We start from the raw sequence: 72,089 nt of genomic DNA on the forward strand, positions 1-72,089 counted from the left end.
TCCATTTGTCAGAACATCTTTAGGAAGTTCACGTATTATGACGCTGGAAATCACTGACACATTTCGACGAGACGAATCAGGGAGGTATAAGGACTCACTGATGAAATATCTCGATTTGGTTTCACGCGATTTGGTTTCACGCATATGAAGACGTGGGTGAGGACATTACCTATTCCTGAGGTTTAACTAAGTGATTTGGGTTTTAACGCTACAAATAATATTTTAAGACTCGTACAACTTATTATCTTTTAAATATGAGACACGGATTCATTTATTTTTGAGAATATGCTGTTAACAATACGAAATATACAATCGCAACAAATCCTGAATTCGAATCGACTTACAGTGGATCACAAAAGAAGCCTTAAAGCTCACAATAGAAGCCATAAAGTTTGTTCAATATTGTACCTTCGAATGCAGGAAAACCGTGGTATCCAGAAGGGTATCATGGATAATCGCTGTGATGGAAATAGTGTACATAGAAGATATGATGGAAATAGTGTACATAGAAGATATGACGGAAATAGTGTACATAGTCGATATGATGGAAATAGTGTACATAGTCGATATGACGGAAATAGTGTACATAGAAGATATGATGGAAATAGTGTACATAGTCGATATGACGGAAATAGTGTACATAGTCGATATGACGGAAATAGTGTACATAGTCGATATGATGGAAATAGTGTACATAGAAGATATGACGGAAATAGTGTACATAGAAGATATGACGGAAATAGTGTACATAGTCGATATGATGGAAATAGTGTACATAGTCGATATGACGGAAATAGTGTACATAGTCGATATGATGGAAATAGTGTACATAGAAGATATGATGGAAATAGTGTACATAATCGATATGACGGAAATAGTGTACATAGTCGATATGACGGAAATAGTGTACATAGTCGATATGACGGAAATAGTGTACATAGTCGATATGACGGAAATAGTGTACATAGTCGATATGACGGAAATAGTGTACATAGTCGATATGACGGAAATAGTGTACATAGTCGATATGATGGAAATAGTGTACATAGAAGATATGATGGAAATAGTGTACATAGAAGATATGATGGAAATAGTGTACATAGTCGATATGATGGAAATAGTGTACATAGTCGATATGACGGAAATAGTGTACATAGTCGATATGACGGAAATAGTGTACATAGTCGATATGATGGAAATAGTGTACATAGAAGATATGATGGAAATAGTGTACATAGAAGATATGATGGAAATAGTGTACATAGTCGATATGACGGAAATAGTGTACATAGTCGATATGACGGAAATAGTGTACATAGTCGATATGATGGAAATAGTGTACATAGTCGATATGACGGAAATAGTGTACATAGAAGATATGATGGAAATAGTGTACATAGTCGATATGACGGAAATAGTGTACATAGTCGATATGATGGAAATAGTGTACATAGTCGATATGATGGAAATAGTGTACATAGTCGATATGATGGAAATAGTGTACATAGTCGATATGATGGAAATAGTGTACATAGTCGATATGACGGAAATAGTGTACATAGTCGATATGACGGAAATAGTGTACATAGTCGATATGATGGAAATAGTGTACATAGAAGATATGACGGAAATAGTGTACATAGAAGATATGACGGAAATAGTGTACATAGTCGATATGATGGAAATAGTGTACATAGTCGATATGACGGAAATAGTGTACATAGTCGATATGATGGAAATAGTGTACATAGAAGATATGATGGAAATAGTGTACATAGTCGATATGACGGAAATAGTGTACATAGTCGATATGACGGAAATAGTGTACATAGTCGATATGACGGAAATAGTGTACATAGTCGATATGACGGAAATAGTGTACATAGTCGATATGATGGAAATAGTGTACATAGTCGATATGATGGAAATAGTGTACATAGTCGATATGACGGAAATAGTGTATATAGTCGATATGACGGAAATAGTGTACATAGTCGATATGACGGAAATAGTGTACATATAGTGACATATGTCATTGTATCCTAGTTACGTGATCGATGTTCACGATGTTGATCCCTGGACCATCTCGTCCAGACTCGATTATGTACAGATCGTGGCCATGTACCTGCAATATCGCCGATAGACGCGTAAAACTCCATCACTTACTATGGTGTCTCAGGTTCTCAGCCGAGTCCAATATTTTCTGCTTACCCAATAAACACTACACAGCAGCAAGTGAAGACACAGAACGCCCGAAGTCATGATATACCTCAAGGTCTAATGCCATGGAAGAATGAAAACTTGGCACTTGCAACCGGGGAAAATGACCAGACCAGTGCACGTGTTGCCGATACAGAGCATTACAGGGTAATTCCAAATTCCAAGCCTTAGTTGGATTAGTAAACAACCTAACGTTGTTGTGTAGGGACCAAAGGGAGACTACTCGTCACACCTTATCTTCCAAACCGTGTTGAATTCCTTACTTGATTCTATTACGTCACGGACGTGATTTCTATTTTTTTCCGAATATCGTTCTAGCACATCACATTTAAAGTTATGAAAACCTCAAACAGCTGTGTCCAATCGTGATAGCTAGTACCAGAAATTTAACATTAGATATGCGATGTAGGTAGTGGGAAAGCCCCAGGTGGACGTTATAAAATTGGTCACTGGTCCCGAGAGGGGTATGGTTTGATGTATCATCTATGTTTGTTTATGTTCCCTGAACCCGAAGCCCTGACCAATAAATTTCTGCCCACAAAAAACTCATTTACTTAGTATAATTAAATCAAAACATAAAACATATGAATGCCTAAAGTTTAACCCGCCCGTCGAGCAGGTGAATTTGAGATTCTTGCAGTCCGTGTTGAAAATAACCCGACACGGGCGGTCGGGTAGGCAGGTATTTGGAACACTGGTTATCGTGGTAGCCCTTAAAAACATTTGGCCGCTTATGATCGCGATGTCAGTCACGCATTAGAGTTGTCATATAGAACAGTCAGTATGACACTATAATGTCTTACATTTGTTTACTTCACATGGACATGATCATACCACCAAGTACTTAGCAACACAAGATATTATAAACATTTCTGTTTTCTTTATTATCAGGCTATTTATGGCAAAAAGGAACAGTATATCCTAATGTATTGTATGAATAAAGGGTTTAATTGAGTCACAATTTAACGTTATAAACTTTGGTTTACTACATTACATATATGGAAAAGGTTTTTTTAAACTTATGTATACATTTCATAATGTGGGAGTTGTAACGTACCGCATTCCAGTTTGTTACAACCTTTATTGAATTTTGCTAAATAATATTAATAAAAACGGTGAATTTATAACGCGCCTTCCACCTCAAAGCGCAAACATTACCTCTATCTGGAATAACAGAAACTGCCTGTGATGCGCTAGAAGACATATCCCACCGGGTACCCAGTTTCAGCTGGGTGAACGGAGGCAGGCTTGAACAAACTCACTTGCCTTTGGCGAGACATGTATCACATGCGCTTCGTTGTGGGGTAGGACTGAAATTCTGTAAAGTCCTAGGAGTCAAATGAGTGAGTGAGTGAGTGAAGATTTATAGTCACATCGGCAATTCTCACCCATCACACGCACAGATGTAACAGAAAAAACACAGGACAAGTTAAGATAGGGACACACATCAGATATAGTTTTTGGTCAAATTTGGAAAGGTCCTCCGACGTTACGAAAGCTTTACTGAAGCATTGCTGTAACCGGCGATATGGTGATCCTATCTGATAAGTGTATGTTATTGATCCTAACGAGTAATTAGCAAAGGGTTTCGTGTTTCAGGTAGCAAGACGAGACTTGATCTGAGTGCACCGGTTCACCAGCGCAATGATCCCACCAATGCTGTAGTTTTGTCTGTATGTATAATACCTGACTGAATAGCATGTGCATGTAAATTATAGTTAATGGTTTAGCAACTATCCAGTTTATATTCCTTACTGCATAGAAACGACAAAAGCCTTTAAGCGACCGTAAGAAATCTCTTCTAAAAACAGCCTCGATTGTACAATTCTTTTTATTTCACCAGCAATTGTCTGTTTCTACTATAGCTGTACGATCAACAATCAAGTCTGGACCAGACAATCCAGTGATTACATTCTCTATGTATTTTCACTAGTGACGCAAACGCAATGTCGTAATGCGTCTATCAGTTGAATATTGAATCCGGGTTCATAGACTGAATATGGCTCGTCTACAGCTGATGAGGAGAAATACACCATAACAGTCCATGTTTGTTACTTCAGTCTGTTCTCCGGCCCAGCAACCTGATAGTGACCCACACACCCTGACCAGGCACCGTGGTGGACTTCTGGAGACTTGTGTACGACCATGACTGTCGTACTGTTGTCTACTTGGATGGCTCCAAGGTTGCACCATTCGTTCAACTTCATAATTGTGTGATCAGTTGATTGATTGTTGTTCAACGCCGCACTCAGCAATATTCCAGCTATATGCCAGCGGTCTGTAAATAATCACGTCTGGAGGTGACAATCCAGGTATCAACAGCATGAGCATCTATCTTCTCAACTGGGATACGATGACATGTGTCAACCAAGTCAGCGAGCCTGACCACCCGATCTCGTTACTCCTTTTATACGAGACAGCTTTATCGTCACATCAGCAATACTTCACCAATATCGCGACGAACGGGTGCGAGGGAGTGTGGGTTTACCCCGCATTTAGCAATCTTCCAGCAATTATACCACGGCAGTCGACACCAGACACTGATTTCACATATTGTACCTATGTGGGGAGTCGAACCCGGGTGTTCGGCATGACGAGCGAACACTTTGACCACTAGGCTACCCCACCGCCCCTAAGTAATGGTGAATTTAAAAAACCTGTCAGCGAAGGACGATAAAACAACCAGATAATCACTAATATAAATTTAAAACTAGTTATAAAATCTAAAACGGATTAATCTAAGAGTGAGTGAGTGAGTGAGTGAGTTTAGGTTTACGCCGCTATATGGCGGCGGTCTGTGAATAATCGAGTCTGGACCAGACAATCCAGTGATCAACAACATGAGCATCGATCTGCGCAAATGGGAACCGATGACATTTGTCAACCAAGTCAGCGAGCCTGACCACTCGATCCCGTTAGTCGCCTCTTACGACAAGCATAGTCGCCTTTTGTGGCAAGCATGGGTTGCTGAAGGCCTATTCTACCCCGGAACCTTCACGGGTGGATTAATCTAAGAAGACAAAACAACAATATAACAGAGGGCTATAAATCACCAACAACTGAATTTAGGTCATGATACAAGGGGCATTGCTACCTGAATGGACCCTATTTGGATTTCTACCATCCCTTTAGTCTTTGAAATAACAAAATTCTACGTTTAAAAAATGGAAGTTTTACATTTACTTTGAAAGTTTTGGGACTGTAACCAGCTCCTCTGACATCCATGGGTTACTGAAGCAAATCGAATTCGCATCAAGCACAAGCCACTAGCGTAATGTAATTCTAAGCAGATACAGCTGATGTACATCGCAAACGTCTTGTTTGTCAGCATAAGAAGTCGAACTATACATTTTATATTTGATTTTTTTTCATTCTAGGAGGCTAAGAACGCATACCCCTGAGAAAACCAAAGCTTTAAACAGGGATCATTTACTATTACACACGAGGCGGAGGATTCAAGGCGGGAGATGTGCACACAGAGGACGTTTACAATTGTCCACAAGGTCAGTGATGCATGCGATTCCTATTCAGCAATGTTGAAGATCGATCTGTGATACACACAAACTTCATTAGCTGCAATGTGCAATATGCAATATAGGGTATAAGTTGAAGAATGACATTCGCAGTTAGTATTCATTAAGTAATCAATTAGCATGAGGACAATTCACTTTTTTCACTATCACGGAAAAACACATTTTATCTTTACTTTGGATTTACTGCATGAACTGTCGGAAGGGCAGGTTGGTTCTAGACATGAGTGTCACTTGGTGTATTTAGTAAACTCTTGGCTTGGTACAGGGCCTGCAGATTCCCGTAATGTTGCGATATTGTGCAAGATCCTTTTTGTTACAAATCTGAAGTCGTATGAATTCACCGCGGTCGATAAATTTCAAATTATGTCCTGACACGGGAATTGGATGCTCATGCTGTTGACCACGTGCACTGTATTGTCTGGTCCAGACTCGCTTATTCACATACCCCGACATATAGCTGGGGTATTGCAGAATATGGCGTAGAACTAAAGTCACTCGCTCACTCAATACAATGCATTTGTCAGTTCACAGCCCTACTTGATACGACTGAAGGCAAATTTGATTTGTTTGTTTGTCGTTTAACGCCACACTGAGCACTGAACCAGAAATACACTTTTTGATAAATAATCCAGTGATCAACAACACGAGGTTCCGTCTACGTAGGTGGGATACGATGACGTATATCAACCAAAACCGTGAGTCTGACCACTTAATCCCGCCAATCATCGCCTCATACGACAAGCATGAGCTGCTGAGGATCATTTCAAAAGTAAAAGACTAAGCTGTAATCAAAATGATTAATCATATTCAGACAAAGCCACTGTATCTTGTGACGCAGGGACGTGTGCGATCCGTCTTTGTGTTCAGTCTCAAGTGTCTTGACATGGCATCCCTGTCAGCATCACTACCGGAGTACCGGAGTCAACACCGTGCACATGGTCATCACTTCCACTGACCACAAAGTCCTTGTCCACTGCCAGTGTGTAAAGCACTTTGATATATACTTCTGACAGAGGATTGTGTATGCAGTAGTGAGTGAGTGAGTTTAGTTTTGCGCCGCACTCAGCAATATTCAGACGTTAGGCTTAGAAGATAGCATCAAAGATGAATTGCCAACATGGTAAATAGTAAGAAAGTTCAGCTGTAGAATGTGAAAGAGAATCGAAATAAATAGGACTCAGGTCTTCCATTGTCATCCCTTCTTATGTTTGGTAGTATGTTGGCTATGACAGAGACGGCGCTAGTGTGAGTGGCGTGTTCTGCAGTGTCCTGAACATCATCAGCAGGCTGAGGCTGGACGGGGACATGGACATCTTCATCACAATCAGGGAACTGCAGCGCCTTAGACCTCAGTTTATGCAGTCCTTTGTGAGTACATGAAGGCTGGTAATTCAGTAGCATCTTAAAGAGATAATGTTCCTTTATTTATTTACAGAATGTCACACAGTGCAATACAAACTATGTGGAGGAATCTGGATAAGAATAAAGGAACACGTGCACTTTCATGTGTTCCCTAATTTGTTTTCATGAGTATATTTACTGTGCTGTATGTCAAACAAAATTCCCATTACGTTCAGAGTAAGGTAAAAAAAATGTTTTTGGATTTATTCATAAATACGAGTTATACAGCGTTGCTGTTACCCGAGTTTATAGCTGGAATGATTAAAGAACAAGTCTTATCTCCAGGAACATCATCTGCTCTATCACACCATGGTCAAGGAATATAGCCGTGCGGCCAGCATGGACGCCAACATATGATCGGTACGAGGAGTGCTCTTACATGTATTGGCATTGATTGACCACTAGAATCTGACGCTGGCTCTCAAGACTAACGCTTCGTCTCTGAATATATACTGAAGGAAAAAATAATAATTATTATTATAGTATTATATATAGTATTACATATATTAGTATTATATTATTTTGATTATAACGTACAGACCATTAAAATTGAAAAGAAGCCCAAGGGAGACCAGGGATTCAGAACCTGATGATTTAAATACTTGCTCCATTTAGGGCTTATTCAATAGTATTCAATACGCTCTTTGGGCGGTCGGGTGCCCTTATGTTTAACGCGCTTGCCCATCATGAAGAATTTCGTTTCTATGCAGTGCTTGGAGTCCGTTCCAGGTGTCCCTGGTATTTTGCTATAGTATTGCAACTATCGGCTAGAGCTATGTACATTCGCTCACTCACCCGGTATTATCGTTGCTGGTACATCATAGTGTATGGATCGAAACATTTTTTGTCCTTTTTAATTATTCCACATAGTTATGCGCTAGTCTGTGTGTCCGTAACTAATTGTTTTCTTTCGGAGCCTTATCCCTTATCATAAATATTTGTGCACTATAGTAGTGCTTTTGCTGTTTAGGGAGCATTCAAAATTGTGTCGCAGTTGAGGTATTTTTCCAAATAAGGACTTTTTAGAATTGACATTTTGTCACATTTCCATTGAAACAAATTTTGACTTGCTAATAACAGTGGGTTGACCTGTTGTCCAAAACGTATTATGCCATGAGACTTTGTGCACAGAAAACCCCAGGTATATACAGAACCAATATAAAACCAAGACAAACTTAATACTGACAGACGGATCAATGGGCTGTAGATAAATATGTTCTGAATGCACGAACTAGGAGTACAAATTGATAATACCTCTTGGTTCAACTGGTTAAGGTTGCATTTGGCGTAAACCGAATGCTCATGCTGTTGATCACTTAACTGTCTGGTCCAAACTCGAGTCTTTATAGAACGGCGCCATTTAGCTTGAATATGAGTGAGAGCAGCGTTAAAATGCAAACAAACGGAGAAGCAAATTTGGTGTTTATTTAGGAGGCATACATGCTCTTGTGTAAACGGTACAAACCAGTATATGAAATCTTTCCAGCTAAACAAACAGTTTTGAAATGCTTCTTTTAAACTGATATAAGCAGTATATGAAATCGATCCTCCCATACACATCTGACATACTAGGCTATATCCTCCCTCGGAATATAATATGGAGATCACCTCAAATATGTTGGAATGCGCCTTACTGACCTTCTTCTTCAGGCATGTGGTACCCTTCCACATTGTTGTTGGTTCTGGGGCCGTCATATTTAAGGACGTTCCACGTGTCCAGTGGATATTGTCCCTTCGGTTTTCACCCATTTTCCCAACATTTCTTAAAACAACTAGTTCAGTCAGGCGGTGAACAATATTAAGATTACTTTGAGGATTCCAATTTAGGGGTGTAAGGCACGCGAGTCGGGCCCTCACGTGAACAAAAACATGGTCGTGAAAACTAGTTGGTAATGGCTAAAAACAAGAAGAGTTGGTCGAGTTTATTGGGAATGTTTCACTAGGGATTGCCACCAACGCATTAATCACAGCCTTCAAGAATCAGCACATCCACGTTGTAGCTTAATGAACATTTCCCCCTGGTTCGTGATCCACGATTTTCTGTTATCTCCCAAGGTGATCTTTAAATCACAACCAACACCAAACCAAACGAGCTGGCGAGTTAATTAATAGTAGTAGTTAATCCTAAACACAGAGGTTGGGTGGGTGGTGGGTGGGTGGGCAAGTTGTATACTTATTTATGTATTTCGCAAATGAAGTACACCACCATAGTGCAAGGTATGTCATAGAGTGCTCCATTAGAAATGGCAACACAGTGTTCGTTGGGATCATTTGGCTCACCGCTACTCCACAGACTGCCATTCACTGGACGTCCGTCTCCCCACACATACGTTCCTGACACTGTGTTATCATCGGCACCAACTCGAACTAAGACTGTAAGCCCTGGAAATAACGAGTTCGTGATAAGCGAATTGTGAAACGAATTATTCTTGTGGAATTCAGACACTTTTAGATAACCTTGTCACTAGCGGTGATGATAGTTGCATGACGAAACATAATGAGACCTCAGACGATGACACCGCTAAACTCCGAGTGTGAAAACGCACGCTCGAAAATCACTTAGGATAGTTAGAAAACATCGTAAGGAATTAAACAGGAGACTCTAATGTAGGTAAAGAAATAGATACAAAACCCTTTGTAGAAGATATAAAGCAGACTTGGAGAAATGTAGAAAAAATCTTGCAAGTCGAGCGGTTGACTAACAGCTGTTAGGAAGCAAATACGAAAATTCAAGAATAGACCAATCATTGGTAATCGAATCAGTAAAAGATCATGGCTTGCTCATTTTAAAGGTTTTTAAAAAATGTTTCTATTTTTAATGATTTTTGCACGAGCACTGACGTGCAAGATGGTGCAATAGGCATGACAACTGACTCAAGCCCAGAAACACTTGTTTTACATTCACCCATTACAGATCAGTAAATCTGTGAAACGTTGATGCACTTAATAAATGGAAGACTCAGCTGGTTTGGAGCAAGTTGTAGAAATGTTGACGTGTTCACAATTTATAATTATGCCATTTTTGAATAATCAATGCAAAGTTGTTATATATTTCCACCGAGATGGGCAATGTCAGTTATCATCCCTATGAATAAAAAGGGGTATTGTACAAACCCTGATTACAGAATTATTTCCCGCATGAGTAATCATGGCAAAGTTTTAGGAAAAAAATACTCAACATCAGATCATATATTTACACAACTTGCCCCAGTGGAAAAATGTTTATTTCGTCGAAAGCGGAAGTTATATGTTGCCTTTTTCGATTTTCCCAAAACTTTCGATTCTGTTGATCGTCCTAAACTTTCAGAAAAGGCGGACCAGTTACAACAAGAGAAAGATGGAGTTTCGATAATCATTTTGCTACTGTAAGAAATCAGTACACAATTTTTGATCTTATGTTTAATACAACCATTAATGTGAAAAAAATAACCGGTTGCTGACTGGCATTGAGAGCAAAAAAAGCATTAATTAATTCATGGTCATATATGTCTAACTTTGCCGTGTTCACACCCAAAATATTTTTAAGCTCTTTGATTAACAATTACAGTCTACCTTACTCTACATCTCCGACACATGGGGATTCCAGCAAGTTTAAAGTATCGAAAAATACATCTATTAGCGTGTAAAAGGTTTCTATGTGTGGGACAACGTGTATGATATATGGTGAATGTGGGAGATATCTTTTGTATATCGAGTCATGTATCGGATGCATAAAATACTGGCTGAAAATTATGTATGCGTGAAAACAGACTACCCAAAAAGACTTACAATATCCTTGTTTATCTGAATGAGTTGGGTAAAGTAACATGAGCATCTCATATCAGAAATCTCATTTTTCACTCATGGTTTTAGTTTCGTATGGCTAAATTAGTCAGTTGGCAATGTGATTCTTTTTTGTATTTAATCAAGACTGGCACTCAGTTTTATATAATAGCTCACGATATGATTCCAATAGAATGTTTAAAACCCTACTCAAAGCCGAAAAGTACCTATCATACCTAGTGTAAAAAGGTTGAGACATTCATTAATAGGATTGAGATTAGGACCATCAAACTTGACGATTATTGAAGGAAGACGTGTGGAGATTTACATAAACAATACATGTTACCTCTCCAAGTCACCATTTGCAGCATTTGTGACATGGTATTAAAACTATCACATCTACAATGCCGTGTCTAAATGTGGTATTCTGTTAACATCATCTGTGTATTCAAACAGTATGTAAGTGTATAATGCATGTAACTCTAATGTATATGGGCCGGAGACCTGAAGTGCAATGAACATTTTTAACTTTGATAAACCTTTGTTACCGCTCTCATATGTACATCTATTACCTTTCAAATGAATTCAGAATCCTACTTAACTTAGTGTATCAAAGTCAGAAAATGTATGCACGTTTAACTGTGATTTATTTTATTGTCACTGAGTTTAAGGATCAATGCCTGCCATATATATTACACATGAATTGATCTTCAGTTATCCATGGTTGGCGTGAGAGGCGACTAATGGGATTGGGTGTTCAGGCTCGCTGACTTGGTTCACACATGTCATCGTATCACTGGATTGTCTGGTCCAGGTTCACTTATTTACAGAACGCCTGAATGTCACTGACTTCAACATGCAACTGAACCCACTGACTCACAAACCTTCACATATTTGAAAGTCCGCAAGGAGCACGAGTTGTTATCTTCATCTTCTATATCGATATTCTTTTAAGGCATGATGATGGGGAAACACTTTCCCTTAAACAGCAAATACCCGTCCGCAGAATATATAACGAACCAATTTTTGAAAGAAATGTGGCATTCTGTATCGAGTTATCATCCAGTTTGTGTGTGTTGTCATCTAAAGGAACACAGTACAGCAGTTCATGTACTAAGCCATTCAAAGGGGAAGTCAACAGTCAGCACTCACCTGTAACTAGTGGGTCCAGAGTCATCTTTGATATCATCTCCCATTTATTGGAATCCGAAAGGATTATGAGTCTGCCGCCGTGCTGGCCACACTGAATCAAGGCGGAGTCGTGATTGGCCGTTGTGGAGGACACCCGTATACACGTCTGAATATCCCTTAGGAAAATGTATCCCTGTTCAACAGGGCACCATCCTGAAATAACATGATGAGATGTGGGTACACTGAATATCAGATGTGATAATATTAGTCTATGTTTTGAACTCTATTTCTGTGTGTGTTTGTATGTGGCGTGCGCGTGTAAGCATTCAAAGATGGCGCCACAAGATTGATATATTAAAGTCACTAAGTCACGCTTTTTCGATAATATTTTGGTCAATAATGTTTATTGGGATACATGTGCTCACTTTGGCTTCGTATTGATGCAATTAAAGGCTTATTATCCCTTACGACTTGCCTGATATCGATAAAAGAAACTTTGAGGCGAAGAGCTTCGAATCAGATAACACTTGCCATATATGGAATATAAACGATTGCTCCGTAGATCCAAAGCTGTCGCACGCGGTGTTTGCCGAACTGGCCTCAATAAGTTGCTTTAAAGGATATTCGTAAAGAGTATTCCTAGGGACATGACTCTATGGAGTACACTTGAAATAAAGTTCGGTCGCCAGAGGGCGCGGGAGTCGATTTAATCCAACGTTGCATTAATTCATTCGAACTTCTTAATTTCAAAATGTATTCTTAATATGTATTTAATATGGTAGCTTTGCTAGGGGCTGATAGTTAGAATTAATGAGAGAAATGATTTTAGGGGAAGTTTGGTGTGATAGTATGGCTTCTAATTATCAAAATACCTGTATCGGTGTGGGCGTAGACGCTTTCTTGGGCTTTCCGGACTTCGGCGCTGCCCCAGTTAAATCTGTCTGGCGCAAGAGTAGTACACTGGGACGCTGGTATTTCGTACTTGAAGAGAGAGCATCTTGGGTTTCGCGCGCACTGTGTGGCACATTCATCGTGGGTTCCCGCAGTCACTGTCGTTTGCTGATACGAGAACATGGGGAATTCGTTGCGCTTTATAAGTAGCTCAAATGTGGACTGGATTCCGGTCCTTGAAACAAAGACACAGTGATTGCATGAGTTGGTTTTACCCCTCTTTTAGCAGTATTCCAGCAGTATCACGAAGGGGGACACCAGACATTGTCTACACACATTCTACACATGTGGAAATCGAACCCAGGGTGTAGATTTTCAATGCTCTCTTGGCGCTAAGACAGTCGTAAGTGCCATTCATAAACGTTAACAGACGACTATCTTAGCACTAAAAGAACTTCTAGGCCCAGGTTTTCAGCGAGCGGGACGAGTGAATGCTTTGAAACTTAGGCTACCCCATCGCCCCCACAAAGACAGAGAGCGAAGAAACCATATTTAATCATTTGACTTCAGCCATTAACTGTTTGAAACCGTCAAAGCCGCTCGTCTCGAAAACATGTACACTGGATTCAAGTCCTTGAAATAAAGACATAACAAAGCCAACATTTTTAACCATTTGACTCCAGTCATCAAAAACATCGTTTCAAAACATCAACGCCACGAGTCTCGAATATCTGCCAAAACAAAATCCACAGTGACGAAATGTATATGTACGGGTCACTGAATATTGGTGATGACACATAGTATATAAGTCCTGCCCACCGATACCTTCTACTACGCATGTTTTATAAAGAGAGTGAGCGAGTAATCTACAGTTTTAAGCAGCGTTATGCAATATTCCAGCAATATCACGGCGGGGAACACCTGAAACGGGCTGCACACACTGTATCCATGTGGGGAATCGAACCCAGGTCTTCAGCGAGACGACAGAACACTTTAACAATATGGGTACTCCACCGCCTCTTCATTAAAGTAGCAAGTGTCTATGGAGTTTTGAAATCAGGGGGTGGGGGGTGGTTGGTTCTTTTTCTGGTGTGTGTATTGTGGGGTGCGGGGTGGGGTTGTTTTGTTCTGGTTCGGTTTTGTTTTGGGTGTTGTTTGTTTTGTTAAAAAATTATTACATTATTTGTGAGGGTTTGTTTGATACCTGTTCGACTGTTGGCAGGTCCGATACTATCATATCGCAATCCGTATGGCTTGTCACTATGTATCGAACGACATGTGGACGGGCATCATATTGCAGAAGCCTGAAGCTACGTCCCTGCACAAGAGGCCCAATAATTCCTGTATCGCAGCCAGGTCACACTGCTGTTGGCAATGATAAGTTGTGTCCAGTTATGAGATGTGATAACAAACTGTCGACGCACACGTCAGCATACCTCGCTGTCTGTACACCCTTACCCTGACATCTAATGACCCTGTTCCACACAGACCACGAATCTCACGAATCGCCACGAACTGGCCAAATCGTGGATTCGAAGTTGAATCGTATTTATTTCGTGAAGTTCGTAACTAAGTCGTAATATAGTCGTAGTTAGTTCTGGATTCTCTTGACCAGTCGTAATATAGTCGTAGCTAGTTCTGGAGTCTCTTGAGCAATCGTAATATACTCGTAGTTAGTTCTGGATTCTCTTGAGCAATCGGGAAGTCGGTGTTAATTGTTAAATATTTTGGCCACAAACTCCAGATTCCAAACTGTAGTTAATTCATAACAAATTCGTAAAGCACTCCTAAGCAAAGTAGCTCAATAAATATCATATTAGTGGCTGTATCCTCAACAGTGGTTAAAGTGCTGTAAATTAGTGTCCTCCTGAAAGCGTATGTAAGTCCCAGTGCATTCATAGTAAATTCAAACTTACCACATTTTTGATCGTAGAATATGTGTGCTTTTAAATTATGGCTATACATTGTATTTGTCTTCAGTCACCCATAGCAGAAGGGATGGTGTAAATCCAGCTGGGGTCCATGCAGTTTGTAAAGATACTGTAAGTTCCCATGGTGACTAGAAGTTCCCATGGTGACTAGAAGTTCCCATGGTGACTAGAAGTTCCCATGGTGACTAGAAGTTCCCATGGTGACTAGTCTGGTGTTTCAGTTGCTGGTCATATACTGGTCGTTTTTATACTGTAATAGTCCTACATGATGTATACTATTATATTCAATGCTAGTTTTAAATCGATTGGCTGTTTTGTTGCCCTGTGGTGATAGATTCTGCATTAGAACTTTATGAAGTACAGGAATAAATTGTGCTTGTCACGATATGGCTGTAATATTGCCAACGCGACTTTAAATTGTAACTGACTTACTCGTAATTATTAACGAGAGGTATTTTATCTAGAATTATTAATCTGTTGTGATTATAAACACATTTAGAATGTAAGTAATGGAAAATACGTAGTCTCGAGTGATTAACAATTTAGTGATTCGCTAATTACAGGGGTTGATATAAACACCGGAATCTGGAAACAACGACCTACATGGCGACGACTTCTAGAACAATCCAAGTATGCAAAAGTATCAGTGTTACGAAGTACCGTTTAATTCCTCATTGAGAAAAAAAACGCAGACCAAAAAAAAAGGGCTGACATCACAATTCAAGCTTGTGAAACGAGGAGTTTAAACACTTCTCCCGTTCTATTCCTAGAATTTAATAAATCAGTCGAATTATTAATTTAATATATATTCTTCCTAAACGCGTTTGGGACAACGGATCATTCGTTTGTCTTCACCTAGTCTATCAGAAGCTATCAAAGGATTGGGATCATCGTCAACAAACAATGAAACTGTAAGTATGTTAGTCTCATCTATATGTCTATATATAACGCTTTAAATTACTTACGACAGCGCAGGGAACAACGACAGACACAGTATGATCACCAGCCTCATCGCCTTCTTTTGATGCATGTACACCGTTTTACCTTCAATGAACGAACAGTTTTGAACAGCTTGTAACACTTTAACCACTTTGGACACGCACCTCCTACAATGGTAGTCTTGACGTCTACGTCGATACATATTGACAAGCATCAACAATGGTGAAAAATCATGTACAAGCTGAAATATCAATACGCAAATGACTCGGTGAACGCAATTGTTACATACAATGACAAGGTAGTTAGGTGGAGACATGTCGGCTTCACAACATTGTCCCCACAGTCGGTTCGACTCATCTAATTGAATGATTGTAATCATGTGGTTCTCACTCGATCAATATCATTCCTTATTTACTAAATGTACCCGATGTACCCGAAATGTTCCTCCATCATATTGGTGACAAATTCGTTAATGCATTTGAGTAACTTAATGTAAATTTCAAATGTCACACTTGGGAGAGTTTGATAATAAGCATATGAAAGTACACGTTCAACACAACAGCGAGAATTTGAACTACTCCTTGTTTTATTATACGAATCGAAGTGACACAAATATGGGCGCCTCGATCCTTCAGTAACCGTATTTCCTCCAGATTGATTATCAATGACACAAGTCAGGTAGTCATTTTGGCCATACTCGTAATTATGTCCTTTTCTAAAGATATACTCATTACACTGACATTGCACTTACTTATTAAGAAGAGCCTTGATTAAGTTGAAATGATGTTCTAGTACAAGTCTTTGAGCTATTGAAGGTCAAGAGAAATAACATTTGAATAATTGATTTCAATCATCATTTAGTTCGACACATTATATACGCCAGAGAATAATTAGTTCCGATATTTACCGACACGAATAGTGATGGAAATGTCGATATGAATGGATAAGTGAAAAATCAGCGGTGATATCAGGTGTTTGCCACAAACGGTACGTATGCCCTACTCCGTGAGCATGTCCATATGACATGAGCCATTGACGTCAGCTGATTTGGGACAAGCGTTAGACATGGAGCAAGCGTTAGACATGGAGCAATATTCCCAAAGTTTTCCTCAATCGCTTAGTGCTGTCTACGCGTCGTCGATGTCAAGCCTGCATCAACGCCAATTGTGGACACACAGGATATGAATTTGGGAACTGACTGTTGACACATCTCTTGATGCCTCTTGTCAAATCATACATATTTAAATATCACCCTTTCAACAGTTAAACGGTGGTTAAGGAAAACACCACACAGACAATGTGCTTATCATGCACAACTTAAAATAATACACAACGACTCCATTCTATATTTTAGTAGTATATATGCAGCCATGCAACTTGGTTCCCGCATATTATCAAATGGTGTATCCGTAACTTCGTTTTAATCACCTCGAATACCAGCAAAGTTACTAACTTCACGGGTCATCTGGTACATCAACAAATGAAAAGAAGAGATGTTTAAAAATATCGATCAATCTACATTTCTTCACATGCTGACCCGTGGTCTCGTTTCCTGGGGATTGAGGAAACAGATTATCTTCCTAATTAATTAAATCCCCATGCTATTTCCAAAGCTGTATCAGGGATTTGTGGTGAAGTTAAAAACGTTAACGGTCTCACTACTGGGTGAAAGTGCACCGGGACAGCAATCTCCTTTGTCTGTCAAAACATTTACTTATATTAATGCCTGTGCACAGAACACAGAATTTCTGGCAAGACAAGTTACTTGATTTGTTGAACGGTGTAAGTGATTCAAAATGACAAGGTGTTACAAATACGATCCTACACGTACATAGATCACCGATGCGTCCAAAACCATCGTATATGGTGTAGTCTGAAACAGCAACCGCAAAGTACGCCATTCTGTACACTAACAAGGTCTTGGACTTTGTCTTGTATCTTTCCTAACTTCTCCCCTGTCTTTCTTTAAGTTACAGCAGATGAGGCTACTCTTAACAAACGTCGCAATAAACTATCTTTGCAGTATGTTACTCTATGAGTACAGTCCTGCATGCGGATGCGTGCTTGTCCCTTCTGTGAGGATCTACACAATAAAAGTAAGGATCTGAATATTTAAAAAAACATTATTGCTGTCAATTTGAGCTCGAAAATAGATACCTTTTCCATTTGCTATCGTCTCCTTGGCAACAAGTCGACCTGACACTGGTCGCATTTAACACGCCTGAAACCAATCAATTACAGGATGAACAAGAATTTAATCTATTAGGAAGAAAATATATTCAATGCAGATCTAATTTACAGATGGATCCACGGATGTTCGTGCGTTGCCACTGGCATTGGATCCAGAACAATGTCTTTTCAATGGCCAGATAACAGCTCTATTTCCAAAGCGGAAGCAGTGTCGATAGTAGATTTATCAATAACCACCTTAAATATAAACAACGCATACTATTTTCAGATACACTGTTATGACAATTAAAAATATGTCCCCATCCACCTTTATTCGGGATAATTGAATAATATAATCCCATAGTAAAAATTGTGGGGTTTTTTATTCGCCAAAGATAGATAGATAGGATATTTATATAGCGCACATATCCACCCACTAGTGCATGCTCAAGGCGCTGGTATTTTTTCCCTCGATCACTGGATGTCAATCTCAACAGCACATCGCATTTCAATCTCAACTCCCTGGGGAGTATACAACTATTACTGCCACTAGGCGAGTTTATTGTGGCTCTCTTATCCTAACGAGATACCCAGTTGACAGCTGGGTGGACTGGGACACATAGTCACAGCAATTTGTCCAAGGTGTGGCCACCATCTGGTCATATACCAACGGATTCGTGGGTTCTTTTAAGTGCACAGGGTTGTGTACTGTTCAGTAGGGGTTGTGACAACACTGAAAGAGTCTGCACACAAAGCTGACTCCAAGATTTTTACACCCGGTCACAGGTGGGCTCGATCCCGAAACCTCAACCTTGCTGGATCACTAGCCTGGCGCCTTAGCCAACTCACCCACCATGCCCCCAAAAGGATGACGTAATCCCAACTAGAGCCCATGTAAGTCTCAACAAACAACAAACGAACAATTCTCATTCTTCCTCAGTACCCTTCTAAATGTCTCTCAAGGAAGTTGCATCCCAGCTGTAGACATCGTTCAAAATTAACGTCGGTTCAAATACATTTGAACGCACAGCTTTCGTTTCCTGCAGGTGCTCATGGCCGACAGCGTTTTTGTACCAAATAACTAAGAGTATCAATTCCTTATTAAAATGTAGGCCTACTCATTCTAATCTGGACCCACAAATTGTTTAATGTTCTGAGTCTTTAGGGCCTGCAGCTTTTACTGGTTAAGGGCAAACTCTGGTTGTAGACCTGGAAGGACTCGTGTAGGTAAAATAATTGGGAACTAAAATGCTACAAGAAAATGTACAACATCAAGAAATATCTGACTTTGGATTGTCTGAAAACTCTGAAGCTAACATTACAAACCGCCTGGATTACTGTAACTCGCTGCATTGTGGAATGTCAAGCTCAAACATCAAACTCCTACGGCATCAACAGAACAGCTCTGCTCGTCTCATCACTGGTTCCAGAAAGTACTATGAAATCACACCAATCCTACGTGGGCTACATTGGCTTCCTGCACAGTACAGAGTTACCCATAAACTGCTTTCTCTTACATCACAGACAAACTGTAGCGCAAATGGGGTGGCGCAGCATAGAGAATATGACAAGTCTTCTTATACGTGAGCGAAGCGAGCAAAGTTTGGCAACGTACTTTCCTCGCTTCGGATCGAAAAATATTTTTCATGTCCAAATAAAATACCGCCACCATCAAAGGTACACTCCTATTTCCTCACTTGGTTGTGTTAACACATTCCCCACCCTATGTTAAACAAGTACTCACTTGAAATATTATTTATTCAATATATTTATAGCGCAACTCTGGTATATCAGACCGTTCTTCGCCTCCATTCCCCTTCCAGCTCAACGGAGTGAAGGAACATATTTCATGTGCGTAATTATCGTAAATGCTGATGAGTTGTTAGAACAGTTAATTATCTGATCTTTAGTTTCCGCATTTTAAAGCAATGCCAAGCCTTTGACAGCTGAACACTTTATACACCCGGAGCCCCTTTAGGTGAAGACATTTCACTTTTAACTTTGAGTGCATGTTTCACTTTTGTTCTTCAAATGCCACTTCCTTAATTATTACCTCAGCTAGGTTTCACCGCGTGTAAAGTAATTTTACATGAATCCTTCATCAACAAATCCCCAAGTATCATTCCTCGGCAGAGCTGATAAAAGGATGTGTATCAGGGGATTAATTAGTTTTAACGTAAAAGATTTATTCTTACACCAGGTGTTTCATGATCCCCCATCCTTGGGGAGTATCTTTCTGGTTACATATGCCAAAATCCACATTCAGCACAACACCTTGTCCATCATGTCAAACCTACCTTAACCTGTCCATGGTTTGAAAAGGAATTATTTATTTTGAATTGTTCTCCCAACGTCCAAGGTCCGGACTCCCAGACTGAAATTAAACTGTCGGGTTTTGAAGACCCACACTAGGATATTGTTAAGTAAATGTCCTGAAAGTATGATGTATTTTAAAGATCGCGGATGTAACCAAACATTTGCACTCATCACGTTTCGAACCTCTACTGTATATATATAATTTTCTTATAATAAAATCATAGCATTGATTAACATCATATCACCCTGTCACAGGACCTCGTCGTGTATCTTTCCACTCTGCCCCTTATGGGAAATATTCCGAAAATATTCCGTTTACATTAGAGAATGACAAATATATCACGGTCACAGATACACGCCCTGGGCAAGATTCTGCAAGCACAAAATGAATAGAGCAAAACAGCTGGAACAGACACGTGCAATATACAAATATCTACAATATCATATTATACTCCATGCATCATCCTAATCAGTTATATTCTGAATCACGAGGCATCTCATGTATATCCTCTCTATATCGTCATGTAAATATGTTTGTTGTAAATATTGGATGAGGACGTCATTAAGTTGGATAACTTGTGCCCAATTCTAATGAATAAAACATGTTTGAATCGAAGAACACAAATAAGCATTCCGTCGATAGGATCAAATGCTTCTTTTACGTCTGCTAAAGCAACACAGAGTCTAACTGTGCGTGCGTTTACATAAATATTGTTGTATACATGTGAACACATTGTCGATTTTAGCATACCCAGGCTTAGTGCCTGATTGTTCTTCACATGCCTACTATTATTGTCTGCCCATTTATACCTATTAGTAATTACACTTGCAAATATCCTTCCGAATATATTATTTACGCTTTCAGCAATATTCCCGCTACATGTCGGTGGTCTGTAAATATACACCTCACAAAAAATTAGGCGACACACATTTTAGTCGCATTACATTTTCATATACTGAAATTAGAAATCATGGAACGACGTAACAGAAAGGTGAAAAATATGTACACACGATTATGAAATTGAAGTGAAATTATTATAGTATTGAGCAATACTAGACTTACTAATCATCAAAAGCATGTACCCATGAAACAGTCGTGCAAAATGTGATGCATTGATGGAGTAAAATGTTAACATTGCAGTTCAGATCTGGTCTGAACAGTGAAGCAGTGTTCAGTGACGTGTATGGCAACCAGGAGCACAAATGCAACCTTCTACATGTCTTTGCACTGACCAAATGAGCCTTTAAAGTTGTTGTCGTGGAATGTTCTTCCATTCGCTCTGTAACGTTCACTCAAGGTCATCCAGAGTAGGGGGTGAACACGGAGACCCTAAATACGATTTCCAATAATGCCCCAAAGATGTTCAATGGGATTAAGATCAAGTGACCTTGCAGGTCAGTCCATGTGTGATGTTGTTGATCCAAACAATTTATTCTCAGCCATATCATTCATTATAGCATTATCATCCACCAAAATAAAGATTGGACCCGCTTGTTGGACCAGAGGAATGATTACATGTAGGTTTACGCCGATCAGGGTGCATCTGTGAAGAGGGAACAACATTCATGCCACACAATTTGCGCGTTGTCTCTGATGGTGATTGTGTTCGGGTGATGTTGTCAACGTTATCATATAAATCAATATGACAGTCCACTGGTTGTGTATTCTTTGATTATTTTCCTTTCAGTAACATTTCAATCGAGACTAATAAAAATATATTAAACTGATATTATACTTGCTGCTTCATTTTTTGTGAGGAGTATATCAATCGAGACTGGACCAGACAATCCACTGATCAACAGGAGGATCATCGATCTACCCAACTGGAATACAATGACATGTGTCAACTGGTGGTGTTCTAATTAACTAATTAGTCGACCAAGCAATCGATCACATGTTCTCATATTGAACACAAACGATTCTGTAACTACTGTTTTAGTCTTTGAAACACTTGGCCATGAAACGTATCCTCGAAGTTGTCAAGGTCTGAAAACTTGTTCACTTCCTGGCAAACTCACTTTAATAACTGAAAAGCCATCACTTAATATTTATTGAAGACCCCAGGAGGTATATATTCATGATATATTGTCATCACTTTAAAGTAACAAGTTGCATTATGTCATACATGTCTACAATAACAACCTGGGTTGGTAAATCTGAAAAATGACGCTTTTGATGATTGTTCGCTAGTAATGAAGCAATAATCAGTTTGAGATTTCAGCCAATTTCCAACACTAGTGTCAAGCAAGTCACCGAGTCTGACATCCCAGATGCCGTTAGTCGCCTCTTACGACAAACATATGTTACTGAAGATTAAAATGTCGAAAAACGTGGGCGGTATACATACACACGAACAATATATTTGCAGTTTGTAGCGCAATGATTTATTAAGTTTTTTTCAAATATACCAAGAGCATATGTGTGGTGTAATAAGATGATTTATTGTTTTCCTAACTAATACCACCACCCCACCCGAGCAACACCCAACATTACTAAATGTTTACACTTGAACATGATAAATGTTGAAGGTGCGGTAAACACAGTCAGAGACGTGGTCTATGAAGTTTCGGTGATCAGGTTTCGAACTGAGTTCTTCAATGTTTCTAAACAGAAAATAAATATCACTTTTCGATCCCCGACCTATTACTGTTAAATCGTCGCGTGATACTGGAAGCCAGGTTTTTGCGCATACTACCTGTGAGCCTTGTGTCCCCAGTATCAGTACTGATAAGATGTACATGGCCAGCGAAACTGTGATGTATTGATGTCTAATCATTTCTGAATCGATTAACTCAGCATTCCCATACGTTCTCCCAAATGAATACCATCTGCAACCTGCACTGCATCTACATTTAATGGTAAATCTATAAAAAATAGCATTTATAACAGTAGGAATAGCACGAGGCTAATAACACAGCCTTGGGACGTACCATTTTCAGTCATATACTCTAAGGCTTAAAAAAAGTAGGGTATCTTCATTTTTTCTAATTTACGATTAAAAATATTTAGGAAATTTATCGGAGTCAATCAATCATGATATGACATTATTGAATGTTTTGAAAGTGCATTACCATTTGCGCTTCCTTACAACCATAGTTATTTGGAATGTAGTCGCTTTTGAAAGATGATTGGTGTATAGCATCTAATTTGCATGTATACGTTTTTCATTTTAAAACAAACGACTAGAAACAAACACTAACAAATGTGTTATGCAAGATGTTCTAAGTGATTTCTCGACCTTCTTGAAAAAACGTCAAAATCAAGATTGGGACCCCATACACGTGTTTGGGGCCACCGCGTTGTACACGTGCATATCATGCGTTGTGTTTTGGAGTGGTAATAGAGGGAAATGGTGGTGCGTTCAAAAGATGTCTGTCCTTGAAACGTTTGTTAACGTTTACACTTCCTGTCCAAACTGAACGTTCATTATCCCATACTTTTTGTGAAGAGTATATGTAAAACAGAAATATCTTGACCAGTCCGAGTTTGAATGGTCATTTTGGAAAGAAACGAGACAATCGACCTGAAAATGTTGTCATTTAACACCAGATTCTGTAACTTGAAAAGCAGTTCTTTTCTCCAGATCATATCGATTTCCAAATCGTATAAAACGAGCAACATGTACACTTGATTGCGTCATCCTTTTTTGGGTTTCATTCTGGAGTCATAATAACTTGTAGATAAATGTGGCCTGAATGTAATCATACCAGAGATCTTTCGAATCAAGAAAAAAATCAATTGATTTGTGACCAATCTTTCCATAATTGTACATAACCTGGAAGTCAGGGTAATTGATGTCTGTGGAGATATATGTGGAACCTTCCCTGGTTTGGGCCCCGAAACAGTGATGATGGCATGTTTCCAGAATTTAGGAGAAGTACCAGGACTCCTGATGACTAAAAGTGAAGAATGACGCGTAGGTCTAAACATGGGATATTTAATGCAGGGGGAAATCTCAGTTACCGGTCTTTCCATGTCGTCGAAATTTCAATGTCTGAGTGGGTCAGGTTGCTGTCGTGCTTGACGAAACGGAGGAAAGAGAATCAGAGGTTTGGAAGAACAACGATTAGTACAGTGAATATGCCAGCTGCTAGCTATATCTTTCACCTACCACCTCCACCTCCCCTAAATAGAATAAAAATACTTCACACCTGCAGCACCTCACGTTATCAATGTATTAATATTGGTAACCATTGTGATGCAAGACAATCACACACGAACCACGCGGGAAGGTAGGCTGGTCACATTTGTTAGATGAGTTTTTATTGATTTCGTTTCAGGTAAAGGGGATGCCCTTGCAGTGATAACTCGTGAGTTCGTTGACCAGATTTTGTTTCATTATACATTGTTTAAACAGTGCTTTGTTATTTAAGGTGATTGTGTACTCTATGTACTCGCTAACATCTGAAGGTATGGTTTCAATCCAACCTGGGACCATGCAGGTAGCAAAGGCGCTGTACGTCCCCATTGTGCGTAGTATGGTGGTCTACCTTCACTTGTTAGCGATCTCTAGCCCATTTCTAGCTTGTACTGCCCTAATTTGAAATCCAGGTTTAGAGAGAGATGCTAGTTTTAATTCTTGATATTGTGTGGAACCGTGAACATCCGGGCAGAATAAGCCTTCAGTAACCCATGCTTGCCATGAAAGACGACTATGTTTGTCGTAAGAGGCGACTAACGGGATCGGGTGGTCAGGCACGCTGACATGGTTGGCACATATCATCGGTTACCAGTTGCGCACATTGATGCTCATGCCGTTGGTCACTGGACTGTCTGGTCCAGACTCGATTATTTACAGACCACCGCCATATAGCTGGAATAGTGCTGAGGTGCGGCATAAAACTAAACTCAATCACACATTAGTGCCCCTGATCCTTTCCCTCTCTATTCCTCTTTCACTCTCGTTCCCTCTCTCCTCTCTCACACCACTCTCTCTCTCCTCTCTGCCTCCCCGTGTCTCTACTAACCCAGTCCCACTTAGAAACCAAGTATATTCAATTTCCTTTATTTCAGATCGAGTGGTAAACCCTTCCAACTACAGTATGCCATACGCAAGACGGAAAAGCACTGTCTTGCGGTAAGCTTACACTAACCATTCCTTTCAGTGGTGTCAAAAATGTCTGTTCGTCAAGCTGAAGATCCGCATGGGACTTCTGATATCATTCGCTAAATGCGGAACATTGTTAAATGCAGCGTAAAACCACACTCATTTACTGTCCGATAACGTGTCATCTCAGAGCGACCTCTACCACACCGATTTAAGCATTGCTTTTATCAATATACATAACGCATTTTGCAAAAGTTGTTCACGGCGTCTGATGCACGGCAGTATTATGCTAACTTGTACTGCCCATCAAAAGTTTAGCCTCACTTAAAGCACTCACTATATGTTGTTCATGTTCATATATATGGCTACATCGATGATGAATTTTTCCACTATATTCGGGAATGTATTTTAGGCAGTTGGTTAGCTGCAAACCCTATGCAGATGAACTGCACGAGGATTATGCATCTAATTGCTGAATCTTATGTGCAAAATCGTGCATGTGAACAGTTGCGTTTTGGTGTAAAATGAAATGTTAAGAATTCGCCAAATGGGCAAAAATAGCCTTATTTCCAAAACAGTCAGAAGATGTTATAAAGACCCACCTCACAAAGAAAAACGCAGGCACTTGGCCTGGTGAAGTTAATCTTTCTCAATCGGCATCCAAGTTTCCAGGAACAAATAGTAGCTGGACGACCACGCAGGGTTTAGAATGGTCTATTTCCACTGGTATTACGAAGCGAGAGCGGGTTTCGGAGAAAACAAGTTATCTTCAGCGTCGCCTAATTAAAATCGGCCATGTTTGCCGTACAGCGACCTTTCAAGATAGGTACAGTAAAGAAACAAACATTTTAGGTGGATCACATGCCACTAAATGTAGGCTTCCAACACAAGACAGCGTTTGTCGGTCTCGAGCTATAATCTCCACCGTGATATGACACAACTGAAAATTGACCCAGTGACATAACTGAATGTTGATGCAATGACACAACTGAAAGTTGATGCAATGACACAACTGAAAAGTGATACAGTGACACAACTGAAAGTTGATGCAATGACACAACTGAAAGTTGATGCAATGACACAACTGAAAAGTGATACAGTGACACAACTGAAAGTTGATGCAATGACACAACTGAAAGTTGATACAATGACACAACTGAAAGTTGATACAATTTTTGTTATGTTTCAGGTTGTTCCTCCAGCTTTCAGTCGTTGCCGTCATACTAGTCTTCAGTATAAGCTACAGTAATTTTCGCGAAGCGTTTACAAGGAATACAAAAGTCCCAATGTTCGTCAACAGCCAATGTATTTGTGACAAAGGAATAGATATCACCCATAGAGTATCCGCCAGTCAGGTCGAACGGGAGAATACGGCATCAGCTGATCTTCAAAAGCACCGTCGATATTCGTCAGAGGTTCGCCATATTGCCTTCTTGAAGGTCCACAAATGTGCCAGTTCCACCATGCTGAATATATTTTATAGGTTCGGTTATAAAAGGGGACTTAACTTCGTTCTTCCCATCCAAGGTAATTACCTACATATGACTCATCAAAAAGGATTGATATCAGTTGTCCCCCCACCCGCAATGTCCGGGTATGATATCCTCTGCAACCATGTCACTAAATTCAGCAAAGAACAATTCTCTCGTTACCTACCACCAGACTCCAAATATATCGCCATAGTTCGAGAACCTTTCCAAAGAATGTATTCGGCTTTTCACTATTACCGGAACGTACTACACTCGCCGATCTTGAGACAAGTTACAGGCCTGGACCCGTTCAAAACCTACCTCAACAATATCACATCACTGGAAACCATGTGGGGAGATCATTCATATACTAATAACAAGATGGCAAGGGATTTTGGTTTTCCAACTCAGGACTACAAAAACATAACAAAGTTCAAAATGTACCTCGAAACACTGGACAAACAGTTCCATCTGGTTATGGTCTCGGAGATGTTCCTAGAATCACTGGTGCTCTTGCGAAGGTTGTTGAAATGGTCAATGGAAGATGTGATATTTCTACAAATAAATGTGCACGAACACAAGCATCTTACAACTAACGCTAGCTCGGTGAATATCGAACCTTTCCTAGCTCTTGACCGTATCCTGTATGACCACTGTCTGACAAGACTGAAGGAACAGATTATTTCAGAAGGACCTGATTTTCACAAGGAGCTTCAATACTTCAAGGATGTTAACTCCAGAGTCACCGATCTGTGTAGTACAAAGAACACTACCAAGAAACTGCTGCCACTCAAGGCAAATGAATGGCATGACGATTTCACTATCACGTTACAGGACTGTGCCATGCTTAGGAAACCGGTGATCAGTTTCTTGAATTTTGTGAGGGATATACAAACTGAACGCATACAGACATTTGGAGCTAATATAAGTTACTTTCAATAACGTTTATACCTCTATATATTATTTTGCGTAAAGATACTGTATATTTCTTTACCGACAGGGTTGTTTATAATATTTGCAAAGCAAGGTGTGATTCGGGCATTATTATTTTAATCTGACAGTCGAATTTTGTTTGGTGGGATTTTCCTATTGAAATACACCTAAATTAAGATGATATCAGCTACGAAAGTGGGGCGACTTGGAAAAGGAAATAAAATATAATTGAAAAATCATGGTTTATACCGTTTCTGAGTGAGTGAGTGAGAGTTTTTACTAGGTGAGCAAGTCTCACAAGGTCATGGTTGACTTATACAACTGATTTTGCTTGGATTCCAGTGGATTGTCTATGATTATACAAAGAGTGAAAAATGTGCACATTCTCACCACGTGATCCCTGATTCAGACTTTCAAAACAAAATTAAATGAAAGGGGATTTTCACGACCCAGTGATTTCCTCTACTGAAACAACAGGAGTTGGACAAGTGAGAATGGGGTCTACTCAGTGCAGGCACCTTTTGTTCAGGATTACGCAATGCCATTTAGAAAGTGGTCAAATGTAACACATTATGTTTTAATTCGTAAACTCAACCGAACATTAAACATTTACAAATGATCACAGAACTCTGTATTTGGGTACGTTCACGTCGCCTGACGGGGCTACAAATTTATTCATATACATTGAATACGAAGTTGCCAAGAGCATCACGTCTTAACACCATCTTCATGGCTTTTCGGTGCTATACTATCGGACGTCATGATCTGCCTGTCTGCTCCGGTAGAGATTCTCGATCTGAATTACCGGAAACCTGAAAAAAACTTTAAAAAACTATTTTAATACATTGCAACATATCTGACATTCATACACTACAATACTGTCGTTCACTGTCCCTCGCAAATCAACCCCAGTTGTTTGTGTACTTTGATCTTAAGACTGATTCTTTGACTAAACACATGAATAGTCCAGTGATGACTCATAGGTCCAGTGACTCAATTCATAGATGGTCCAGTAACCCAGCTTCCGCCCGATTATTTTCGCTGTTTAGTATCCTTTGATGTAAGTCTCACTTGGCCAATATTTACCTTAGCGGGCGGGCAGTCCTGCCCCATCAGTTGTGAATCAAGTGCCTGATTCACGTGCGATCCACCCTTCTAAAACACACTCATCACGTGACGTAATGCAAGTACGTCTGCACTGAACACTCGCACCCAAACACTACAACACATTCGTATATATATATATTTTATATTTGGGATTACACTTTTTTGGTGAAGTGCAACTTCTCGTACCTTCTAATTCGTAACCTCAACCGATCAGAAAACTAAATGATCATAGAACTCTGTATTTGGGTACGTTCACGTCGCCTTCAATATCTAAGAGAGCGGGCAAATACAAACATAATACAAATCTTTTTAATCATTTATTACTGAAACAGGAGATAACATTCAGATTCCCAAGCTTTTCGGCACACCGAGTCTTGCTAATAAGCTGTCTTTCACATAAGAGTTTTTTTGCAGTCTGACTGCCACCGACCATGGCGTTTAAATAGTCTCTCAGGCACTCCAGCATTGGCCGCCTCATACTGACTTTTCAACATTACACACAAAAATGCTTTTGTCAAAGTATCATTCACAAAGTAGGAATCGTTTTGACAAAAGCAAAGACTGACTAAACCCAAAACCATCATCAAGATAAACCACAATATTCACCCCATTGCCTCTCCAATATTTGACCAAAGGTTTGAGAATTTTTTTGTGAAAATACACGGAGCCGACGTCAACTCAAAGGGAAGTACAGTAAATTGTAAATATCTAATTTTTCCACCAAAATACCACGAATACCCCCAAAATGTTTGTTTCTCACAAATGTCAATATGGTGATATCCCGATTTCAAATTTGAACATGTAACCTGACTTAGAAACAAACTGTAAAGACCTAAACTGACAACGTACTGATTACATGGGGAGGTGAAAATACTTGTAGTATACATCCACTATCTAACAATTCAGAAATAGCTCCCTCTACAAAGATCGAATGGTTGTAAACAGATTTGTTATTCCTAGAACACATCCTCTCTGGAGTTGACACAAATGGAATAACGTATCCCGATCTGATAGATTGCAAGACTAGCTCCGGAGCTCCAATTTCCTCCCAGAAATTCACGTTAGCTTTCAAACGCCCCTTTACTGACGTACCTGACGAACTGTTTCTGTCGGAATCAACCTTGATCAGAGAACGAGAATACGTATGTACAGTACCTGAATCAGCCATCTTGCTGATGAATTCTTTCTTGAGTGTAGAGAGTTTAGCGTCTAAATAGTCCCGGAACAGCTGACATGACTGAAATTCGTCACCCTTTGATTGTTCCGAACGCTTCGGAGAAGCAGAATCTTGAACACCATCATCCGAAAAGTGTTCCATGTTGTAGTGTGCAGCCGAGACGCGCAACAGCAGTCCTGCCCCGTCAGTCGTGAATCTCAAGTGCCTGATTCACGTGCACTCCACCCTTTTACAGCACACTCATCACGTGACTTAATGATGCACGGACCCAAGTACGTCTGCACTGAATACTCTCGTACCCAAATACACAATCACACATTCGTAAATATTTATATTGCGGATTACACTTTCTTAGTAAAGTGCAACTTCTAGTACCTTTTTGAGCTGAGTCCCATCCGGGATTCGAATCTTTTGTTCATAATTACTCAGGTATGTCAAATAGCAAAACAAAGATATTACTGTGGGAGTGTGTCAGTATCAGTAAGTTAAAATGTTTATTTGTAATAATATATTAACTATATATAAATATATACTCTAACCATATATAAATATATACTCACCCAAACCAAAATATCAACACGTTACAACAAATATAAGTATTTGACTTTATAGTACTGCAAGAAGTACATTTTATGTTGGCACTGAAAACATTATAGTTAAAGTTCAGCTAAAAGTGACATGAATCAGCAAATTCCATCGAGGTGTTCACACCGTTTGCAAGTAGAGTTAACTGGTGCAGGATGTATGCAGAATAACTGTGTAGAATCTGAACTGTTGTCGCCTCATTGTGGCTCTGCTGTTTCTGGATACGATCATTGAAGCTATATATACTGGGATAGTTGTGACCAATGTTGATTAGTATTGCATGCCTGCCTTGAACATGATTTGTGGTCCTGGCACCCTCAGTGTGATATCAGTCTGACAATGTACCTGTTTGGAATTTCTCCCTAGGCCATAAGTTTAAATTTATTTCCTGAGACGATCCCTTTCCTTACAACAACACCACTAATACTAATCCTAATCCTCTACAGGCTGCCTGCACAATGATAATAAACCAGTGGGAAGACACCCAGATAAATAAGGTACTAATGATCGGAGTATGGGATGAGAAGTGGTGTCACAAATTTGTTGAGTTCTGCCTTAGCAGCAGAATCGTGTTACCAGAAACTCCAACATACCTAGGTAACCAACAGAAGAAAATGTCGAACTGATCAGTTGCAAAACCATAATACAGTTAAATTTTCAAGTTTTCAACTATAGCATAAAATTCATCATCTTTATGTAAGTAACAGATCAGCTACACTTACAGCGAACCCGCACAGTTATGACATCATAGGGTCAACGACATAGTATCAACTGTCATTTCACCTGATGAAGGGATCTGAAATGACCCCGGAACGTTGTGTGTAAAGGATTAAAAGGAGATTTATCCATAAAAGATCTTGGTCGCATATAATAAGTTCTAAACGCCGCCAAAAGATGTCAGTTCAAATGTTGTTAATAGTATGAAGGCAAGAGAGGGACCAGCAACCGGTGTTGGTGTAAGGTCACTAGGTTGATTGGTATTGTATCTCATGCATTATGTAGAGGTTCCAGCAACCTGAGTTTGTTGTAAGGTCACTTGGTTGACTGGTATTGTATCTCATGCATTATGTACAGGTTCCAGCAACCTAAGCTTGTTGTGAGGACACTTGGTTGACTGGTATTGTATCTCATGCATTATGTAGAGGTTCCAGCAACCTGAGTTTGTTGTAAGGTCACTTGGTTGATTGGTATTGTATCTCATGCATTATGTAGAGGTTCCAGCAACCTAAGCTTGTTGTGAGGACACTTGGTTGACTGGTATTGTATCTCATGCATTATGTAGAGGTTCCAGCGGTCTACGTTGGTGTATGGTCACTTGGCTGACTGGTATTTTATTCCATGCATTGTGTAAAGGTTCCAGCAACCTAAGTTTGTTGTGAGGTCACTCCGTTGACTGGCATTGTATCTCATGTATTATGTACAGATTCCAGCAACCTAAGCTTATTGTGAGGTTTTTTGGTTGACTGGTATTGTATCCCATGCATTATGTAGAGATTCCAACAGTCTACGTTGGTGTATGCTCACTTGGTTGACTGATTGTTTATCCCATGCTTCATGTAGAGGTTCTAGCAACCTAAGTTGGTGTAAGGTCACTTTGTTGACTGGTATTGTATTCTATGTTTGATGATCATGATATCAGTCACAATTCTTTTCTGGATCAGATTGACTGAAGTATGCACCATTGTCATACTGCGTGAATACTGCTACCTGCGACGCTAAACAACATGCACGCACTCATTCAGTCTTTCGCAAAGGTTTGAAAATGAATGAGTGAAGTGTCCGTAAAAGTTTCGGAAACAATCCGACTATACGTCTATTGCATAGAGTACAAGTGAGAGGTCAAGACGACTGAAAGCATGTTTATAGAAATGCAGTATAAGACTGCGACTGTTATGCATCGATGTGTATGTAATGATTTCTGATTTAATTATTTAGAGTAAGTCTGACAATGACGCGCGGGTAGTTCCTAAATCAATTGTTAGACTAAGTCGGTGTCCTAGACAACCGGTAAACAAAGCTTCCCTCGTCAAAAGCTTTCTCTCGTCACGCCGAAGACCCGAGTTCGATTCCCATCCTGGGCACAATGTGTGAAGCCCATTTCTGGTTTTCCAGAACGCACTCACTCACTCATCTCGATGATGTGTCTATGAACCATAATCCAAATATGATGACGTCAAGTGTCTCCCCAAAGCTGGCGCAGCCTGAGTCGAAAGTTAGACCCGTGGAAATCAAAGACAAATGTACCTTAGATGTACATTTCATGTTAAAAGGTTATGTAAGTATCGCATACATGGTGTCATTCAATTGACACAGACTTCTCAATGGCAACATCATTGAACAATCACCAGGATAATTGTACTTTGTCAGTGGATGTCCAACTCAGTAGCACATCGTATTTGCATGGGCATTATACAACTCATGCACCCATTTAGGTTAATGTGGTTTTTCCATCCTTACGAGTTGCCCATTCACAGGTAGATGGACTTGGACACTTCGTCACAGGGCTGTCCATTTCAACTAGCAACTGGGTGTTTGTCCGTATTCGTGTGGCCACCAGCTAGTCATTTACAAACGGATTCGTAGGTTCTGGGTTGAGTACGGTACACTAGGGGTTTTGACAACACTGGAAGAGTCCGCACTTAAAGTTGACTCCAAGGGTTTTACACCTGGTTACAAGTGGGCTCGATCCTGGCACGTTAAGCGCGCTTTGAGGATTTATTATCCTTTTGTCTGGGCGGGCTTTTTTCTTTTTTCTTTTTTTTTCGTAATTGCCTTGCTCCTGCATAGTATATATCCACTATTCTGCTGTCTTCCGGTGAGAAAACAGGTTGTCTTGGAGTTTTCGGAGTACAATTACGTGGTCTTTTTAAAACAGCAACGTGTGAATGGGTCAATTCCTATTTTTAAACCCGAATTTATAGCTCAGGAACCAGAGTTGAAAATAAGTACATGATATGAATTCATTGACAAATTTTATTGCACGAGCGCTTCACAAACCATCTTTTGATACAGTAAAAGTAATTTCACTGTGTTATTAAGAAAGCGAGATCTATTTGTTAACTTCGATAACTGAAATTAAATAATTCATAGCCGGTAATATATGTCAATAAATAAGGCATGGTGCTCACAACAAAGAAACCAGGTTTTAGATGGCGATCTGAACTACATTCTCATGACATCAAGCCCTTGATCTTGTTAATTAAAACAATCTTACTGGTACTCTCATATGACTATCATACGCTTCTCTCAGGTCTAGTTTGGATTACGGTATTGCTGCGTTGATTTAATAGCAAGATTAGTTCACAGCGACCTTCACACTTACATGGTGTCCTAACATTGTTTCAAGTCGTGACATGTTACCTACTGGTTTGAAAATGGAAAGAGTTAAATGTTATACTCTATATACAAACTAATACACGGTGGCCAGGATCGGCCGGTCAGGATCGCTGAATTTGTTTACATATCTCGTCATATCCCAGTCGCGTAGACCGATGCCCATGCTCTCAATCACCGGATTGGCTGATCCAGACCCAATTATTTACAGACCGTTACCATATAGGTGGAATATTGTTGAGTGTGGCGTAAAACAACACACAAACAAACAAACATTCTAGAAAGTTCTACTCCATTGTGGATTAGACTGTAACGGTTCTGTGGGATTATCAAATTTACAATCGACTCCAAATCATAATACGTTCTGAAACACCATAGTAATAGTTTTATCTATTTATAGTAATACTATTGATAGTAATACGTTATCTATTTAGTGTTAATACACAATATTATCATCTTCGTCTGGGAACCGTGAAGGCCCGGGGTAGAATAGGCCTTAAGAAACCCATCAATAACAGGCGACTATGCTTGTTGTAAGAGGCGACTAACGGGATCGGGTGGTCAGGCTTGCTGACTCGGTGGCACACGTCATTGGTTCCCAATTGCGCAGATCGATACTCATGCTCAATGGATTGCTTAGCCCAAGTTTCCTTAATAGAAACCATTTACTACAGATTACGTTACGCGACCTTGAAAAACGTTACCTGCAACAGCGAAAGACAATCATTTTATGACGCTTCTGATAATATTCCACCAGTGAGTTGGTGAATTTAGTTGTAGGCCAGTTACGCTATATTCCAACCATATGGTGGTGGTCTGTGCATGATAGAGTCTGGATCAGTGAAACCAGTGATCAACAGCATGAGCATCGATTTGCGCAGATGCGATGTGAAGACATGAGTCAACCAAGTAAGCACAACCTGACCACCTGATCCACCCTTTTTCGACAAACGAGGGTTACTAAAGATCACATCTAACCCGGATCTTCAAGGAGTAAGGAGTGAGCACAGTGGATAACACGGTAAAGATACACTGCGCGATACGCCATGGTTATAATGACGTCCCTTTAGCTTCGTGCTGTAACATATCGACATAACGATGGAATTCATGTCATAAATGTAAAGCAAAATACAGTGGAAGCTGTCTAAACCGGCACTCTTTGGGACTGAAGAATTAATGTCGTTTAGACAATGTGCCGAAATGTAGAGCTGAAGATGTGTGTACAAGCCGCAGACTGGACTGAGATTTTATGTCAGAGTCGACAACTTGTCGGATTGGATACATTTTTGATTCCATTATAGGACATTCTGTGTTTCGTTGTACCCAATCCAGTAGGTCGCTCAAAATTTGCTGTTGTTCGTTGTTTTACGCCGCACTCGGCACAATTCAAGCTATAAGGCGGAGGGATGTAAAATGATCAAATCTGGGCCAGACATGTCAGTATGAGTTACCAGGACGACCTGAATGCGTCCGATGATTTATTGCACAGTTAAAGCTCCATGAAAACCTCTTAACTTCAGATTACCATTTAAAAGTGTAATCAATATTTTGTTACCTAGGCAAATTAATGATCAAGTTTAACCATAACAATATTATTGCTTCTTAGAATTCAAGAGAAAAACTCACTAAAATGTTTTTGGAATAGCCCTTCAAAACATAATCAATATTGTCTTACTTATGCAAATAATAATCACGTTCAAGTCAGTGATGATGGGTGTGTCGACGAAAGGATCATATTCATTATGAATGCTGAAAGACGCAAGCAACTAACCATTCAGACCAACTATCCATGAGTGAGTGAGGGTGTGAGTTGAGGCTGACGTCTCTTTTTTCAATATTCCCGCAATACCAGAGCGGGGGACACCAGAAATTGGTTTCACACAATGTACTCATGTGGGAAATCAAACCCGTGTCTTTCGCGTGATGAGCGACTATTAACCACTAGGCTACCCCCACAGCCCTAGCTCTCCATGCAGAATACTGGGTATAAAACTATGGTCATTGGAAGTATAGTAGATCTAAATCATAAATATATTTTCCTTGAACAATGCGTGTTGTTTCATTATAACCTCTCATCTGTTGATTATGATTTTAGAGGAGAGAACGCTTACAATTAGATCACACCTGCAGTCTGAGTAAACTTTGCCCCAGTGTTATTCGTTACATTCCTATACTGGGTTCCAGGTAGGGGTGTAACGAATAACTCTTGGGCTAAGTTTACTTAGACTGATCACACCTGTATTATGGATTATTTCCCAACAAAATAATAACATATACTAATTTTTTATGATCAACTGGAAATTATGGTTTTAGAAACGGTTTTCCAAACCCATACTACTAATATACATTAAAAAAGTTCTCTTTTCTTTTAATCAATAATACTAATGCACATAAAGAAGGTTTTCGCCCGATTGATTATCAGTATGCTCCAGGAACGTTTGGCAGGTGACCCTGGCGGGCATCTCGACCCTGAGTGTCAGTGCTTTGAGCTTTCACCGTGTTTGTAGAGGTTATCGCAGTTTCGACTCACATTACTGAGTGTTATTTGATGATCGGGTTGGCTATTGGTCGAACTATTCCTGATCCCCGCGTATTGATAGTCGATTATTGATAATGTATTAACTGTGTTCCTTTGAATCATTTTACTAGCCCTGAGTCCACACTAACCAGATATTCATTTACCCATGCTATTTGATTCACGTGCTCAAAGATCAATATAAATGTATATCAGGGTCTTCGGCGTGACGAGCGAACGTTTAACCACCAGGCTGCCCCACCGCCCTGAAGAGTGAGTGAGTTTAGTCTTGCCCCGATTTTAGCAAGGATCAGCAAGGGTTGGCGCGGGACACCATAGCGAGTTGGTGATCGAGTGGGTGGATGGGTAGGTTTACCATTACAACTGGGAGGAGGGTAGGGTGGTTGTGGTGAACGAGGCCTATGCATAACGAGACGATCGATCGATAAAACCACTGGCCCACCTCTGTGGTATTCAAGTTACAGATACAATGGACCACCTATTTGATATCTTGGTGTTTGGAAAGTGTAACAGCTTAACGTTCTTCGTTAGGTCTTAAGGCCATATGTTGGTGGGTTCTTATCTACAGATTTTGTTCATGACATGGATGAACCCAATCCCAACACTCCATTATATTCTTGTTTACAGTCTAGTTCCGCGTTTAGTACGCTTAGGCTCTGAATATATAATGTTATAATTCATGGAATTACTTTAACGATAAAAACAAACAATTCCTTTGAAAAGACAGCCCAATGGAAAGGCAGATTCAGAATCTGAGGAAATCTAGGCTTGCTTCAGTTGGTGCTCCAGCAAGGCAGAATGGGATTGGTAGAAGGGAAAATGATGCGATTTAGGGATCCTTACAATTTCAGACAGTTGTCCTTTTCATTGTCACACAGTTTAATGGCAATGATATAAAATACGAATTAAACGACGACAAATCGATTGTACCTAAGCTAAAGCTATATCATACAGAAAAGCCTTGGCTCCTTTGCGCCACATCTGTGTGGGAATAATATATTTTCGGGTTTTTTTCATGTTCTGTTGTTTTTAGATATTTCTAAAGTCCGGATAACAATAGCGTATTCTCAAAACGCCGACAATGCAACAACGTCATAACATCGAAATACTGAATTTGTAATGACTTCAAGTATGAACACTAAACACTGGTTAAACACTAATTAGAGTCAGGATCTCCATGCCTTTGTAGTATACCCTTCAGGAAGTATGTTTGGCCTCAAGTCTTTACAGTTTGAACACTACATATTGATGATTAAATGTCAATTCATCGATAACAGATTCGGATTTCGTGCTTAACCATGTTGTCTGTAGTATTACAGTTCCTGGCTCCGTTGCCCCTTTTGATAAACAAACACACGTCCGTGCCTGACCACGCTAAAGATGTGTAGATATTTGTGTTATATTTGTATTCCGCAAACTGATAACAGACTTACCAATATCGAAAATCACTGTGAAGAGTAGAAGCACTGAACTGAACTATTGGTCAGACACTTGAAGTGTGACAGTAGACAACGACTGGTTTACATTCATTTTATCGTACAGTTATTTCCCCGAACAGTATACACGTATCTGGGACGCCATTTTCCTTTCAAATGTATGCACAAAGAAACATTCGATCTCTCTTCGAATATGACAGGAATGGTTTGAACTTGCACTTAAAACCATTCAAAATATAGCCTAACGGAAAGTGAACCAAAATCTGTTATTAATTGGTGGTGTGGGTATGGATCGCTTATCAATACAAACTGAATCTATCATAAATAATTAGCGAATCCCATTCTTTATGACCTCGCCATGATGTTGTGAGAATATTCCAAACGCTACGCACACATCTATCCACACTATGTAAAAGTTTTGGGGTGTTGTGATTAAGGGGTTATTTCCTTACGGCGTAACCCCAGGGCCCCGTTTCACAAAACTCTTGTAAGCCTAAGATCTCGTAACTTTTGTGGTAGGATTTGTTCCTCCAATACTGTAACATAGAGGTGCGAATGCTACGAGAAAAGTTACGAGATCTTAGGCTTACGAGAGTTTTGTGAAACGGGGCCCTGAGGTCTAGCCAGTGTCTAGTGTCCCTTTTGTCACACTGCTGGGGTAAATGCTAAACCGTGGCGTAAAATTCAGCTGACTGATCACTAACAACTCCACTGACCACTTAGCAGCGGTACAGTAACTCGATTTTTTCTTGTTTTTTTTTCAGGCGCCAAATCGCCTCCGGTTCATCAAGTCATTCTTGAACTCTTATACTACGTCAGTGGATAACATGAAGGACCTTCTGGAACGACAATCTGAACTGGGGTCAACTAAACAAAGAATGTTCTTAAATGGAACCCAAATCTTATCCGGTTCGCCAGGTCATTTCAATTATTTTTTTACCTTTCCTTGGTGAACTGACCATCAAGGAATCAAAAGCTTCTCAGTCCACTTCATCCATTCCCAGAATTTGTCCAATGTTCCACCGGCCATCATACACATGGATGACTCTGCAACTAGTACCTGTCTTGGATTTAAGGAATTGTAGGCCTGTTGGCCTGTGAGGTCCTGTGATGTCCTGTGATGTCCTGTGAGGTCCTGTGATGTCCTGTGAGGTCCTGTGAGGTCCTGTGAGGTCCTGTGATGTCCTGTGAGGTCCTGTGATGTCCTGTGATGTCCTGTGATGTCCTGTGAGGTCCTGTGATGTCCTGTGATGTCCTGTGAGGTCCTGTGAGGTCCTGTGATGTCCTGTGATGTCCTGTGAGGTCCTGTGAGGTCCTGTGATGTCCTGTGAGGTCCTGTGATGTCCTGTGATGTCCTGTGAGGTCCTGTGAGGTCTCAGTAGTATTCTCATCTTTTGATGCTTCACTCTCTAAATCTCGAGTCTTGAGGACGTCATTTGGGTCTCACAGATGGCATGTTTTGTCCAGCCATCACAAGGATCGTGATAAATCATTCGGATGCTGCTTTTCGCGTGCTCGTATATTCATTTCATCAAACATACATCATTCTCTTTTTCTTGTGTTACACAAAACAACGTGAGTCTGACACGTAACCTTACTAAATATATACCTTACCGCCAGGATGATCAGAAATGCATCATTATCAAAGTCAAAGTCAAAAAAGTGACCCAGTGAGCCAGAGAGGAAATGTGATGACCATAGTATGTTGTGACTTCCCTATTTCCCTGTGTTGTCGCCCTCCTCCATGTGTACTTTTCAGCCTGAAACGTGTGAAATTTCACCGGGAAACGTGACTTATACCAACTAAGCAAATAACGCGCGATTTCTTCAAGTAATTAGTGCTTGAGTGAGTTTAGTTTTTACGTCGCTCTCAGCAATATTCCAGCTATATGGCGGATTAGGTTTACGCCGCTATATGGCGGCGGTCTGTAAATAATCGAGTCTAGACCAGACAGTCCAGGGATCAACAACATGAGCATCGGTCTGCGCAATTGGGAACCGATGACATGTGTCAGCCTAGTCAGCGGCCTGACTACCCGATCCCGTTAGTCGCCTCTTACGACAAGCACAGTCGCCTTTTATGGCACGCATGGGTTACTGAAGGCATATTCTATCCCGGACCTTCGAAGGAGTTATGTTGTCAGCATGTATTTTTTGACGAGGAAGTCCGTAATATTTACAATATATTTTTTATTTGTATGTGTCACTGTCAACCTTTCTGATGCTTTCCAGTTTCTAAGATTTTTTCTGGTTGATTTTAAATCAACGTAGAGCGAGTGCGTAAGTACGCCGCTTTTAGAAATGCAACAATGCCATGGCGAGGGACACCAGAGATAGGCTTCACATATAGTACGTAAATGGGGGAATCGAATCCTTAACCACTAGGCTACCTCACCGCCTCTAATCATCGAAGAAGAAGGGGAGCATCTGCATTATGTGGGGAGGGGGGGGGGGGGGGGGGGGAATTAATTATTTCAAAGTTCCATATGATTGGTCCGACGTAGCGAATGTCTAGGACCTGACCCCCCAGAACCTTGGAGACATGCCATTACTTCACTGCATAATAACATTAAACTAGACTCACTAACACCTGCATATATTTTTCCTTGCTCTAAGCGCCGTAACTAAGTTACTCACGAAACACACAGATGTCTAGCAGAACTTTGGGCTTCTGGCCGTTAATGATGCATTAACATGTCAGCAAAATGTTTAATATTTGAGGATCCATAAACCAGTAGGATTTAATTGATTGGGAATATTGATAGTCCTCGTTCACAGTGTTTCCTTAGGCAGGTTCTTTCAGACCATTGTCTACGAACATGAATAGACAGTTTCAGCAAACAGGCAATACCGAGCGGTACATTAAAATGAGTACGTGTACGTTAAGCGTGAGGGCCTGTTTGTGGCAAATACACAATGTCAAGGACGCCGTCCGCCATAAACGTGAAAGCTTTCCATGATTCAATGTCGTTTACACGCACCCCGAAGACCTCTCAAGACGCTGTTCTTTCTTCCATCACGGAACATTACCGGATGAAATCTTAACACTCGTGTCAAACTGCACTTTGTTAAATATTAACAAAGCATGTAATCTCGAACCTCTTTTATTCAGGTAATTTTAATCACGGTTGGGCCAACGTTGCTGTTTTTAAATGAATCCGAAAATCAATGGTCATGGTTGTTTTCACCAATTTGGAAAAAAACCCCGAAAGCTTCAAATCCTTGGAGTGAGCTTTTGAGTGAGTTTAGTTTTACGCCGCACTCAGCTATATCAAATCGCTGGAAACGAGAGCTATTCACGAAAACAATAGACTTCAGTGATCAAGGACACAACGTCTGTTCAGGGGTGTTCAGGGGGCCTGAGGTCGCGGTTTCGGTTCCTGACCGCCATACCGAAGGGCGTAAAATGATAGTACTTGTTGTTACCCTGCTTGGGTGGACGTGGGGTTAAAGTGTTCGCTGGTCACGATGAAGACACGGGTTCGATTCCCCTCATGAATGCAATATACATTTCATTTCAGGTATACCCCTCTGTGATATTGTTGGGATATTGATGAAAGCGGCGTAAAACCTCAGTCACTCACTCACTCTCTAACCTGCTGGGAGCGCGACATTGACGTGATGGCCTAAGTGCCTGGTGTCTGAGTCTCTATGTTAACCGGCAGCATGCTGCCAATGGGATAACAATAAAGCCCTGTTCGCTGGCTGGATGGTTGTTTTACGCCGCACTCAGCAATATTTCAGCTATGTGGCGGCAGTCTGAAAATAAGTGAGTGTGGACCAGATCAACATTATGAGCATTGTTCTACACAACTCGGATATGAGTGAGTGAATGAGTAAGTTTTGGTTGTCCGCTGCACTCAGCAATATTCCAGCTACATGGCAACTGTCTGGAAAAACTGAGTCTGGACCAGACAATCCAGTGATCAACATTATGACCAGTGGCCAAGATCTTTTATGGGTAAATCTTCATTTTTTTAATTCTTTGAAACCCAACCCAAAGGGGTCATTTCAGACCCCTTCATCAGGTCAGTTTAGTTTTACGCCGCACTCAGCAATATTCTAGTTATATGGCGGCGGTCTGTAAATAATCAGGTCTGGACCAGACAATCCAGTGACCAGCAACATGAGCATCAATCTAGGCAACTGAGATGGGATGACATGTGTTAACCAAATAAGCGAGCTTGACCACCCGATCCCTTCATTTGCCTTTTAGTATGGGTTACAGAAGACCAATTCTAACCCGGATCTTCACGGGTCACTATAACCCTGACTTTCATACAGCAGACACAAACATGCACATACGCACATACCAACATACGCATATGCGTACATATGCACGTTCACACCTTATACACACATCTGCATGGAAATCACTAGATATGTCTAACTGTCTACAGAATCACCTTAACCTCACATCTCTCATACCAGACACGGGGCAGTGGACGGGTTCGAGTCCCAAAATGTGTACAGTGGGTGAAGCCCGTTTCTGGTGTTCCCTGAAGTGAGATTGCAGGAATATTACTAAAACAGGCGTAAAACCCAGCTCACTCACTCACTCAAACAACATACACTTTTAATATACGTACTAAGAAAAACTACCACAAAGGAACAATACCGATGAATCATGTCACTGAAGTGTGAAATCGACTTCTAAAGATGAAAAACGTAATCCGCACCAGTGTGGGATCAGCTCCACTCATAAATCACACAGTCAGTGGACACAATGTAACTTCTTTGGCTTGTTAATGATTAACTAATAATCAAGGTAATTGATGACGGTAGTCACTATAAAAGCGCGGTAACTCGTGCATTAAATGTCATAGTGTGCATTATGGAACATATCAATTCACATACATAAATTGATACTCCGGCTTCGAGGTTAAGAAGTAGTAATCGAAGTGATATAGAGTGTTTCATCCAACACTTTCCTACCATATGTCCGGTCAGAGTGAGCAGGACCGTGATATTTGACAAAATCAATGCGGTCCTACTGCCCGCTTCGCTGGAGCTTCCGGTTTGTACAGAAAATAGTGGTACCGGGGACTATATATCATCTTAAAAGTCACCTAATAAAATCCAAAGTGCGGTTCTTCAAGCTTTCGTAAAATACATAAACGTCAATGTTTGAGAATAATCAGTCCCCATAAATGGTCGCATGTGCTTAAAGGGCAAATGGTGGACTGGGAATCACTGATGACGCCAGGTGCTCGAAATCATTTATGGCTCGAAATGTTCGCAATATGGCATAAAATTAATCGCCACGCGCCAATTTTGACGCCATTGGTGCGTCGTCGTGTTCATGCGTTCATCAGTTGATAAGGTGAATACCAAAACCAACTTGATAACGTGTGTGTCAGTTGTGCGTAAGAGGTAAATTAAGCACCCCCTGACAGATCTCACGATTAAATGAGCTGCTGTTTTAACCCTTTGGAGCCTATCTAGGACTCGATTAGTCGTCGTGTGCAACAAATGGGTCCTCCTGTACAGAACCTGGACCAAGTGGAAGCTGCTTTACACACGGAAAGGCGTAGGGTGCCCCTTCAGAGGGTCAGGAAGCTGACAGGGGTATATGGAGGAGAGTGCTGACTGCCATACAGTCACGTGGAGGTTACCTTCGGTACTGACCTTGAACCGTGTTAGACACCAAAATGACATTTTCAATGTTCACATTCAGCAGTAAGTTCAACATTAATAATTCCATGGCGATAGTTGCACAGACATGGTTTAGTTTGAAAATCAGTGTTTGGGGTTATTTAACGAACAATTGTCATCATAAAATCAACATGGATTCCAATCATGTTGTCGTTATGTTAGGATCTTACTTGTGAGAAAAACTCATCTTTTTCCATCGAGGTCACCACGAGAAGTTTTATGTACGTGTTTAAAACCTATCATTGTAAAAATACATGTGTGCTTAATTAAATTCTTTGTGTATATATTGTCCTGTCAGGTTGGTTTGGAATATGTTTTCTGTATGGACTAATGCACGGCTGAACATCACGACGTGGAATTCGTTTTATTACACAGTGGGGGGTCAGTATTACTGTTCTACAAATCCATTCTTACATTATTGCTACAGATGGCATTTATATATTTAGTTCCACCCCAAACACTTTATACTTTGTTTAGCAGTTACCTGTAACTTGGTTCTGCTATGATCAATGACCTGATCAATGTTTATTTGATTGGCGTTTGTTTGCTTGTTTGTTTTCATTTGTGGTAAGCAGAAAGAGAACGCAATAGGGAAATTATTTCTTTCTTTTAAAATGATATACCATTGAAGGACAGATAAGCAGAATTCGTTTTTTTAGGTTTTGGTTCCCAAAACATTCCGTATATTTTTGAAACTCATCTCTCCCCTGGCGACTGTTCATAACGCTCAAACTTCATAATTCCAACTTTTTTTGAGAGTATATTTTGTGGAGTTTGGTCGTATTCTGTTTGTTGTTTGTCGTTGAAACTATTATTATGACTCATTTTGTCAAAGGCGAATGAAAAGTTGCAAGTAAGCAGTTTTCTGTGTCGTTTGGACAAAGTGTGATACCCTATACACTTAATTTGACATCAATTCACGTTTAACCCAATCTCGATTCAACCAAGATGATTGATGTCGAATTGTCATTGGATAGCAAGTACAAACTCTTCATTACTTTCTTCATCGTCTTTCGGTTACAGAAAATCTATATCTCTGTCAAAACTGACTAGAGATCATATTCCAGCACATACTGTTTGATCGGAATTCTAGAAGATGGTCAGTCGATAATGAAGGATCAGATAACGTTTAAACACTGTACTACAGCTTCTTGGTTCTTTCGCAAAGGACAGATTCTTGGACCGTCTTAGCTTGATAGTGTTGTAAGAATCCAGAGGCAAACGCTTCTGTGTGCAGTTAACACTATGTTCACTATGATGGCACTTATGGAGTTGTCCATTTAGTGAGTGAGTGAGTGAGTGAGTGAGTGAGTGAGTGAGTGAGTTGACCACACTTTCAACGATATTGCAGCAACACCACACATTATACCCACGTGAGGAATCGAACCCGGGTCGATTTCTTTTCGATATCGAAGCAGGCGTCCGTAGAGTTTGCTGGGAGAGTCCCAATTTTGTACAGTGTCCTTTACATACAACGGCCATGGTTCATGTATGAAGTTGATTCGATGTCCAAAACTGATGATCGGAGACACGTTTAAGAACAAAATTGAAATGCATATGGTTCAATGGATCATTGAAGACAATTAGGGAATTTATAAAGGCTTAACTAATCAATACGATCAATGAGCCTTCTGGTTGATTAAAGTATATTGATCACAGAACGTGCTCTGAGACTACTAATCTAAGGCAGTAAGTACAAAGTGCGTTTGCATGTGTGTTATTTATTATTCACAATGGGTCAACATACATGTGACAGAAAAGGATAACCATCCAAGATGAACTTCAGTGGTGATCCTGGTCACTATCGAACAAATATGAACTGTGTTCAAAGTCCCTTTCACCAAAAATCAAACGAAAGAGTTTATCAGGCATAATATTGCACTATCAATGGATACAAGCGCTCATCAATTTAACTTTCTGCAGACTGTTTTGCAGCTCGCCTCAAAATGTATACGTGACAACTAGCCAACACCGGTGGGGCTGTGTGTACCTTATGACAAAAAACAAAGTGCAGATATCCTGTTTCAACAAAACCGAACCTAATTGGTAAAACCCAAAAGGACTGGCATTGTTGACACGTAAGGTATTAGAAGAAAGGCCAAGTGTCTTACACTTTATGAAGCTGCACAAATTGCCTTTTGTGTTAACCGCTCTCACCTGACGAGCTTCCCTGGGAGACATAAGCTAAACTGCTGTAACCAGAGAACATCCCGCACACAATCTATTAGAGACATGACGATAATCGATGATGTCATCTTGCGGTTAAACTTTCCAGCGAATGGTACAACGGCAGGACTTTATTCAAGAAAGCGCGGGCCGGTCAAATGTAAATTCATAATAACCAAATCAGGTCACCCCACACCATACCACTACCACACACACACCCCACACCCCCCCCCCCCCCCCCCACCCCCCCACCCCAGATCATAGTTAAAACTTGTTATTCTGCCATCTGTGAATAGATGACAAAACATCGATGTAAACGTGGGGTACCGTCCTGGCCCGACCATGGTCTTCTGAGCTCACCTACCTTTCAGACAGGCTGCATGGAGTTGCATTTTTCTTTACATTAGATTTGAAAAATGCACCTTCTTGATATTGTATTCTGTATCACAGAATCAGATTTGGGTTTTTGACGGAGTTCAAATTTACGGTAAGAAGAACTTATCTCTTGCAGTCCATCCCTTTTGACAGCACTTAGTTGAGAAATTACACTTTTTGATTTGCAAACATTCGGGAAATTTCGAGTTTTACGTCTCTTTATCCGACCAACATTTTCTTATTTTGTGTGTTCATGGAGATAGGAGGTCGGATGAAGGTTTTAAGCGTTTGCTTAGCTGAATGTGAGCTTTCGTAGTGGCGCGCACACTTAAGCCTATCTGGTCAAGTGCATCACAGCATTTTAAGAAATTATACTGTAATGCAACGGTTGCAAAATATGCTAGAAAACTACAGTTACATTCCAAAACTTAATTCCTGTTTAGTGGCTGTATAAGGGGGTGGAGGTCATTGATCGTGTACATGACACGCAACGAAATCACGTACATAAACATTCGCATTGTACATGTTTCTGCATAAAAGTCATTATCACTCCCCTAGTCATAAGTTAAGAACGGTCCCTTCCATCACATGAGCAACGTGTACACACATATATACATACATGCTGCAGATCATGGAGCATTACACACAGGTTTCACGCGTTAATGTACCTACGTCTGTATTTCTCTAGACCCTTTAGAATGTGTGCTCAACGGAATCTTCGCCATCATCCGGTGGCCAAACCACAACCCGTTCTGTTGAGCTGTGACAGCATTTCACGTGTAACGTTCTTGCATCGATACACATATCCCACTCCACACGAGCTGGTATCACGCGCTTTCTCTGATCCCTCTGTCTGTGTTTACCATTCTTCTCAAATGTCATTGCAGGTGGACATCTTTCCAGAGTCGTTGAACTTGTTGTCGACATTCTCCGTATAAGTAAACAAGAACAAATATATAGGATGCATAACGATGTGCATTGAAATGTATTTACATATTAACCGTTCTTTATAATGACTGACGTCGAATGTCCAGTTCGGAATGGGTCTGAGGGTAAAACACATTTTACTCATTTGGGTATTGCACAAAAATATCGATTTTCATTCATGCAGTTCATATCATGCATTTTCAAATATGCGTACGCAATGCAAAAATGATTATTGATGTCCCCCGACGGATCCCCAGGATACCAGAAGGGGTCGACAACTTCTGTGCCGTCAATCCAGTGGTACTTCTTAATTCCATCTCCGGTGTTTAGGTCCAAGCCTCCGATGAAAAGCTGCTCCAAATTCAATTCTGAAAGAGCAAATGGTGAAAACTTAATCCGAAGCACTTGTCCGTCGACGATTTGGTAATACTATGTATGGGTTAATCCCTTTTACAAGGTAGTTATTGAAATAAATTTTGCCCGAGCAGAGTTTATTAAACAACTACCGTAGTGAGAGTGATTAAACGGCTAACACCACAAGGGTATGCTTAATTAAACGCGTGTAATGGATTAGGCAAGATTAAGATTATCAAAATAAATATTATTTTAAACATAACCTTACGTAGTGGTTTAACCAGAGGACCCGTGAGGGTCCGAGGTAGAGCAGGCCTTCAGCAACCCATGCTTGCCATAAAAGGGCGACTGTGCTTGTCGTAAGAGGCGACAAATGGGATCAAGTGATCAGGCTCGCTGACTTGGTTGACACATGTCATCGGTACCCAAATGCGCAGATCGATGCTCATGTTGTTGGTCACTGGATTGTCTGGTCCAGACTCGATTATTTACAGACAGCCTGCACGTAGCTGGAATATTGCCGAGTGTGGCGTGAAACTAGACCCACTCACTCACGTTCAATCAAAATTATGGAATTGGGTAAATATGCTTTGATTGACAATGTAACTTTAGAACGGTGCCTTTGTGTGAATGTACACAATCGATCGAAGTGGTTGAAGCAACACGGTCGAGGGAAAGTGTGTTTTGGACAGTAGTGTATCACAGACATGCCAATGAAATCAACAAAATAAAAAAAATTGTGGGGATGGTAAACGCCGTTTTAATTCTAAAATTAAGGACGGGGTAATTGGATCTTTAGATACTTTCAGCCTTGGGTGCTAAGTTATAGGATCAGACTACGCGTTACTAACACTTTCGTCGGGTAGAAATCCTATGTAAGCCATTTGGAAATAAATATAGGTTCATGACATCATGGCGGGTCTATGCGACCCTTTAACCAATGGAATAATACACCTGATATCTCCAAATGGTCTCAGGAGTTACGCAACGTTGTGTATTTCCACAGGCTTGGTTAGAACAAAAATAAACCAACTGGCAAGTTGGAAATTAACTCCAAGAATATTCAAAAGAACTGTCACTCGGATTATTCCCGAGCTCTAAGGACGCTGAACGATACCTCTCATTGGTTGTTGTTATTGTTGTTGTTTTTGTTGTTGTTGACATTAAACACATTAACACCTGCATCCACGCTCTCGCAAATGACAGGGTCACAAGTTCGGAAATATCCGTTTGGATGCATAATTTCTTTTGTGTTTTTTCGACATTCCTCGTCATTTAGATTTCTTTGTTCTCTTTGTCTCGTCATCTATATATGTTTTCTTGCTTTCATGTCAATTGGTGATATTCAAAGGAACTTCAATATTTCATTTCCTAAAATAAACTTGAAATAACATCAAAATTGCACACAAATAATTGAAATAACGAGACAAAAGTTACGAGAAACAAATCGAAATTTGGAATTTAAGTGTAACTGACATACCGAAAAATAGCAACAAAGTGACGCGAAAGAATCTAAGACCCGAAACAAAACCCAAAGCTTTTGAATAACGAAAAAACTTCTATTTAACCGTGTGACATCGTGCTACCAAAGTAGCACCATTAATCATTCGTACAAGACAAATTAGTGACACATTGTTACTAAACTCCACATATTATTAAAAAAATGTGTCGAAAGAATGGCTAAATAATCTTCCCATATATCAGCTGAATGTTCTAACAATTAAAATTTAAAATTTATTTTTTTATTAAGAAAATCTTTCTATACGTTAACATAACAGAAAACTTACGGCTATTTGAATTCATGATTCGTGCAACTGCCTCACGATGTTTGGTTTCTTTCAGCATCAAAAGCCTTGACCCTGGGCTTAGTTCTTGACAAGCGGTGTCTGAGTTGTTAAACGTCTTCTTATCCTGTGACTGGTAGTAGCAGAGCTCTGATTCACGGTCAATGAAAAACCCTTTCCCCGCTGGACACCATTCTGACATTGAAATACACATCAATTACATTTCCTGTACATGTGCAGGTATTTCCAATATACGACATTTATTTCAATTCTTGTCCACAATCGAACAAGAGTTTCTACTTGAAATTGTCATTCATGTTTCAAAATTATTTTGTTCTACATCCTTCCATCACTTACACAAAGGTAAAGACATGAACAATGCTTGCTACTGAAAACAACGTGTAGGACAACATACAAATGTAAAAAACGTAAAGTTTAGTGTCAATTAAGTGACGTCATACACTATGTAGTTTGTGTTATCGATGCACACCATAACCATTTCAATGACATTCAAAACAATAACTTTCACGTATTGAAAACATATATCATTAAGTAACATGTTGTAAAACTGTTGCATGTTTCTCTCTGATCAGTTGACGTTAGACTTATCTAATCATGATCGAATCATGAAACAGGAGTAAATCCATAGAAATGGAGAAAGACTTTCTTTCTCTATTTCTATGATAAATCCAACGCCGCAAGTAACCTTACATCCCAATTCCGAACATGCGACCTCGTTTATAAGGTTGTTTGTTGTTTTTTTCTGTTTGTATGTTTGTTTTTATCTATCTATGGTCGCTTATTCAAAAGTCAGCATTAGTTTGCATTTATTCAGTATCAAAATATTTACCTGGCCTTAATTAGCGCGTGTAGATTCCGATCACTACTATCTTTCAATGAGCACATTCAGCCTCTCGACGTTTAGTCGACAGACTTCACTATAGCCTAATATTATTACATTTTCTTTTAACTGATTAACATGATTTTTTGCTGATCTGTGGAGCATCACCCCAGAAACAAGCTGACCTTTACCATAATGGTATCGGTGTCTTATTCTTATTTCAATCACAGATCATCAACTGTCCAAAGCTGTTTCAAACATTTATTGGTGTCACCTACCTGTATGGACTGCATAATATCGTAATCCGGGAGATGATATTGCAGAAAGCGAGAAGAAATTGTATTTAAAGGCAGGAGCGGGAAAGAGGGAGCACTCCAAACTCTGCTCATTAAAGGCAAACACTGAACACCTTACGAGGGATGTGCACTCCTTGGCACATTCTATGTCATCTTTCACAGATTCAAATGTTTGCAGTGGTTGAATTGGGTCGGTTATTTTGTTGTCATCGTATTCAGTCAGGCCCGTGAAGCCCGTCACTTTACATCCCCTTGATTGCCTGAAACAAACGGTAAAAATGATATTGTGATTATTCTGTCAAACTATAACAATGAGGAATCGTAGCAGCATTGATGCAGTCTCCACTTTTTTTCCAGGTGCAGTGTCAAGAAGGGACTTGTGTATTTGAGGCTTAAGAGCTGCATTATTTGATCAAAAGTATAATCATTATCAAGATAGTAATAAAATGCGCTCCCAATCTTTGGAATCGTGCCTGGCAGAACTGGCATGACAGTGTTTCCGACAATGCGAGGCATCAAATCAGTAATTATGAGTGAGTGAGGTTTTACGCCGCTTTTAGCAACATTCCGTCAATATAGAAATGGGCTTTACATCCATGGGGGGAAATCAGTACTAAAGGGCACTGGCTAATGTACAGACCCACAAACCCTGCAAGTAATGAGTACTAAGTTGTTTATGGAACTCTGCATTTTAAGCTGCGCATGTAGTTGATGGACTGGACGTTGTAAGGTAAAACATTCCTTTATTCATTGATAAACACATAAATAAGACGTTTTATACATAATTGACATTAACATGTCAAGACATAGCCGCTAGAGTTTATGAAGCTGAAGTTGCATTATTCATAGGTGTTGTCGAAGGCCTTTTAGCGTAATAATGCCAGTACGTCATTAATTGTTCAGATCAATATGTACAGAACGGCTCAAATGACACATCACAATTACAGAATCAGAATATAGTTACTGGGGCTGTTGTTTAGTGCATATCGATATCAACAGGGACCAATAAAGTCAGACTTACTAGAATTGTGATCACCCACGTCAAGGGTCATTGTCCGTTAAACGTATTTTACGTTTCACGGACAACAAAATATTTTCCATATCGTTTATATGAGACGCCATGTCCTGAACATGTTCCAATACATGTACGATGCTTTCGGTGTATGGAAGACAATTGGTTTTTCGTTTTTGTTCTTGTCGACGTCATTTATAATAAATTAGAGCTTTGAGCAAATATTGGTCTGCATTGTGACGCATCCGAATGTTGGATATTCTATACAAGAACAGGGGTATAAATTTTACGATTGAAATAAATTAAGAGTTAGGTTTTCCACAGATCTTGGTGGAAATTAGTTACACTTCAAGAAAACAATCTGCTAGTTTTGAATCGACTGTTGCGTTTAGTGACGCTAACTGATTTTAATAAGAAAACGTATCAGATGTTGCCGAACAAAATAGTTTGGACACACACACACACACACACACACACACACACACACACACACACACACACACACACACATATGTATATCGAACTCATACTTTCAATTGTCACATTTCTGATTGATTCCCAAAAGAAACCGTCAGTGCCGAAATTCTGAAAAGAAACAGTTTAATAGTTTGGACATAAACATAATAGCCATATTTTCTTCGTTTTTCTTACATTCTATTTTTTTTTGCTTAGAACGCATAATTTCAATTACCATAATCCCAACAATATGTTGATATGTACAGTTTTAGTGTTCTACTTAAGAGCTCAACAAATCTGACTTACCGGACGAGTAGTACCGCTAGTACAAAACTAGCAACAGCAACCTGTCTGACAGCTTCGACTGGCAACATCTTCAAAGGTGATACAATCCAGAATAAATGTGCGAACTAAGGGTAGAGCAACAGCTCAACAGGTTTATTTCATGTGGGAACTTGAAACCTTTCCCCGTTGGCCTATCGTCCTATAGCGGCAATAGACTCTGAAATAATGATTATGTCAACAGCGACTCGTTAAATGTTCAGTTCTGCATTGATTACCAATACATATTGGCCGACGTGCACAGCGAGTCCCATTCCTGTTGGCTGATCTCATCTCTTGAATCGACAATCAATGTATCCACCAAGTACCCTACTGACGGTTAATTCTGAACAAAATGCTTTGTATTGGCTGAACTGTGTGAGGTACGTCACAACATTGAAAAATAATCGATATAGGTAACAACAGAAAAAAGCAAATGCACACAGACAAGTATTCCGAGGCACGCCATGAAACCAACGTTGAATTATAATTGTTTGATCGAGTAAATATTTTCCCATTTAAGGTCAAAGGCATGATGTCATATACACACGTGCTACAGGCACATGCCTGCTTTCTTGTCATCTTCGAGTGATTTCATTTTGATGAGTATTGAGTAGCTGTTCTTAATGCGGACATTATGTCATTTATAGAAGACTAGAAGTAAATCCTTCTCATATTAACATCTATTCATTAAGCCATCGACGCCGCTCTGTGTATTGATAAGCATCAATTTCTCATTTGCGTTTACGCCCTGTAGTTAATATTGAATATTGAATCTACTGAATTGCTGTAGTTAATATTGAATATTGAATCTACTGAATTGCTGTAGTTAATATTGAATATTGAATCTACTGAATTGGATGAGTTTACGTTTGAAACTTTAGAAGCGAATATATTGCATCATGATGCGAACGAGCAGCCCAGGTACTAGGTCTTGACGCTTGCATTCGAAAACAGGATTCCATGTACCACCCATAAACACAAAATCATCAACAAGTAATTTCCCCGTTACTTTGGGATTACACATGATTCTACTCACAAAATTAACGAGTATCTGTACTACACTGAGAAAGTGTAATCCCAAGTATAAAATATCTTACATTTGCCATATATGGCAATCACTTTGGCCATGCTGCATATATGGTAATCACTGTGGCCATGCTGCATACATGGCAATCACTGTGGCCATGCTGCATACATGGCAATCACTGTGGCCATGCTGCATACATGGCAATCACTGTGGCCATGCTGCATACATGGCAATCACTGTGGCCATGCTGCATATATGGCAATCACTACGAACATGCTGAATATAAGACAATCAGTATGTGTGCATCTGACATAGAGAAGTTGCCAATCGATATTTATATTTCACTTGCAAATATACGCACATGATCTGCACTATCCATTGTGTGTCGAAACTCCAAATGACCAAATGTATCTGTCAAACAGAAGCTCGCCAAACCATCAGGACAGCTCTCACCCAAGGCATAAAATATGTTCAAATGAATGGGAAAAACTCGTTGTGTCTTCAGAGTCTGAAATCGCTACATATAGCTATGAACGAAAGAATGAAGAATTTTATGGATATCAACTTCTTTATTGTGAGTACACCTAATGAAGGAGTAAGCATTAACTCCGAAACGTTGTGTTCTCATAATAAAGAAGTTGATATCCATAAAAATCGTTATTCTTATGTATTTCACTTCTAAATGCCCTTCAAAGACTTAGCTATGAACGGTTCCTTTAAAACTTTCAGCCTTCTAATACTGATTTAAATAGACTATGTGGAGCAGTCGTTTTTACTATTTCGTCCAATGCAAACGCTCACGCAGTTGATTTATACGCCCTAACGAATCTGTACTATCAGTTTGGGTTTTCTCTTTATCAGTGTCTTTCAGCATCACAGGTGTCAAAAACAGCCTCAAGGACAACCACTTGAGCAAATCTCTTTGGCTGCATCCTAATTCACCGTCATTTCCACTGACAACACGAGACATAATCCAATCGAAATTTCTTTGTCATTACTCCCTACAATCACTTAGCGTATAATCTTTTCAACAGTTTTTATAGTATCAGCTTATGATGCTCATTGACACCTTGAAATCTGTTTAGGTACCATCCCAGTCCACGCCAAGCGCCGTGGGAGTGACGGATCATCTTGTTTGGACAGTTTTCAACTCATAGGTCTACATTGAGAAAAGACGTGTTTGCGTAGTTAACGGTGATTTCACAAGTCCTTTCAATTGTCGCCATGTTTTAACAACAAGACACAGGTACTTAAATCATCCAACGGGAACAGGATGTCAGTCTGAACCTGCCTCTACAGTGGTAATCATCAAAGTAAACTGAAGTACCAGATTCGGACAAACCAAGGCGCCGACCAAAAATGGATTCTCCAAAAGTGAGTGTTGAATCATACGCTTTCATTTCATCTGTAAAAAACGTATGACACTTTTTCAAATGTATCGACGTCTGGCTTTCCTCTCGTTAAATACTAATATTTGCAAGTCTTGTGTCCCGCATCGGAATGATGAAAAACGCACATCGCATTTTAATTTTTGCGAATAAAGAGAACTTCATAGCTAAATTATTTCGAAAATATCAACAGTGTTTCTTCTTGTCCATAATACGCCTTCAGTGTGGAATGGTTCATATTTCAGGCAAAACACATGTCTATCCAGAAGCCTGTGAGGTGCCTGTTTCCTCAAGGCCAGGCACCTGCACCCAGTATCACAAAACCAGCGCCAGTCTGTCCAAAGGCCACTAGTTTCAGTGTCACTAATATCGTCAAGGTTCCCAATACAGATGATAGTTTGAGCTCTGATGACAGCGGGACAGACGCTCTCCACATCGCACTGGAAGATTCTTCATCAGACGACACAACTCGTTGTCTTTCAATAGCCAACAATAAGCCCAAGGACCAAGATACGTCAGATCATCCCACTCAGCCACCGATATCTAGGGTACCTCTCGTAAACCAGCCCATGTTTGCCCACTCGAGTCCACTGATCAGCGAGTACCCCCGTCCAGCGATGTCATTCTACCATGCACCACTACCAGCCGGTAGCTTCACCCCAACCCATACTCAGATGCCATCGATTATGTACCCATCTACCTACCCAGGGTTTCTCCCATACCAGTCTCATTTTTTTGCGCACCAGCACACAGCATCCCACACGATGACATTACAGCATCTAAGTGAGAGCAACAGAGTACTGTCAACAAGTGATGGAAACGATGGTAAGCTAGATGACAATACAAATGGTTGGAAAAGAAGATTAGCACTAACCATTAAATGATACTAATCTGTCACGCTCTAACCATAACACGAGGGTCATTCAGTCATGCTAATCATGAATACGACATAATATACATCCTGGTAAATACATGTTGAAAGAAATCGAATCAAGCATGTCCAGAGAAATCGAACCAAGACCTGCTGGTCGACAAATATAACAATGTTCTTGTAACTTTCAGATGAAGGCAATGGCTCTGACTCCACGAGCTGTTCTCCAAGCAACAAAGATCAATCTAGTCCAGCCAACAGCTTCACCTCCAGTGGTGTGTACAGCAATCCCAGCCCTGTTCCAAGTCCTATCCCAAGTCCTGTTTCGAGTCCTGATCCAAGTCCTGTCCGAATGCCGCCCGGACCAATTCATTCTGTCCCATCTCCTGTCAAAACTCCTCTGGCCAATAAAAGACCCCGAGCACCCGGTGGCCGCACTTGCTACGCCCCGAATCAGGTCCGAGCCATGGAGAAAGCCTTCACGGAGAACAAATACCCTGATTATGATGTCCTGGAAAAGATGTCAGCGGAGCTCGAAATACCCGTAAAGAAGATAAAGGTAAATACAGATGCCACCCATTATAATACATTAGCGAGGTGTGAGTGCGCCGTTGCTGTAGGAATATCTTACAGATAACAATATTTAATGAGAATACTACCTTCTGCACTCCTTCTGCACTCCTTTTTTCACGGGAATATTATATAATAATTATTATTTATCCTAAATCTGTTTCAGGTGTGGTTCCAGAACAAGAGGGCACGATGCAAACCCCGTTATCCAGACATGTCTGCACACAATATGGCTGCCTCCATGTCTGCTGTCGGTTATGGCTATTTACCCGGCGCCATGCCACTTCCGTTTACTGGCGGTCCTCACATGATGCCTGTCTACCCGGGATACCCGTATCCCGGAATGTACCCGTCGCCAATGTGCTGATTGATAGATGTCATTTATATATATCATCGTTAAGTGCTACATACAATTCTATGCAATTTGTACATATAACCATATTTATTGTGTGATGAAATAAACAAATCAAATCTCCCCAGTGCGTTTGTTGATCCTTCAAGGAGTTTTTGATACTGCAATGTGATCTCAGCGATAAGAAGCGATTAATAACGTGTGGCACCAGTTCACTCTTGTAGGCACACTGAACACTATTCTAGTCCTATGCGGTCTGTAATTATCCAAGAGTATCAGTGCAACACTATGGCACACAGTAACCATTCAGTGAGTCACTTACTCGCCTCTTACGACAGGCACAGTCATGTCACATCTCTGCCTGTCAGTGTTAGGACCACTTCTGTATATTAAAGATTATATGGAAGGGGGTCGAAAGCAATATACATTGGTAATACTTCAAAACAGTTACCGGCTATTCACACAGTCTTTGATATGTGCAATGGTCTAAAAGATTTTTCTAAACTAGCGGGTACATTTTTGTAACCCAAAACGATGTAAACATTCCCGATATTTGTACAAAACCGACAGCAGACAAATCAAAGTGAGTGAGTCAGTTTTAGTTTTACGCCGCTTTTTAGCAGCAATATCACGTCGGGGGACACCAGAAAATGGCCTTCACACATCGTACCCATGTGGGGAATCGAATCCGGGTCTCCGGCGTGACGACCGAACGCTTTAACCACTAGGCCATCCCTCCGCCCCAGGCAAATCACAGTTATTAATATGAAAGATGTTCACAAACATCTAGGTTTCAGCAAATTTCAAACTCGATGGCACATCCTATTAGATACCATGGCACCACACTAGACCCCTTTGTAGATATCTCATTTGTTCTGTCCTTTGAATATTGTAGTAATGGGACAAGTGTACGGTAGATCAGAGTCTATTGTTAGAATAAACCTGGATGTATTCGGAACATATTTCGGTGTTTCGCGAGGCACTTAACATAACATAAATAAGACACCAAATTCACTTACATTCAAATCAAGGACATTACTCCGTTGATCACCTATATTACAATCATATTCACTTTTGTTTGCACGTTAAATGTAGCTACTAAATAGTGTAGGGTTTTGCAGCGATTTTTCCCCATGTAGCCTCGACTTCAGATGCACTCAAACATTCATATATCCAGCATGCAAGTTCCATTATGAGTGGTTGAAATCCCTGAAAACTTCAGAGTCAGAATTTAATCTTTTCAACACATTCAAAATTCGTTGAGTTTGAGTGAAATGTAACATTGTCAAAAACAGCGAAAAAAAAAGTCACAGACAATATTGAAGCCTCACAACTTCTTCACCACGCCAAGGCACAAGGCATCGAGATTTTATAGATTTTGTACACTTCCATGACAATACTATGTCGTCTTGAATTTGATGACGTCACAATACTATGGCGTCGCTGCTATGAAGTATAATGGCAGAGCCGTGTTTCTCTACATTTTTTCGATGAAAGCTAGCGAAGAGTAATTACTGATGATCAATAGAATCTCGCCCTCGTGTCTTCTAATATCAAATACACCAACACATGTTGATAGAATCGGGGTAGAACAGGCCTATGCTTGTCGTAAGAGGCGACTTACGGGATCAGATGGTCAGGCTCGCTGACATGGCTCCACATGTCATCGATTCCCAATCGATCGGTTCTCATCGATGCTCATGCTGTCTGGTCCAGACTCGATTATTTACAGACCGCCTCCATATAGCTGGAATATTGCTGAGTGCGGCGTAAAACTAAATTCACTCACTCACTCACTCACTGTAGGTTTGTCGTTGCCTTTTTCCGTGTTAAATACAGAAATACGTGGTACAAATATATTCATATTACCACAGACAGATTGGTTAAAATATCATAGGAGGTTTGGGAGACGACAAAATACGGTCACGAGAATTAAGAATATCAGAAAACATTTCTTCATAAGATAGCTTATTAAAATGCAGACTGACAAGATTTTCGCTAACAGTGGTGTAAATGGGTCAAGTCAAACAGAATTATGCATGTATACAAAAGTACGGTAGTTTCGTACAGCATATTGGCTTGGCAATTGTTGAGATGTTTTAGATCATAAATATACCTGAACTTCAATTACGTTTTTCGAAAACTAACAACTAACAAACACCACCACCACCACCACCACCACCCACACACACACACACACACACACAAAAAAAAAGAGAAAAAAAAGAAACTCACGTGTAAACGGAAAAACGCAATTGTGTTATGTGAGATGCGTCGATCTTTCAGCCTAAATACCCGCTCAACAACATATCGATTATTATTTATCTAGGAGGAAACCGTTAACCCAGCATTTTATGTTTTCTTAATAAACAGTATGGTATCAATCGTGTGTAAACATGTGTATTGTTGTGAAAGCGTTTTATGCCTTACTTTTAAATTCAATCAAGTTTCAATTTTCATGCCCCAGAAATACCGTTACCTTCATATGCGTCAATAATTTACTGTCTCTATTGACTAAGTTTGTTTTCTGCATGGACATGACCTAAAACCGGTTCTAGCCATGTACATTCTGCATTATTTCCACAACCATCATGTAGAACGTATACTAGCCAGCCGTCGCAAACTTATTAGCTTCAGCGGTAAAAAAAAGCAAAGTTTTCGGTTTTATCGATCCTGATTTCTTTAAATAAATGTTTAAACTAATTCTTGTGTCTGTTGACATGTTTCAAGCCGGACAAGGAAGGTAGCCTCGCAGTTGAAAGGGTTCCCTCGTCACACAGAAACCTAGGATCGATTCGCCACATGGGTACAGTGTGTGAAACCTGTCCCGCTGAGATATTGCTAGAGTATTGCTAAAAGCGGCACAAAAACATTACCCAATCAATCAAGCTCCACAGCGTTTACAGGTAAATAAAATAAGTCCAGCTGTTCGTTTGTTTATAACGTAAAAACGTTTCTGTACTTATCAACACTCTAAAGACACATTCTGTTATTCATTGCTTTTTAATAGTGTTCATTTCCAAACCTATGTATCACTGATAGAGAACTGGGACTTGTTGACGCTCTACGATACTTGACTCAAATACAAAGGACTGTATTGACCAAGTGTGTGATATGTCTATGGACAGTATTATGTCATTGTCGACTTAAAGGTGGATTGTTTGGAGCAGTCATTTTTAGCTATTTCATCCAAATGCTGGCCTCTCCCTAGTTAATTCATCACGGGTATTTAGCGCATCCTTTGTTTCACGATAAAACGATTATGTACCAAACAATCAATTGGGTTTCTCTTTCTCTCTATCAGTATCACAGGTGTCAAAAACATTGTCACTGACAACTCCATGAGCAGATCTCTTTTAACTGCATGCTAATTCACCGTCAGTATCATTTCAACAGACAACAAGAGACATAATCCAATCATGGTTTCATTGTCTTAATCCCTCGTAATCACTTAAACCATAATCCTTTCAATACTGATTTCATAGAATCAGCTTGTGATGCTAATAATGACGCCTTGAGATCTGTTTCAGACTCTTCCCAATCCACGCCAAGCGCCGTGGGAGTGATGGATCATCTTGTTTGGACAGTTTTCAACTCAGATGTCTACACTGACAATAGACGTGTTTAGATAGGTAAGGCTGATTTCTTAAGCCGTTTGATTGTAGCCATGCTTTTGCAAAAAGGTGGGAGTACTTAAACCACCAAAGGGGAGGCATAAGTCATTATCAGCCTGCCTTCATAACAGTAAGCATCAAGGAAAGCCACCAAGTCCTAATTCAGAGGAAGTAAGCAGTCGAACCACAGACATGGAGTCTCTAAAGGTGAGTGATGGTCCACAGAACTCCAATTTTATTATATTATTAAAACAATTGACAAATACAGTTGTCTGTCCAAGATTTCTTTATCTGTACTTTGCACGAAAAGAATAAATAGAAAATTAAGTTCAATATTAATCTCTTAATGCTGGAACTTTCGCCATGTTCAAAATGTTCACCGTTAACTTATTAAACGCTTTGTATTGCAGACAAACCTTGCGCCTTTCCAGAGACCAGTGAGGTGTTTGTTTCCTCAAGAGCAAGCATCTATTCCCGGAGGCAACACACAACCTGCGCCTGTCCATCCACAGGAGACCTGTTTCAGTGTCAGCGATAAGGTTGGTAAGACAGAGGACAGCTTGAGCTCGGATGACAGTGGGACAGACACTCTTCACATCGCACTGGAAGATTCTCCATCAGGCGACACCCCTCACGATCTTTCAACAGCCAGCAACAAGCCCGTGGGTCCGGACTATGCGTCCAGTCATCACACTCAGCCACCGACAGTCAGGATACCTCTTCCAAACCAGCCTATTTTTGCCCACTCAAGTCCACTGATAAGCGAGTATCCCAGTCCAGTGATGTCATTCTACCATGCACCTCCACCAGCCTGTTTCACTTCACTCCATACCCCTTTGCCACCCGTTATGTTCCCATCTACCTATCCAGGGTTTCTTCCACATCAAAAGTTGGTTTTCCCGCCTCTGCATGCAGCATCTCACACGATGACTCATCAGGATCCAGCTGAGACCAGCAGAATACTGTCAACCAGTCACGGAAACGATGGTAAGTTGATTGACAAATTCGTAAATTAAAACACTAATTCACCAAGACGTGAATGTTAATCTTTCATGCTTATATGAGAAATACAGACAAAAATATGTCCAAAGAAATCGAATCAGTACCTGCTTGGCCACACTTAATAACAATGTTCTTGTATCTTTCAGATGACGGTAGTGGCTCTGACTCCAGAAGCTCTTCTCCTCAAAGCAACAGGGATCAAACCAGTCCAGCCAACAGCTTCACATCCAGTGGTGTGTACAGCAATCCCAGCCCTGTTCCAAACCCTGTCCCGAGCCCTATTGCAAGTCCTATCCCCAGCCCTATTCCGAGTCCTGTCCCGAGTCCTACCGCAAGTTGTGTTCCGAGTCCTTCCAGAATTTCTGTCCGGTCTCCGGTCAAAACTCATTTGGCTAACAAGAGACCCCGAGCCTCCGGGGGTCGCACTTGTTACGCCCCGAATCAGATCCGAGCCATGGAAAAAGCCTTCATAGAGAACAAATACCCAGACTATGATGTCCTGGAAAAGTTGTCAGCGGAGCTTGAAATACCCATTAAGAAGCTAAAGGTAAATACAATTGATATTCATTACACATTTGACAAGTGTGACTACACGATTGTGCACCGCTCGAAAAATATACACAGTTTTGAATCTTTGTTTATACCAAGCATTTTTAATTTGAAATAGCTTTGTTTATCCTAAATACCCCAACCTGGTGTAATACAATTACCAATGGGCATTCAATATAATGTATTTGACAGATGTGACTGCATGCTTGTGCACCGCCCAACATGAACACTTTGCTGTACAAGATTCTAAGGAAAAATATATTTTGCAAGTTTCTCGGGAATATTATATAATAATTATTATTTATCCTAAATCTGTTTCAGGTGTGGTTCCAGAACAAGAGGGCACGAAATAAATCCCGTTATCCAGACATGTCTGCACACAACATGGCTGCCTCCATGTCTGCTGTCGGTTATGGCTATTTACCCGGCGCCATGCCACTTCCGTTTACTGGCGGTCCTCACATGATGCCTGTCTACCCGGGATACCCGTATCCCGGAATGTACCCGTCGCCAATGTGCTGATTGATAGATGTCATTTATATATATCATCGTTAAGTGCTACATACAATTCTATGCAATTTGTACATATAACCATATTTATTGTGTGATGAAATAAACAAATCAAATCTCCCCAGTGCGTTTGTTGATCCTTCAAGGAGTTTTTGATACTGCAATGTGATCTCAGCGATTTACACGATTCAAAATTACATGCACAGTCAGCTTATTCTGTCTAGACGACTGAGGTCTGCACATTATGTAATTGAAGAGTATCGATGTAGCATGAGGGCATGCAACTACAAAGTCACTGAATCTGGCTTTCCGATGCGTCTTGTCTTGTGCGACGACAAACAGACCCATTGCACCAACTGGCTCACCTGTTTCCACTACCATGGAATACTAGAATATTAAAACGAAACCTGTACATCTTGGTAGATACACGTCACAAATGTATAGTTGTCCGAAATTATTTCAACAATGAAATAAAAATAAAACGTTGGCGACGTATCGACAGTCGTGCAGACAAGCCACGCTCAACAGTTGGGTACTGACCCAACAGTACACCACTGTAAGGTACGCCAGCACTGAAGGAAATACATGTTATGACCGGATTATTTCCAAACATCGGGTATATCTTTCATAAAATACCGTTGTTCATGTACCTTGCTGTTGTATGTCATGACAGTATTCCTTAGCATGTATTAAAAAACAGACACACAAACAAAGAGAGCCCAGCGGAAACATGACCATATTTCCAGTGCATTTCTTTAAATTATGATGGGTGCTGAACTGCGTTGCAGGGGATAAAACGCTGTCGTCAAAGGACAGTATCGCAGTTACAACTAAAACTAGTATGGAAAGTTACAATTAATAGCAGTATTTGGATGTAGCCGTGCGATTGGCTTCTCATGATATCCCCTAATGTCACAGAGCGCAGACTAAGTCTTTGAAATAGCATTTTATATTGCCGATTCCAACGAAAAGTGTACACAGCCAAGTATAACGAGTACAAAACAGAATTGCTTTTCGGAATTGCACACTACACTATGCAAGCTAATGCGTCTTATTGTGCTGAATCCGCACTTGCTACCAGTTTTATGAATCCTATGCCTTGACACACATTGTGAGGTGCTTGTTTCGAAGGATGAACAGGTTCAGTGGTGAACAAAGTGCTTTTTGCAAATGTCCCTACAGTGTTTATCTCTCTTGGGACATACTCAAACACCCCACACTATCCAACTAAAGTCCTAGAAGGATTTGGAACAGGACATGCGACGGGACTCAGTTTGGTGTGGACAGCACTGAACGTGTGTGACTGAACGTGACGTTGTTGACAACGGGGGCTCGGGGTCACTTGTTACCCAAATGCGTTTTGACAGGAGACCGGACAGAAGTTCCGGAAGGACTCGGAACACGATTTGGGACAGGACACAGAACCGGACTCGGGATATGGCTTGGGATAGGACTTGGAATAGGACTCGGGACAGGACTTGGAACAGGGCTGGGATTGCTGTACACATCTCTGGAGGTGAAGCTGTTGGCTGAACTGGTTTGAACCCTGTTGCTTTGAGGAGAGCATCCTTTGGAGTCGGTTCCCTTTTGATTGCGTATGCAAGTAATGTGTCACATTATGTATTAAATGAAAGTTTTTATTGCAGGAGTTTTAAAAGCTTATGCTTTTATGAGGATTAACGTCATCATATATGTTGCGTTTTAAAAAACAAAACAAAACAAACCAAAACAACAAAAAACAGAAAATCGTTTGTTGACACCCACATGTAAATAATTGCTATTATTATGAAACAAATATCAATGTGTCACATTTTTCCCTCTCTGAAATATTGATCAATCAACAGTCATTCCAAATAATGATGAAAGAGACTGAAGGAAAAGTATTTTATATAAGATGGCCCTATGACCTTTAAGGTCGAATTTTACCTTGTTCCACCACTGAGATTTTCCCTACACATTTTGTGTGTTATGAAGGGATAGACAAAGGTTTTAATTTTGTACAGACTAACTTGCCTAGGGTGGCACCATATGTATGACACTTGCTTCGTTATGGGCAGGGTTGATACAACCTGGTACATTGTCTAAACTGGATTATTTCTTCAGTCCCGATGAGTGCCGGTTTAGACAGCTTCCACTGTATGTATACCTCCCTTCAAAAGTTTAAACTCACTTCTCTAAATATAGCCACTCACTTCAGGCAACTGTTCTAAAATACATTTTGCAAAACATTCCATACTGTTTAGAGGTACACTGTCTGTAGGCCAAGAACCCCTCACACCGTGAGTCCACACGGTCGCCCATCCAAGGACACTCCGGGCCCAGCGTTGCATAACTTTAATTGATTTGTGTCGTGAGCTCTTGGCCCAGGTCCACACACCACCGGCAAAATACCCAGCAAAATGAAGAGTAACTATACACTTCGTCAGTGGAATCAGTCATTCGAGGATTTTATCCGCGTGTACCTGCCCATCTAACCTTTAACCTTAACATTTGTTAAGCAGCATGACATACAAAAAATCGTGTTTAAACATTTTCGAAATTGATTTGTATCCTGACACAGTAGCAGCTGCATGGCACTTTTCAAAGTAAACAGGTCTAACATTTTGTTTCCGACATTTGACTGATACAGTTGACGCGTATTTCAATGACGACAATCAGAAATGACAAAAGGCAAAAAGGCAAACACCACCTCTGATCTGTATACAGTGGAAGCTGTCACAACCGGCACCTGTCCAATCCGGCAAGTTATCAACACCAGCATAATATCTCAGTCCCATTCGCCGACTGTGCATTTAACATCAGCTCTACAACCTGGCACATTGTCTAAACTGGATTATTTCTTCAGTCCCGATGAGTGCCGGTTTAGACAGCTTCCACTGTATGTATACCTCCCTTCAAAAGTTTAAACTCACTTCTCTAAATATAGCCACTCACTTCAGGCAACTGTTCTAAAATACATTTTGCAAAATATTCCATACTGTTTAAAGGTACACTGTCTACACCTGAACTGATGTATAGGAAAACAAGTTAGTAACGTTGAAAGGATTATTATCATGAATTCAATACAAGACAAAAATCGGTGACAGTTGGCCAAATGTTAACGAACCATTGCACCAAAACGCAGCGGTTGACATGCACAGTATTTGCACAATCTTTTCAGCAATTTGATGTGAGTCTAAAGCTTTGATGGGAAGTTTATTACCAATAACTGCAAGATCGTTTACCGGTACACCTTTGGACGTTTTTATTTTACAACAATGGTGTTACTACATAAAGCTAACTTGCATATACCTTACATATAAAACGTCAAACAATTTATAACGTCTTTTTTATCTGTCCTCATCGATTATTTGCATATATATGCCATGCACATCTCTTGCTTCCTGTATATGTGATATAGATGATATTAATGTTTCTAAACATGTCCTTAAACACCCGGAGAATAGGAAAGAAGCTCAGAAACAGCAAAGAGAAAGTTTACTTTACTTACAGTTTGTCATATATTAAGCAACTTCTAAATGCCTCACAAGAATCTTAACACGTAACTTTTCAACTCATTTACAGGCATTCTGCTATATGCTACGTTACGCTTTCGTGATTCGAATTAATTAATTTAACTTTAAACGTATTGCATCATGTATATTATATGAATAACGTTACGAAAATTACAATGTTACAAACCGTTGGACATGGACAGAATATAGTTTGCCAAAGTCACCCTTAGCATTTGTCAATAAATTGAGTTTTCAGTTACTCAAACTCATCAAAAGCAATACTTTGTCGTGCAAGAGTTATTGACATCACCGTTGTTTGAGTGGGAAATGTACAGATTTGTCGTACACGCATTGTATCCGTTTCTACTGTTTCCATCTCATTTAATACAAAACACAATTGAGACGAAACACTGTGTGGCGCCACAGACTATGCTGTAAACACAACTGAAGAGACCATACACTAGATGGCATGGCGAACGGGGAAAACAAAACACAAGGAGGCACATTACGCTATGATGTATAACACACACTGGGAGACAGTACATTAGGTGGCACAACACACCATGCTGTATAGCACATTGGTGACATGGCACACTATGCTATTCAACACATTCGGCGGCTCAACACACCATGTTGTACAGCACACTAGGTGACATGGCACACTATGTTGTTAAACACACTTAGGGAGACATAACACTAGATTGCACAACATACTAGGTGGCTCAACAGACAAGGTGGCACACCAGACTGGGTGGGCACCACACTAGGTGGCACAAAATACTTGGTGGCACACCACGTTAACTGGTACAACACACTAGGTGGCTAACCACACTGTGTGGACAGCACACTAGCTGGCACAACACACTTGGTGGCACAACACAAAAGGTGGCACAACACACTGTGTGGACAGCACACTAGCTGGCACAACACACTAGCTGGCACAACACAAGGTGGCACACCAGACTGGGTGGACACCGCACTAGGTGGCACGAAATACTTGGTGGCACATCACGTTAACGGGGTACAACACACTAGGTGGCACAGCACACAAGGTGGCACACCACACTGTGTGGACAGCACACTGGGTGCCACAACACACATGGTGGCACAACACACTAGCTGGCACAACACACGAGCTTTCACAACACACTAGCTGGCACTCCACACTATTTTGTACAACACACTAGCTGGCACAGCACACTATTTTGCACAACACACTATTTGCACAACACACTAGCTGGCACAGCTGGCACTCCACTCTATTTTGCACAACACACTAAGTGACACAAAACACTAGCTGACACAACACACTAGCTGGCGCTCCACACTATTTTGCACAACACACTAGGTGGCACAAAACACTAGCTGGCACAAAACACTAGCTGGCACCCCACACTTTTTTGCACAACATACTAGGTGGTACAACACACTAGCTGGCACAACACACTATCTGGCACTCCACACTATTTTGCACAACACACTAGCTGGCACAAAGCACTAGCTGGCACTCCACACTATTTTGTACAACACACTAGGTGACACAAAACACTAGGTGGCACAAAACACTCTCTAAAACACGCTCTGGGCGATACAATAGTTCGCTCATATAACGACGTGTTTATGTGGCTGCTTGCACTAGCCCAGACGTAAGCTGGAAGTTATTATGCAGTGCTTTCACACTGGGATACCATCACCACCATACTGATGCTGAGCGCCAGAAAGGGACTATATTTTAACGTCTTTGGTATGACACGGTACAACACACGACGCAGTCCAGATGAACCGAAAGGAAACATAGAAGCAAAACAGGTTGCATATATTATCGTTTTCACGTAATATGTGATACTATTGTCTCGAAAATGCCTCTAAACATTCTTCAAGTTATCGAGTGTATCGGGCACATTTACTCAAGGGGGGTCAACGTTAATTGCATTTTTATTCAAGAAAGAATAAACTCAGTGATAAGTCAGTACAGTATGCACCTGCCTGAACAGTGAGTGAGTTGCGTTTTACACCGCACTCGGTAATATTCAAACTATATGACGGTGGTCTGTAACAAATTTATTCTGGTCCAGACAATCCGGTGATCAACAGCATAGATCTGCGCAATTGGGAACCGATGACATGTGTCAGCGAGTCTGACCATCCGATCCCGTTGAGAAAACATTATCTGCATGTTTACGAGCATCGTCTCACTCCATGTTAGAGAGGTTTCACATCCGGAATGACACTACACAGTGGCGTTCGTTCTGTAATTAACCCCGACAGAAACTGGTTATTTTCCCACACTACTCCAAATCTTTTCTTGACATCGTCTACCTCAGGTTAATATTTCTACGGAATATATCAATATTTTTTACTCGATTTAGTTCTAAACGTAACTTGTGTTGGGTGTTTCTATCGCCGTGTTGAGAATCATTAAAACATATTATGACTTTCGTGTTAACACGAGTTAACTTCCCAGGCACCAGTTCCCGTCTGAGAAATGTAGGCATCACGATACACCACACTAGCGGGATGTAATATGATACATCCCAAAGGTGAAAATATGGTTAAGTGTTTATCATACATATCTGATCAGTGTGAAAGCGGTTGAAGAAATCATATCTGTGCCAAGGATCTTCAGACATGATACTTGTGCTGTTGATAACTATATACGAATTTGATTATTCATACCGTTTAATACAAGAACTTTTAGGTCATATGAATAATATGCATGTGTGCCCCGTGTCGAAACTGCGTGGAAGCCCATCAGTTCAAATATTGTATTCTCAGTTAACTACAAATGACACCCTACCTTGTCCAGAGGATTCACAATATGTACGGTTACCTCAATTTGTGCCATGTGCCGGTGAGCAATCAAATTATTATCACAACTGAACTATTGTCCATAGAACTGTTGTCCATAGAACTATCGTCCAACCACATCAAGGATGTCCTTCAGTTTTTCGGTTGTACTATTCAGATTTTATCCCAAACTCCTCAAATATACGTTAACTAAAATTCCCTTTCTCGGATTAGATTCGTTTCACCTTAATGGTAATTATATCGGATGCACGCAATACTCACATAAGCCAGAACATATTATTTTCAGCTATATTCTGCATTCGTATTTTCAGGTAACAGATTGAACGACGGATATACGTTACTGACACGTATACATCTTGTGTGATTGCTAATTAACCTTCAAATCTAGATTTAGATCAAATATGCTCGACTAACGAGTGTAGCAAATTATATTTCTCGATCATTGCCTTTGCGACTGGTTATTTCAGGAAATTACATTCTGGCATTCTGCAGACCCTGGATTCGTGTACACCGAAATCTAAGGAGTAAATAGCGTAAGAAGGCTGCAAGGCAAGGTTTGTTATCAAATTGGAAAGGCAAGGAGACCGCAAAGCAAGGTGTGTTGGCATCTTGGAAAGGGTAAGGCAACTACAAAGCAAGGTGTGTTGCGGAAAGTATGTAACAGCTTCTCTAGAATATTGCTACGTGTATACATCGTGCACTGTTAAAATGCAAACGCGACCGAACCTCTCACCCGTCCATAGCACTACGAGTCCCTGGCATAGGAGTTCTTGTACCAGAGTTTGTACAGTCTGCACCACATATCACTCTTATGCTTCCTGCTGAACCGAACAAGGAAGAAAAAGGCTTCCGTTATTTCGGGTTTTTTTCATTTCAACTCGCATCATGTCCCTAAGCTGTTTCACTGAACCTTTTCATTGTTACAAACGTCACGCTTCAATCATTTATCGAACTCAACTTTAATCTGTTTAATTTATTTGGGATTCAGATGTTGAAAACGTGCAGTCATTCAATCTGTCTGGGATGGGCAATTATCCTCTTTGTGACAGAGATGGCTAGAGCTGGTAAGCATGTTAAAAGACTTGTGTCATTTTTGACATTTCTTGTTCATAAGTTTAACAATTTATGATAAATTAAATACAAAGACAGAATATATTTCAGTAACCCGTCTTTTAAACATCTGTCAATATACTTTAGATTCAAGAGATCGGGGAAATCGATAAAAAGTATGTCGCTGTATAAAATCCAGCAAAAAATTCTTATATGAAAGAGATGGTCACTCGCAATTCACTGTGATGGGTTGTATACAGATGATGCTGTCAGTGAGTGAGTGAGTCACAGCATGATATTGATAGCGTCAGTGACTTTAGTGAGTGAATCACAGCATGATATTAATGGTGTCAGTGTGTGAATATAGCTAAGACCGAGGTACCATAGCTAAGACCATACTCACTCACTCACCCATTATCCATAACTGAGCAATGTCTGTGTGCCGACCTTCAGCTGACACTGCCAATCGATGATTCCTTCAACAAACCAGTGAGTGTATTCACTATCATTGTATATCTGCTGCAGGTCAGTTCAAAGAGGTACAAACGGATGAATCTCCGAAACTGCTTTTGATAAATGAACTTGGAGTTCAAGTCGGTGGAAAAGACCACCTCCTTTTTGAGATAAAGGGAAAGGGACAGGCTCACTTAATTCTTTCCGAGACCACCTATACTGACCCAAAGAAGGGGAAGTATTACTTCATATCCCTTGCTGTGAAATATAAAGACCTACGTTTCAGGATGAATGGCATCAAATATGGCTGCATTCGGTGCTCGACGTTCAGAGGCACAGGAATTAAAACCACAGTGGTTTCTGATAAATTCACCCAGTTGTGGGTTTCATGGAAAAATGGACATATAAAGGTTGGAGATGGAACGGACATACAACAACGCCCATTTATGGAATACAAAGGTCCCCAAACGTTCGTGGTGAATTTCATATATGTTTTGACGAACGTGTATCCGGGACAATGGAGATTTCGAATTGGTATGTAAAACCGCACTTGACAGTCACTGTTATAAGATAAGTATAGGGTCCATTTCTGATTTCTCCCGCCGTTGTATTACTGGAATATTGCCGAGAGCACACTCACTCTGGTTATTTATAAAGTTACAAACATTCGACGGCTGCTAAAGATAACCTTATTTTTATCAACGAGTGTTCATATATTTGATATCAGAAGACACGAGGGTGAGATTTTATCTAAACTGATGAGCAAAGGAAAGTGGACAGGTTGTGTTTCTTCCAAGAAGATAAAAATAACAAAACCTCTTCATGAAATGGAAAATGTATATATAGAAACACACTGCAATACACGTGATTTATCACCAAAATGACATTGCAACAATAACAGTGATGACGTGATGACCACTGCAGACAGCTCCTACGATGCTGGAAGGCAAAGGCCATTCCACGCAGAGGTCGGTTGGCCCGTATGCCAGCAACGTGATTGTCACTACGAATCGGTTCACGCTATGACGCAGTGATGTGGCTACTGATGACGTCACCGTCAACATCCGGTTGCGTGGGTGAATAACCCGTAGGTAGCGCTCCTCCTGGGGTGTTGTGATTCTGAGACGTCTACTTCTGGTTTGATCACATGTCTGGCCTGCCATATTGAACGGTTGAACAGCCGAATTATGGTTTGTCTTGCGCAATCCAATGTCCTTGCAATATAGCCGTTGGAAGCATTCAGTTGACATTCCTGTGGCCCGGTCTCGTAGCGTCGATCAATCTTGGCATTTTCTCGGGAGATTTCTGCCAAGTGATCGTTCAGTCTTCACGGCAAACAGGCTTTATACTCTCTGTATGGGAAGTGCTCATGCAAGGGACACTGATCACAGTTTGCGAAAGTTCGTGCAATACACGTAAAGATATTTTTGGTTGCATTTTGGCAAATGAAACAAGATGGTTGCGTTCGATACAATCAGTGTTTTTCGATAATTGTACTAGTTATAACGCAAATTTGGGATTGCAGCAACAACTACACCTGTGTACTTTCTTTTGCTCCTCAGTTTATCATCAAGAACCACTCTTCGCTTTAGTTTTCAATTATACATTTACAACATGTCAAATTTCTTTTCTTTCTTATTTATTTATTTATTCTATTTTATTTTTATTTATTTTTTATTTATTTTTTTTTTTAAAGAAAATAAAAGGTATTAATGTTGGTAACATACATTCCAAAATACGTTTCAACATCCAAATAGATCAATATCCTGAAATTTCATTCTAGGCAGCTAATTTAGATTCTAAAACAAATACGACTCAAAGAAAGTTTAATATTGAATCACTTCCCGTTATTTAGACATAGCCAGTGGCTACATACATCTGGATATGTAAATGCTGCGCAAAGCTTAACCGGTTTACACACTGTAGGAGATGTTGCGATTATTTGTACACACGGTGTTAGAATTGGACTTTAGTAACCCTTGCGTGTCGGGTGGTCAGACTCGCTAAGGTGACACTTGTCATCGTTTCCCAACTGTGTAGATCGATGCTCATGCTCATGATCACTGGATTGTCTGGTCCAGACTGGATTATTTACAGGCTGCCACCTTATAGCTGGAATTTTGTTGAGTGCAGCGTTAAACAACAATCAATCAAATATTTATGGCTGAAATACCTCAGAATGCATTTTATTTCGTACCATGCTGACTAATACATGTGGAACATTTGTTGTAGACAACCCACCTCAGTTCACTGCCCCATTGCCATCAGGGTTAACGGTGATCTCGGTTTCCGAG

At 40.3% G+C, this 72,089-nt stretch overlaps 3 protein-coding genes across 3 annotated transcripts; 1 reads left to right on the forward strand and 2 right to left on the reverse strand.

Moving 5' to 3' along the window:
- Positions 1–8,689: 8,689 nt before the first annotated feature.
- On the reverse strand, positions 8,690–15,942 carry LOC137296704 (C-type lectin domain family 4 member G-like). The gene is made up of 4 exons (XM_067828529.1): positions 15,835–15,942; positions 12,920–13,173; positions 12,069–12,260; positions 8,690–9,536 (listed from the first exon to the last, which is right to left on the reverse strand). Exons 1-4 carry the CDS (start codon positions 15,897–15,899, stop codon positions 9,328–9,330), a joined length of 720 nt encoding a protein of 239 aa, XP_067684630.1. The 5' UTR covers positions 15,900–15,942; the 3' UTR covers positions 8,690–9,327.
- An 8,261-nt stretch (positions 15,943–24,203) lies between these two features.
- On the forward strand, positions 24,204–27,752 carry LOC137296442 (galactose-3-O-sulfotransferase 2-like). Its single transcript, XM_067828235.1, has 4 exons — positions 24,204–24,210; positions 24,575–24,604; positions 25,308–25,371; positions 26,531–27,752. The coding sequence occupies exons 1-4, from the start codon at positions 24,204–24,206 to the stop codon at positions 27,750–27,752; spliced, it is 1,323 nt and encodes a 440-aa protein (XP_067684336.1).
- Positions 27,753–47,156: 19,404 nt separating this feature from the next.
- On the reverse strand, positions 47,157–52,157 carry LOC137295669 (C-type lectin lectoxin-Phi1-like). Its single transcript, XM_067827139.1, has 4 exons — positions 52,090–52,157; positions 50,298–50,575; positions 49,182–49,373; positions 47,157–47,408 (listed from the first exon to the last, which is right to left on the reverse strand). The coding sequence occupies exons 1-4, from the start codon at positions 52,155–52,157 to the stop codon at positions 47,182–47,184; spliced, it is 765 nt and encodes a 254-aa protein (XP_067683240.1). The 3' UTR covers positions 47,157–47,181.
- Between the last annotated feature and the right edge of the window lie 19,932 nt (positions 52,158–72,089).

Source organism: Haliotis asinina, chromosome 9 (genome assembly GCF_037392515.1).
Source record: "Haliotis asinina isolate JCU_RB_2024 chromosome 9, JCU_Hal_asi_v2, whole genome shotgun sequence".
Classification (NCBI taxonomy): Eukaryota; Metazoa; Mollusca; class Gastropoda; order Lepetellida; family Haliotidae; genus Haliotis; species Haliotis asinina.

What these genes read in the sequence shown, in the direction of transcription:
- LOC137296704 (XM_067828529.1), bottom strand. Translation starts at nt 15,899, where the DNA reads ATGCATCAAAAGAAGGCGATGAGGCTGGTGATCATACTGTGTCTGTCG. An exon ending in TCGTTGTTCCCTGCGCTGTC is followed by an intron (nt 13,174 to 15,834) that starts GTAAGTAATTTA and finishes CTTTGTTTCAAG; the next exon opens with GACCGGAATCCAGTCCACAT. An exon ending in TCTGGACCCACTAGTTACAG is followed by an intron (nt 9,537 to 12,068) that starts GTGAGTGCTGAC and finishes CGTTATTTCCAG; the next exon opens with GGCTTACAGTCTTAGTTCGA.
- LOC137295669 (XM_067827139.1), bottom strand. Translation starts at nt 52,157, where the DNA reads ATGTTGCCAGTCGAAGCTGTCAGACAGGTTGCTGTTGCTAGTTTTGTA. An exon ending in CTAGCGGTACTACTCGTCCG is followed by an intron (nt 50,576 to 52,089) that starts GTAAGTCAGATT and finishes CGTTTGTTTCAG; the next exon opens with GCAATCAAGGGGATGTAAAG. An exon ending in AATCATGAATTCAAATAGCC is followed by an intron (nt 47,409 to 49,181) that starts GTAAGTTTTCTG and finishes TTGCTCTTTCAG; the next exon opens with AATTGAATTTGGAGCAGCTT.
- LOC137296442 (XM_067828235.1), top strand. An exon ending in TGCCCTTGCAGTGATAACTC is followed by an intron (nt 24,605 to 25,307) that starts GTGAGTTCGTTG and finishes CCTTTATTTCAG; the next exon opens with ATCGAGTGGTAAACCCTTCC. An exon ending in CGGAAAAGCACTGTCTTGCG is followed by an intron (nt 25,372 to 26,530) that starts GTAAGCTTACAC and finishes GTTATGTTTCAG; the next exon opens with GTTGTTCCTCCAGCTTTCAG.